At 37.1% G+C, this 70,778-nt stretch overlaps 5 protein-coding genes and 3 non-coding genes across 10 annotated transcripts in view; 7 read left to right on the forward strand and 1 right to left on the reverse strand.

Moving 5' to 3' along the window:
- The first annotated feature begins 7,033 nt into the window (after positions 1-7,033).
- alpi.1 (alkaline phosphatase, intestinal, tandem duplicate 1) lies at positions 7,034-20,088 on the forward strand. Its single transcript, XM_058400431.1, has 11 exons — positions 7,034-7,775; positions 10,153-10,272; positions 11,260-11,375; positions 12,208-12,382; positions 14,142-14,314; positions 15,092-15,226; positions 15,771-15,846; positions 16,115-16,253; positions 16,564-16,754; positions 16,839-16,955; positions 19,188-20,088. The coding sequence occupies exons 1-11, from the start codon at positions 7,691-7,693 to the stop codon at positions 19,451-19,453; spliced, it is 1,593 nt and encodes a 530-aa protein (XP_058256414.1). The 5' UTR covers positions 7,034-7,690; the 3' UTR covers positions 19,454-20,088.
- Positions 20,089-23,636: 3,548 nt separating this feature from the next.
- Positions 23,637-30,800, forward strand: alpi.2 (alkaline phosphatase, intestinal, tandem duplicate 2). Its single transcript, XM_058401313.1, has 12 exons — positions 23,637-23,704; positions 24,025-24,182; positions 24,575-24,691; positions 25,464-25,579; positions 26,124-26,298; positions 27,015-27,187; positions 27,381-27,506; positions 28,310-28,379; positions 28,672-28,806; positions 29,126-29,317; positions 29,741-29,854; positions 30,113-30,800. The coding sequence occupies exons 1-12, from the start codon at positions 23,637-23,639 to the stop codon at positions 30,397-30,399; spliced, it is 1,731 nt and encodes a 576-aa protein (XP_058257296.1). The 3' UTR covers positions 30,400-30,800.
- A 675-nt stretch (positions 30,801-31,475) lies between these two features.
- ppp1r2 (protein phosphatase 1, regulatory (inhibitor) subunit 2) lies at positions 31,476-42,217 on the forward strand. Of its 2 annotated transcripts, none has more exons than XM_058401087.1 (6): positions 31,476-31,861; positions 34,712-34,819; positions 35,483-35,566; positions 36,870-36,964; positions 37,599-37,778; positions 38,060-42,217. In XM_058401087.1, exons 1-6 carry the CDS (start codon positions 31,740-31,742, stop codon positions 38,074-38,076), a joined length of 606 nt encoding a protein of 201 aa, XP_058257070.1. In that variant the 5' UTR covers positions 31,476-31,739; the 3' UTR covers positions 38,077-42,217. The 2 variants fall into 2 exon arrangements, with proteins under 2 accessions (XP_058257070.1, XP_058257069.1); XM_058401086.1 differs by having other exon boundaries at positions 31,478-31,861; positions 38,057-42,217.
- A 3,311-nt stretch (positions 42,218-45,528) lies between these two features.
- ncl (nucleolin) lies at positions 45,529-54,492 on the forward strand. Of its 2 annotated transcripts, none has more exons than XM_058401179.1 (17): positions 45,529-45,712; positions 47,264-47,365; positions 47,465-47,576; positions 47,834-47,965; positions 48,092-48,205; positions 48,292-48,420; positions 48,627-48,773; positions 49,094-49,183; positions 49,708-49,831; positions 50,364-50,500; positions 50,806-50,932; positions 51,086-51,222; positions 51,865-51,994; positions 52,280-52,419; positions 52,821-52,947; positions 53,562-53,845; positions 54,012-54,492. In XM_058401179.1, the coding sequence occupies exons 1-17, from the start codon at positions 45,695-45,697 to the stop codon at positions 54,071-54,073; spliced, it is 2,112 nt and encodes a 703-aa protein (XP_058257162.1). In that variant the 5' UTR covers positions 45,529-45,694; the 3' UTR covers positions 54,074-54,492. The 2 variants fall into 2 exon arrangements, with proteins under 2 accessions (XP_058257162.1, XP_058257163.1); XM_058401180.1 differs by having other exon boundaries at positions 48,092-48,201; positions 48,291-48,420.
- On the forward strand, positions 48,484-48,551 carry LOC131360996 (small nucleolar RNA SNORD82). Its single transcript, XR_009205946.1, has one exon. It is a non-coding gene; the product is annotated as a small nucleolar RNA SNORD82 (small nucleolar RNA).
- On the forward strand, positions 48,896-48,959 carry LOC131360995 (small nucleolar RNA SNORD82). Its single transcript, XR_009205945.1, has one exon. It is a non-coding gene; the product is annotated as a small nucleolar RNA SNORD82 (small nucleolar RNA).
- LOC131360993 (small nucleolar RNA SNORA75) lies at positions 53,216-53,346 on the forward strand. The gene has a single exon (XR_009205944.1). It is a non-coding gene; the product is annotated as a small nucleolar RNA SNORA75 (small nucleolar RNA).
- An 11,399-nt stretch (positions 54,493-65,891) lies between the features above and the next one.
- psmd1 (proteasome 26S subunit, non-ATPase 1) overlaps positions 65,892-70,778 on the reverse strand; it is a 39,810-nt gene continuing 34,923 nt past the window's right edge. Inside the window, exons 21-25 of the mRNA XM_058400999.1 lie at positions 68,438-68,530; positions 68,153-68,245; positions 67,680-67,853; positions 66,173-66,334; positions 65,892-66,053 (exon numbers count right to left, since the gene is read on the reverse strand). Coding sequence (XP_058256982.1) covers positions 66,188-66,334; positions 67,680-67,853; positions 68,153-68,245; positions 68,438-68,530 — 507 coding nt within the window. The 3' untranslated portion in view covers positions 65,892-66,053; positions 66,173-66,187. The remainder of the gene's footprint in view (positions 66,054-66,172; positions 66,335-67,679; positions 67,854-68,152; positions 68,246-68,437; positions 68,531-70,778) is intronic.

Below are 70,778 nucleotides of genomic sequence, written 5' to 3' on the forward strand. Positions count from 1 at the left end.
CCAACTGAAATGGATGCTCTACTGTATCTCACTAGCTGTGTATTTCACCATAATCATATGCTCTTTAAATTCTTTCTTTCTTTCTTTCTTTCTTTCTTTCTTCCTTTCTTTCATAATGTATTTGTTTATTTATTTTCTTTTATATATCTATTTTTCTATATATAAAAAAAAATATATCTATTTTTTTTATATATCTATTTATTTTCAAAATCTTTTATTATTTGTTTTTAATTAACATAATTTTGTTCTTTAGTTCTCTTTTTTTCTTCTGTATATTTTTTGTCAGCACTTGTTTCAGAAGACAGCAAGAGCTGTGTAAAATGTCATTGATATAGTTTAATGTAACTGCACAGTGGAAATAGAAATTCGATCATCAACATCTTTTCACCTATAAACTTTTACAAAGTAGGAAATTGGAAGGACAGAGGATAAATGTCAAAATTTGTTTTATCCTTCCTTCCTTCCTTCCTTCCTTCCTTCCTTCCTTCCTTCCTTCCTTCCTTCCTTCCTCTTCCAATAGGTAGATAGATAGATAGATACATACATACACAACCAAACCCAGTCACAGCATCACCTCTGGAGTTCAGAGTTTCACCAATTTCAAGAATGTAAAAAACTCCAGTCTGTCTCAACATGTTGAATCCTGCCTGCGCTGCAGAGACAGAGTCTGGATTTGGGGAAAAGAACAACACTGAACCAGGATTAGTCTAATTGTGTGTTCAGTGGGATACACTGTGTACAGTTATTAACTGAGCTGTTTGTATAACGACTGCTATTAACTGATTAAGTAGCAGGAGAATAAAATCCCAGACATGACGCTTATTTCACTGTTTTGATTGGCTTATTTCATCAGATTTTTTAAACATGATACATATTTGCATATAGTCTGTCTTTCTGAGTGTTATGAGACTCGCTGTTTATGTGTCCCAGTGTAATATTTCCAGTTATTGAACTAATCTACTGCTAAACTAAGAAAAAATCAGAACCCCAGGAAGCTGTCTAATAACGTTATGAGCATAGTTTTAGCATTTAATATTGAGAGGTAAAGCTGTAACTTCAGCACATAAGAGCTTACCCTTTGCGATTTCTCAGTAAGACAAATTACAAGTTTTATTTTTAAAATATGACTCTCTTATTGGTTGTTAACTGTATAATGATGTCTTATTAACTTAAAGGGTTAGGGTTAAATTAATGTGTACAGCTGCTATAACATAAGTACGAACCTCTTTCACTGTGTTCCTCTACATTTAATTTAACTATAAACAGATTAAAATAAAAAGTGGCATATCTTTCTTTATATAGAAATGTAGTCTTTTGAATAAAACACTGAGGAAGAACTATTACAGTAATGTACTTACCAGCTGGGTGATAAAACTGACTCCCTTGTGGTTTTTTACTATTTATTTATCATTCTGTGTTGTAACCAGAAGGAGGATATCTGGAGCGCCAACAGGGGCTAAAGTCCTGATGAGGATCTCTGAACATGTATCCTTAAGATTAACAAACATTCATAGGATCTGTACTTCTGTAAAATCTGAGGTGACATCTGGACACAGCTCAGGTTAGCGAGTCGATGTGTGAGGGCTCGGGTCTCATCAGGGTCCGTTGACAGTTTATCCACCGTACCGATGAACACACACAAACACATCAGTTCTCTCCATGTCGTGGTTTTCCTTCCTGCACCTCTGTGATTCATGGTTCTGTGATTTGTGGCTGAAAGAAAACTGCAAACTGCTGGAATTTTTATTTTGTTTAGACTCTTGTAAAAACCATGTCTCCTCTGCGTTTGCTTGGTTATGTCTGTGGACCAAAGAACTCGGATTTATTCTCTTCTGGTTCTTCCCAGAATTTTTTTGTTTATATAACAAAGGATTTTGTAATATATTTTTGTCAACCCAGTTTCACAGGAAAAAAAATGTCATCTACTGTACACTGTCATATAATCATGAAGTATCAGACTTTTTAACATTCTGCGGCAGTGTAATTTAACCACACCCACCTCTACCGCTGCTCTGTTTAAAAAGATTGATATATAAGAAAGCATTTTATTTCTTTGTTAAAATATTCAGTATAGCAAACTACACACGTGCAAAATTCTGCAGTTCACTCACACAGAAGTTACTGAAGTAACGCCTCATTTTTATGGCTTTTACTTGCTTTATTTTTTGACTTGTTTTTAGCTGTTCTTATTCCAACATGACTTTAATTTTGCCTTATTTCTATTTTATTGATTTTGCTTTGGCTTTCCTGTTTATTTTCTTGCTTTCCTATCTATCTATCTATCTATCTATCTATCTATCTATCTATCTATCTATCTATCTATCTATCTATCTATTTTTTGCTTATCTTTTTGTTTTCCTTTGTTCTTTGTTTGATTTCTCTTTCTTTTTTGTCATTTATTTTTGCATTTTCTTTTGTCTTATTTCTTTTAGCTTGTTCGTTTGACTATCAGACTTATCAAAGCTAGCTAGCTAGCTAGCTAGCTAGATAGATAGATAGATAGATAGATAGATAGATAGATAGATAGATAGATAGATACTTTGTTCATCCCAAAGGGAAATTTACACCAAAAGGAAATTTACAATAATAAGTTCCTCTTCTCTGCAAATACACATACATATTCGCGCAGTTTGAGAATACCTGCTCCATGAATCTAATCATATATTGATAACGCTCAAAAGTTGCACATGAGGTGTGCTATGCTCGATATGTTTAAAAACAAAAGATGAAAATGGTTCAATAATTAATTGATATGGTTCAATACTCAGTATTTATTGGAACTTAATTAAACAACGCAGTGGTAGAGGCAAGCATAGAGTAAAGTATCAGAGGGAAAATCTGGTACACTGATATGTGGTGCATTACTTGTGACACAACATTGCTATTAGTTGAAGCGGTCAGTTTTTTAGCTTAATTCACTTTTTGTAGTGCTGCAAAAAGTGTGATTTCCACTGACAAAAGAAAGCAAAATAGAAAATAAATGTTGAAAGTGAGTGATTAAAATATGTTAAACTAGCTTTTTAATTCATCGTTGAATCGTGTATTTCTTGGCAGCATTGTGTTCTATATGCTTTGGGCTTTCTGCTATTTGTGTGTTTTCTGTTTGCTCTTGGTGAGGGTTTGTTTAATTGCCAATGCTGTATTTCTGATCAACAAATGAAAAAGCTACACAAGCTGTTACATAACAATCAGACCTCTTAAGTTATTTGTTTGGTATTTTCGCTTTTTGGTTTGATTGATTATATGAAGTATGAAACCTAATTGAGAGTCAAAAATATGTGTGAAATTCTCTTTATGTCTCTTTATATATGATTTCAGTTGCATTCATATAAATTAGCTGACCTTGACCTTTGCCACAGATGTTTTTCCAAAGACACGCCACATTGTTTTGGCGGATGTTGGATTTTTTTCAACCAAAAATCCTCCTGTTCAGCGTAATTAAAATTGCCCTGAGAAAGCCGATTCCCTCTCACTCCAGCTGAGTTTATGGGGTTTATTACAATGTGAGGAAAGGTCAGATCCTGCTTTGCTTCTTTTAAGTTCACCTTGACATTAAAATGTTCCTTACCTCTGACCTTCAGGGTCTTTGTGTGTGTTTCATGTGGATCATGTTGCAGAAGCATTTTGCCTGGATTTTCTGTGAAAGAATTTTTTGGAGAATCTAAGAAAAGAATAATAATAAAATATCCATAAAGACTTGTTTTCTGTTTTTCATTCCTCCAAAATTCTGCCACATATTCGATCATCCAAGTGTCCTGAATCTAATCTAGTGTGTGTGTGTGTGTGTGTATGTGTGTGTTTGGGACATCATGGTTTGGTACTAAGTAACTCAAACCACATGGTGGATAAACTTCATACGCACAAAACATCATGACTAAACATAACGTAAAGTTCAAACTAATAAATGTGCAAAAAAAAAAAACAACTTTCCACTAACTGTCCCCAGCATCGCTTTCACTGCAAAGGCAGGTGTGACTTGTTAACGTCCAGCAAGGTTTTCTAATGTTTTGTTGGTCAGCTATTCCACTTTAGCTTTTGTTTTGAATTGTTTGGGAGTTTTTTTGTGCTTTTTACTCATTTCTTTTTAGTTGTGATTTATCTCTATAATTCTCTCTTTCTTTCATTTGTACTTTCAGAAAAAAAAATACAGTTTTTCTTTCTGTCTTTCTTTTTTCTTACCTTCTGTCTCTATCTATCTACTCTCACTGTTTGTCTACCGTTTTTCATATATTTCTTTATTTTATTTGTTCTTTTACCTGCTGTTTTATGTTCTCTGTCATTCACAGTGTACAGTTCAGATCAGTGTGTTAATGCTGATTCAGCATTTGTGAAGGTTATGAAGGTTACGTGTCTTCATTCTCCTCTTTACACCAGCGTGATTTAATGCCCTTCGTGAAGGAATTTTAATTAGGGTACTAAATTAGTGCCCTCCTGCACTTTAGGCAGCAGTTTGGGGAACAAACAGAGATGCTGAAACTTTGTCGTGATTTCAGAGGGACCGAGAATGTGGACACCCCCTGAGCTGCAATGTTTATGCACTTCTGTCTATCTGTATCATCTTCTGTCTCCTTGTTTTTCTGTCTGTCTATCTATCTGTTCTTCTGTCTGTCTGCCTCATTGTCTCACTGTCTGTCTCACCCTGTCTCTGTCTGTTTGTCTCTTGTCTCTCTTTCTGTCTGTCTGTTCTTCTGTTTGTCTCTCTATATATCAGTTTCTGTCTATCTCTCTCTCTGTCTTTCCACCAATTCAATTCACATTCCTCCATTTTCCCCAATCTCTCTCTCTCTCTCTCCTTCTCTCTCTGAACTGTAAATCTGTTTTTCTGAAAGTTTTCTACATTTTTCATCATATGATGTGGTTTTCAGTGCTCTTCCAGTTCTTTTTTATTTTGTCTGAATTGTTTTTGTGTTTTATATTTCATTATTATTGCTGGCCAGACCATTATTATTTCTTGGCTCATGTGTTCATGAGCATTACAGAGAAAAAAGCTCCAGGGTTCAGATCCCAAGAGTTTCAGAGTCACTGTTATTATTAGTATTAGTATTAGTATTATTATTGTTGTTGTTGTTGTTGTTGGTTTGATTTAATTCATCAGTAAGTGACTTCTAAGTGAGGAATCTTTCCCACAGTCCCAACTCAGTCATTACAGCAGGGAAATGTAACATCTCTTTTCCATTACAAAAACATCCCCAAATGACAAACCTAGCTTGGATTGTTTACATGTGCTGATGATCTCTCATGGAAAAAAATCCCTTCTCAATTCTTTTTATTACAATCTGCCTTTCCACTGCATTACGCTCCTGTAAAAAGACAAAAATTAATATTTTATATGACCACACTGTCCCTCATTTTATTCATCTCACAATTATCTGATAACGTTTACTTTTGTAGTTTTTTTAAGTAAAGGAAGTAATGGAAGACTATGGCCTCCAGTTTAGTATGAAATGACTAACTCATCATTTTATGTTACGTGTAGAATATATTTCCCATGTAGACTTTTAAAGCATAATATGATTCTTTTTTCTGTTTGTCTTTCTGTATGTTTGTTTTCTTCTCCTTCTTGCTAGTAGGAAAGAAATGGTTTAATTATTCTGCTATTAACATGATGCCATGTGTTCAGTTAAATTCATATAAATTCAGGACATCTTTTGTTTTTCTTTCTTTCTTTCTTTCTTTCTTTCTTTCTTTCTTTCTTTCTTTCTTTCTTTCTTTCTTTCTTTCTTTCTTTTCTTCTCTCCTTCTTTCTTTTCATCCTTCCTTCTCCTTCATTCATAAAGGACAATCCTGATTATGATATCACATGCTTAAAAATATTTGTGTGCAATTCCAGAGCATAGTGAGAAGAAATGCTTCTTTCTTTCTTTCTTTCTTTCTTTCTTTCTTTCTTTCTTTCTTTCTTTCTTTCTTTCTTTCTTTCTTTCTTTCTTTCTTTCCTTCCTTCTTTCTTTCTTTCTTTCTTTCTTTCATTCTTGCATGACAAATGGTTATATTTATCTTACGTTGATCACATGATGTCATATGTTAGGTGAATGTATGAGACTCTTTTATAAAGGGAAGCCTGTATTTTAAATGTTTTTCTTGCTTTCTACCTGACTGTCACTTTGAGCTCCAGACACTGCAGTATTTCATTTATGTACACGTTTATTTTTTCCTTTTCTTTCTATTTTTACATCCTGAATAAAATGGATTTTTTTTTTTTTGCAAAATTCTCAAAACTCAGAAATGTAAACATGTGGTTTTCCTGCAGGATCATGCAAATGGAGATGACTGATATAATATGTGCTAGAAACCCCTCCTTATTCCTGAATTATCCAACCACCACCCACCCCTACCCGAGACACACACACACAAAATGAAATCTGTGCGTCGCTATGGCCTGACACCATACCCTGCAGGAAAATACTCTCTCCAAAGCAAACACATAGTCACCATACACACACACACACACACACACACACACACACACACTCTCACTCTGTTCATACTAAAACATAAAATAAAGTCTTAAAGCACACATTTACGATCTTCAGTTGTCCCTTTGAAGAAACCCTTACAAAGAATCTTACAAAGAGAAATCCAAAACATTTAGTAGAAAAATAGTAGATAGTATATGAACCTAGGAAGGTAAAATGTAGTATTGTAGTGTATTTTTGTAAAGCCGCTTTGTGAACGTCAATTGTTAAATGTGTTACGGAAATAAAATTTAATTGAACTGAATGTAATTGAATAGAAGTTCTCTTCCTGGATGAAAGAAGCTTTGAAGGAACTTTTTTTCTAGACCTTTATACATTACCTGTCGACACTCATTTAAAAGTGTACACTTAAATCCTGAAGTCTATTCATTGCTGCTTATAAATGAGTAATGAATAGAATACTCTGTGTGTGTGTCTGTGTGTGTGTGTGTCTGTGTGTGTGTGTGTCTCTGTGTGTGTGTGTGTGTGTGTGTGTCTGTGTGTGTGTGTGTCTCTGTGTGTGTGTGTGTGTGTGTGTGTGGGTGGGTGCTCGCACGTGCTCACACACACACAGAGAAAGAAACCCACACACTAGCGTCACTCATTTAGCACCTCACTGATTGCCATGGGATGGGGGGATTACTTCACCTAACCATTGTTCTTGGATTTTAGAGTAAGAGGACAAATGGAAGATAGGTGCCAGGAGAAGGACCGGAGAAGACTAAAGAAGATAGAAAAAGAGACAAGAGAGACAGGCGAGGACGACAGAAGATGGGGAAGTGAGACTGGGGAAACTGGGTTTGTTTTGGACAAGAGGAGACAGAAGAATACAGCTGGGTTTTTTTGGACAGGAGAAGAGAGTATGAGACGGGATTTGGTTTAGACATGAGGAGGCAGGAGAAAAAGACAGAAAATAGGAGACAAAAGTCAGGGGGAGACACGGGAAGACAGAAAACAGGAGGAGACAGGGGTTTGGTTTGGACAGGAGGAGCTAGAGTTTTGGTTTGCACAGGAGGGGACAGAAGTTTAGTCTGGACAGGAGGAGATAGAGGTTTAGTCTGGACAGGAGAAGACAGGGGGAGACAGGGGATAGGTTTGGACAGAAGGAGACAGGGGTTTGTTTTGGACAGAAGGAGACAAGGGGAGACAGAAGTTTAGTCTGAACAGGAGGAGGCAGCAGGAGGCCAGGGTTTGGTTTGGACAGACTGTGTGGACTTCTGAGTGTAGATCAGGCCGTGATGAAGCTGCGACTCAACCTCCTGCTCCTGCTGTGCAGCTCCATCTGTCTAGAAATTCTTCATCACACTCATGCTCACACTGCAGGTAAGAACATCTTCTGAACAATTCTCATGTGTGTTTGTGTGTGTCTGTGTGTGTCTGTGTGTGTGTGTTATCTGTCTACCTTTCTGTCTGTCTTTCTGTCTTTATCCATCAGTTTGTTTAGATTTTCAAATATTTTGCAGTTTATCTTTCTATCTGTTTATGTGTATATTTATCTATCTCAGATAGTCTGTCTTTGTAAGAGTATGTCTTTTTATCCATTTATTAATCTCTCCATCTGTGTATCCATCTATTACACTATTTAGTATGTTGTCTGTGATATCTAAGAACGTTACCTTGTATTTTCAGTATTCAATTACAAAGCAAAGAGATTATTTCACAGACATGCCCACACAGACCCAAAAAGAGAGAGTGTGTGTGTGTGTGTGTGTGTGAGAGAGAGAGAGAGAGAGAGAGAGAGAGAAAGAGTAACGTGGAATTAAAAGTTTTGTTAGAGAAGTGCAGTAAGCAGGAGTGTCTTGCAGGAGTTTGGGTTTAGTACTTCATGTGGGGCCTCCATGAAGGAGCAGTTCATATTTCACTTTTATTAGCTGCTGGATTACCCATGTGTGTGTGTGTGTGTGTGTGTGTGTGTGTGTGTTGTCACAGAGTTTCATAGGATCAAGTGTAGCCAATCTCTTAAAGCTAATGAAGACACTTAATGATGCGTTTATCTGCTGACTGAAGTTTCCTCATCCATTTTTTCCCACTATTGTGTTTGTTAAACTTTTTTCATTCTCTTCACTCCTTCTCTCTCTCTCTCTCTCTCTCTCTCTCTTTTACGATGTGTTCAACCTCCACTAGCTCATGCAGGAAAAATGCAATTCACTTTTATTTCCCACTTAAATGCATCCTGGTTAGAGGAGTTAGTCAGAGCAGAGATGCTCAACAGAGAGACAGACAGTGAGAGAGACAGAAACTGGCACATGGTAAGAAAGAGAAAGAGAGTGAGAGACAGACAGAAACACAGAAAGAAAGAGATCAGACAGAGAGACAAAAAGAGAGTCAGTCTGAGAAACAGAGAGAAACACAGTTACAGAGAGAGAGAGAGAGAGAGAGAGAGATGTAATAAATTTTGACTAGATGTCCTTTAAATATTATATAACTGGGTAATACTAGAGAATTTTAAGAAGCAGTATAAATATGACTCTGTCAAAAGTCATTTCGTGTTAGCTTGTGTTTATTACAGTTTTAGTCAGTTGCTTTGGCACGATCATCAAATGACACTCGTTATTCTCAAATCACTGTGTGAAGTTCTGCTAACCATTTAGACATTTTGCTGAGAGCATTTCTCATTGCTTTCACACAGAATTCTGATTTACTCATGGAGTCGTCTTTCACTTATCCTATGACGCATTGAGTAGGTCTTCAAAACTAATAAAAACTGATGACCTTCTGTTTCTAATGAGCTGTCTTACTCTCACATGCATTTATCAATATGCTGATGGTGTGCATTCGTAGAAAAGAATCTACCCGCCAGTCATACCAAATATGCTCACAGTATAATTGGGAAATGTGACAAAAGCAAGTGAGAAGGAGTGCAATTTTGTCAGCTTAACTTGTGTCAAAGAACCTCCTGAAGACCCCTTTCCCTAATAGAATATGCTACTGATTATAACTGAGCAGATTTTGTCACTGTCATTTTCCAAAGAATTCAGTGGTGTGCAAAAATATGCGCCACATGAAAGGGGTCCAATAACCCAGTGTTTTGTGGGTAAGAGGGGAAAAGCAGAGGGGGATGAGAGTGGGGAAGGGGGTAGTAAAGAGAGGGCGAGGGAACTGCTAAAACACAAAGTCAGACATAAAGTGAGGGTCTAAACACTGCTGGAAGATCATCCTCATGGTAAAAAGGAGGATGTGTTTGTCTCTCACATGCCTCCCCATGCTCCTCCTTCTTAATCCCAGCATATATACACATGATTATGACTAGTCAGAAGGTCCATCCTACACAGGGCACATTCACACATACACTTACACACTGCCGACTATTTAGAGATGCCAATACTGCCTAGAACGCATGTCTTTGGACTGAGGGAAGCAACTGAAAAAAAGCACAGAAAATCTGTCTATTAATTAGCCGTTTCTGTAATAAAGGCAGCTATTTTTCTCACTTGGGTCATGTGATCCTCAGTGCCATTAGTAGGTGTGTGTTACATATTACAGGTTTGTGTGAAGAAAAGTCAATGGAAAGCTGTGTACAAAACTCAATTATAAGGCAAACAGATTTAGATTCATTGTGTGTGTGTGTGTGTGTGATGTCTTAGCAGTTGTTCAGTGTTCACGTCCCCCTGTTCTACTGCATAACTGAAGAATCTGTTAGATGACGTCTTGCTTTTGCTTCTAATGAGATTTTTTTTTTTTTTTGCTTTTTTGTGAACAGCTCTTTGGGAAGCAGATCCTTCATACTGGAATGAACAAGCAAAGAATGTCCTGGATGATGCACTTAAACTCCAGCCACGGAATCACAGGGCCAAAAACATTATCCTCTTCCTCGGTGATGGTGAGTTACAGTGTTTGAAGTTAGGTTAAGGGGCAGAGTTAGAACAAAGAGAGGGGTTAGGTTGAGAGTAGAAGCCAGGGTCTGTCAATTATTTCATATCAAATATAGCATAATAGATTAATGACCTGGCTGTTGCTGTTTGACTAACAAATATCTACATAAATTAGGAGGGGGCTTTGTCTGTAACTTTTGCCCCATGAAGCCTCTGCCTATAATGCTTTGCCCGACCAGAAGATTCTGCCCATCATGGAGCTTCTCTCAATAGAAAGCTTTTTCCCAAGTTGGGCATTGCACAGTATGATGCTTTGTCTAAGCAGGGAATCCTGTCCATCATGGTGCTTTTCACAACATAAAGCTTCAGCTTAAAAGGGGGCATCTGTCCACCATGGGGTTTATGCCCAACACAAGTCTTTCCTAGCCATGGGATTCTATTCATCCAAATGTTTTTGTCCAGCAAGAGGCTTCTGCCCAGTTTACAGTTTTCCAACCAGAGGCTTTCGGCAACATTGGGGGCTTGACCATTATGGAGCTTTGACCATTCAAAGGTTTCTGCCCAACAACGGTCATCTACCATTATGCAGGGCTTTGTCTAGCCACGGTTTCTGCCCTGCCAGAGGTTTCTGGACAGAGAAGAGATTTGTGCCCAGCCAAGGGCTTTGGTCCAACATGGGGCTTCATGCTAATCCAGGCTTCTACCACTGTGCATTGCCTAGTTACAGACTTCAACCCAACATGGGTGCTTCTGTCAAAGCAGGGGCTTCTGCCCAACACAGTGGACTTCTTTATTCATTGTGAGGGTATTTAATCAATATAAATACTAATTATTATTATTATTATTATTATAATTAGTAGTAGTAGTAGTAGTAATAGTAGCAGTAGTAGTATTGTATATGTATACATCAGAAAGTGTCCCTGTTTCTGTTTCTGTATTTATATGCAAGAAGAAGCATATAAGTACTTATTATACATCATTGATTTGTCACACAGGAATGGGTGTGTCCACCGTCTCAGCTGCCCGAATCCTGAGAGGACAGATGGATGGAGGATCAGGGGAGGAGACTGTCCTCACCCTGGATACATTTCCTTACCTTGCTCTGTCAAAGGTTAAAAAGTCTATCATCACGCCATCATCATCACTCTATTATCAGCACTTCAGTATCATTAGTCTATCACCACTCCATCATCATCATCATCATAATCATCATCCTCGTTCTATCAATATCATCTTCATTCCATCATCACTCTATCATCACCTCGTTGTTATCACCATTATTGATATCATCATCATCATCATCATCATCATCACTACCACTCCATCACTGTAATCATCAGCAGCAGCTGAAGCAGCAGGATGACAATATAATAATGATAATGATAATAAAAAGATGATTACCATGCTGGATCATCTCCCTATCCTCCATCACTCTCTAGAACCCAGTGAGTGAGAGTGTTGAGGAAGACAGGTAGAAATTTTAGCTGAGTTCTCTGCCATTACCTGCCTGTTTAACCTATCTCCTCTCAATCCACAGGCATTTGACCAGACCCCCATTGCCACACACTCCATCTGCATCATTATCACTACTAAACTACTATCTTATGTGCACTATTTCATCACTATTTTCACACACACACACACACACAACCACAGTGTATCTTATCTACCAGTTACTGGAAATCTCTCTCTCTCTCTCTCTCTCTCTCTTTCTGTGTGTGTGTTTTTAAGTCAGTTCATTATTTCAGATATTTGTGTTGTCTATTTTTACTGAAAACAGGAAGCTCTACTTTTAGCCTGCAGACATGTGACAAGGAAAAACTTCAGCATAAATTCACTTTTACACAAGAGTTTACCTGTTCCACCTTCCTACATTGTTTCTAGAAACATTTCACTGAGCTCTTTTTTACATTAGCATGTTTGTGTTTGTGATGTGTGTGTAGACTTACAGCGTGGATAAACAGGTAGCAGACAGTGCGAGCACGGCTACAGCATACCACTGTGGTGTTAAAGCAAACTCTAAAACAGTGGGTTTAAGTGCGAGTGCCATCCCCTACGAGTGTAACACAACCTTTGGAAATGAAGTCTTCTCCGTCCTGCACCGCGCTAAATTACAAGGTATGTTAACATAAGCTAACATGACGTGGAAGTTGAAAAGTATGGGGTGCAGAGAAGAATGGATTCTCCTAAAGATCTTAATGTTTCGTGCTGTTTTAGTTCACATAACCTTTGTGTTTACAATATCTGCCTACTGTTATTGATTGATTGATGCTGTTGGTTGTCATGGTAATTCAGTGATTATAGTATATGAAAAGTTGAATACATCTGCTAGAAAATAAGGATTTAAATCATGTCTCCCCTACTAAATTTTGGGTTTAGTGAGGCCAAGTGTTAACAGTTGAGTTAGAATGAGGATTAGGTTTAGCATGAGAGGAGGATTTTGAGTGATTGGTGGCTAGAGTGAGGAGTTTGTTAGACTGATGATGGAGTCTGAGGAGCAGGATTAAAGTGATTGATGGTGTTATTTGAGGGGCAGGGTTAGAGTGAGAGGCAGGGTTTTGGCAAGGTGACTTACAGCAATGGATGGGGTTAGAGTGAGGGATGGGTTTATTGAGAGGTGAGGTTAGATTGAGGGAAGGGCTTTATAGCAATGGGTGGGGTTAAATTAAGGGGTATGCAAATTAGAAGTGGGGTCACACTCATAGGCAGGGTTAGAGTGAAGGGTGGGGTTAAAGGGATGGGGTTAATTACATATCAGTATGTCTCAAATGTAACAGAATAAAACTGAAGTTCTCATAAGAGGCTGTTGTAATAACAGTAATAGAGTAGAAGTTGCAAAGGTCACATACTGATGTGTGTTTACGATTAATCTTTATGGCTTCTTGGCTACAGGACAAGTGATTATGTAGATAAGTACGGATGTGATGATACCATAGTTATAATACATTTTTAATGGGAAATAAAGTTGAGACTTTGAGACTAATCACACACACACACACACACACACAAACATTAAGTCTTTAATCCTGCCAACTAGCAGCACCACACTGTTATTTCATAATTCCTTCCATTCCGCACAGCGAGTGTAGCCAAAAAAACAGTGTGTGTGTATGTATGTGCGTGTGTGTGTGTCTGTGTGTGTGTGTGTGAGGTCTATGAGTATGTGCACAGTCCCTCAGGGTGGCCTGTGTGTGTATTTAAACAAGTGTGAAACATGTCCAAATATGCCAATTCAGCACTGTGTTGAGAATAACTTCACTGTGCCTGGGGTATTTTCCGGAAAACAGGAAAATGTTCTTTTATATCATGTGTTTGTTAAATAGTGTGTGCCATTTACAGGAGCTATTTATACAGTTTACAAGGAACCCTTGCATATGGGGTTCCTGAAAAATGTTGTAAGCACCACAGCTTGCTGATCATCTCCGCTGTCTACCTAAAATCCCTTAAAACAGAATACACTCCTAAAATTCTTTGACCCCTTAAGAATTTGTCAGTTGTCTTTCTGGGATTTATGTAGAATCCTACAATAATGCATCTTCCTATCAGACAGGGAAAACAACATATTTGGGTATAAAGAAGCAATAATTATCCAATAAACTCCTTTACCCTAAGAAGCCTTCCAGTCCACCAAGTACCCTGAGCCTCTTCCTGACAGTTGGTTCATATTTTTCAAAAAAGAGATGCTTCTGAAACTCTTAATTGATTAATTCTAACCTTTAAGACTTCTCTATGAGAGACAGATCTGTATTTTAATTGTAAAGGTTCCCCCTTTAAGTTTGTTCTGGATATTCAGTTCTAGCTTCTTGCAGTACCATTTGAGTTTTTGTATATTTTGCCTGACATTCATTGTTCAGTGTGTGTGTGTGTGTGTGTGTAGGTAAATCAGTAGGCATTGTGACCACCACTCGAGTCCAGCATGCATCTCCGGCAGCAGCGTATGCCCATTCAGTGAGCCGCAGCTGGTACAGTGATTCTGATTTACCACCTGAAGCCCAGCAAGATGGCTGTGTGGACATTTCCACTCAACTCATCACCAACACCGACATTGATGTAAGACTAACACCTCACTGACACCATCATTACACACCATTTTCACCACCATTACGCATCACCATCATGACATGTCCTCCATACTATATGTTTAAGTAATGTAAAACACCTGTGGTGCTTATAAATAATAAAATAATCAATAATGGGAAGGTGTGATGAAGCAGAGTTACTGCTAACACCCAGAATTTTACTTTACACCAGCTGATTGCTCAAATCTGGTTGGTCAGAAGGTGTGCATTATTTTTCATATAACAGCACAGCTATTTCCTGTAGTAATATGAAATATATGTTAATGTTAACATGCTCTGTGTGTGTGTGTGTGTGTGTGAGAGAGAGAGAGAGAGCGAGAGAGGGAGGTTTGTGAGGGAATGACTGTTTATTACAGCTATAAGAGTTTTTAGCTATTTACAAACACTTAATGGATTTTAAATGTTGTATTAACATTTATAGCACATTTATAGCATGTATAAGGTATTTTAGATTAAGGCAATAAGAATGCTTTCTAAATAGCTAGTACACCGCTAATAAGGATCCAAATTAACTTAATAATATGTAGCAAAGGTGTTATAAATTATCATTGCAATGGAATTAAATAAATAATATCTGTGCATTTAGAAAATAAAGATTATAGTTATAAACATATTTTCAGCTTGCTAATTATATGCATGTTTTAAATATGATTAAATGATAAACACATCATCTGCTAGTAGATAATGAATTGATTTTAAGCATTGATATAATATTGGAATTTTTTTCTGTTCTCTTTGTGTGCATCAGGTTATTCTTGGAGGTGGACGGATGTACATGACACCCAAAGGCACTCCGGATCCAGAATATCCATCTTCATCATCACGGAAAGGTGACCGTGAGGACATGAGGAACCTGATCGAGGCATGGCTGGATCAGCGGAAGGTAAATAACACAGCATGAAAGTGTAAAGTTTTTTTAGATTATAATCAGCAGCGTTAAGCATAGGTAAAGGGTTCATTTGGAATAATTGAAATAAAATATACAGCCAGTATCACATTTCCGGCATTTGGCCTTATCCAGAGCGACATTTATCTAATTTTATACAACTAAGCAATTGAGGCCTTACTCAGGGGCAGCTTGGTGGACCTGGGATTTGAACTCACAACCTTCTGCTAATAGACTAACACCTTAAACACTAACCACATTTTCTTCTCATGCATTGATTCGCAACACGAATTACTACTGCAATAAAAATGTATGTCTTCATCAATTTGATGTTGTCTCGCTTAAAAGAAAGTGGCGGAGCGGACAAACTACAAAGACAATGACAATATTGTAGATTCCAACTTTTATAAGTATATTTAAAATTCTATTATTATTTATTATTATTTCAGATGTTGAAAATAAACAAAAACATACAAAATCATAAATTCTGCAAATACTAAACATATTGTTTCCTCTGCTATGTTTCTTTCTTTTTCCTTAGGACAGGAGTGCTCAGTATGTTTGGAATAAAGAGCAGTTTAATGCAGTGAATGTGAACACTACAGACTCTCTGATGGGTAAAATGATTGTATTTTAACAACACCATCATGTACTGGCTTAAAAATTTAAATAGCTGTTTGTGCTGGACAAAAAAAAGCAATGTACTGAGCTTGCAAAAAAGCATAGATTGCTAAGGATTCATTGCATCATTAACACTATGACACATCTTTTACGTTTTTCCAGTTTTATGGTGAAATATCCTATATTTTTGTAAAGATGAGGTCCGATAGTCTACTTTGTTGCCCAGCTAATCACAAAATTCTCTGAAATGGTTGTCTCTCACAGGGCTGTTTGAACCTAAGGACATGAGGTTTGAGGTGTTCAGGAACCGAACACGGGATCCCTCCATTGTGGACATGACTGAAAAAGCCATTCAGATACTCAAGAAAAACCCAAATGGATTTTTCCTTTTTGTGGAAGATGAGTAGTTTTATATAAACTTATTCAAAATTATTACTGTGTCCAAAATATTTTGTGTGCAATTGTACTGTGTATTCAACATACACTTTCTATGTTGTGACACTTCACAGCATAGAATCGATGCATTATTTTTTTAAAAGAGGAAAATATTACATATTACAAGCTTATTACTTAAGTGTGTATGACTTTTTTAGTAAACATTTTGTTGATGCCAAAATTGTAAAATCAGATTAAATGTATAAGTTTTTTATGTAAGTTTAATTACATTTTTAAATATTTGTTCCTGATTATGACGTGTTTATTTTATCTGAAAGGGGCAGGATCGATCATGGCCACCATGCTGGTATCGCTAAACTGGCGCTAACCGAGACAGTGATGTTCGACAAAGCAGTTCGCCGAGCATCTCAGCTCACCAAAGAGTCAGAAACACTCACCATCGTCACTGCAGATCACTCACACGTCTTCACGTTTGGCGGGAGCACACCCCGGGGGAACCCTATTTTTGGTGCGTTGTTCAGATTAGTGCTCAGATTATGTAGGGTAAAGAATGTTGTTGTGATCATGTGGGTTTTTGTGATTTTTTTATAAGGTCTGGCACCGAAGAAGGCAGATGACAGACTTCCATTTACTAGTATCCTGTATGCTAATGGGCCCGGATATGTGCATGTAAACGGGACAAGAGCGAACGTGTCGGCAGTGGATTACTGTAAGTTTCTGTGTGAGATGTTAACATTAACACTGGTAGAATAAAAATAAAAAATAAATAATAGCAATACTGGACTTCCTACAGAGCCAGATTGGAATAATAATCCCGCTAAATTAGCTACACAGCATCCTCTGGAAAAAGAAAGTCCTATGCAATGTGTATGAAAATCTTTAAAAAAAATTAGCTTAAGAAGCCAAAACCCTATATGGATGGGATTCATTTCACAGGGATATAAATGAATTATTATTTATTACTTCCATTTCTTTTTAATTTTTTCCAGTCCAGATTTGCCATGATGGTGATCTTTTATGGAACAAGTTTAAATTTCAAGAGTATGTACATTAAAGCAATATTGCACAAGTATATTGAATATGATCCAAGTATGCTCTAGCTGTAGGCACAAGGTAATCACAGGTGTGATCTGATACACAGTACAACAGCAAAGCTGCAATTGTGATGTTGCTTTTATACATGGCTGTCAACAAGAAATTAATATTGAGTAACAGATTTTTGCTCCATCAGTCAAAATAGAAGCCACAACTGGACAGAACGCTTCATAAAAGTTTTATACAGTTATATTGGAATGTTGTTGTTTAACAGTAATGCACATGTATGACCAGCACTTCAGTTAAAGAGGATTTAACCCGCTCATTTAGTTAGATTGTATTGTGGATGGGAAATCCAGTTTTTTTTCACTGGGTCAGGACAATCAGCTCAGCTCACTAATAAGAGTTGATGCTTGGGCTCTGAAAAAGCCTGTTTTTTCTTGTTTTTTGTTGCTGTTTTTTTTTTTTTTGTTTGCTTCTTTGTTTTTTGCCTATGGATCTATCAGTTAAATTGTTCACATATATCTTTGCATTAACTTGGCATTGTGTATGTATAAATAAATTTAAAAACACATGCTACAGGTTAGCTACAGATTAACTTTCTCCAATACACTAAAAGCCACTTTACATAAAGTGATAGCAGGTTTATAAGTTTATTGCAAGTGACAAGGTACAATATGTTGCCGATAAAATGTCAGTTAATCTCTGTTGGAGACTATGTGATATCAGTTATCATAGGATCGGCCTTGAATGCACTGAAGTGACGACATTCTGCTTTTGGTGAGTTGTTAGATGATCACATTGATGTGACATAGATGACGCACAATATTTTGGTCCAAAATTTCTGACAACTACAAAAGCTGCTAAAATGGGACATAGGTCAAATAAAGCAATCTGAGGCCAGTGATTTTATTTCATCCTCTCAGCTCTTATTACAAAAAAACAATCATACAATGTAATGTTTAAGTAAGTTCATGCAGTAACATTATTGTCCTGCTGTATTATTTGCACTTAACTTTCCTCAAAGGTAAAATCTGAAGATTTCCCTTTAATCCTGATAATTTATCACTTTACGTTAGTGTTTGTGCGTTATTGTAATGCACAGCAGAGAACCTGGCTGTCACTGACGCTTACGTATCGATATGCTCTGCCAAACACCTCAGCGGTTGATAAGGTTCACTGGTTGCCCTTTGTCACATCATTCCATTGCGTGAAACAGCATTAAAAATAGTGAGTATACTGATAAATTTCAGTATAAGTCCACACCCAAAAGTCAGCACTGAATAAAAGATCCAGCAATAAAATGTCCAGCATTGCTTTATTTAAGAAAATGAAATGAAAAGTGGGGAAGGTTGGCTTATTTGTCAGCATGTTTGCCTAGCAACTCTGGGGTTGGGGTCTGATTCTTGACTCCACTAAGTGTGCATACAGTTTTCATGTTCTCCCTGTGCTTCAGGGGTTTCCTCTGGGTACTCTGGTTTCCTCCCCCACTCCAGCTGATCTCTAAGTTTTTCATAGTGTGTGAATGGGTGTGCGATTCCCAGCCTCAGGTTCCCAACAAACCTTAAAAGGCACAGAATATGGATGGAAGGAAGGAAATGAAAGGAATGTGTTAGAAACACCCAGTGAAGGTTCCCCCTTTAAATAAAGTGTTAACAGCTGTGTAACTGGGCAGAAGTTACACTATTGCAGTCTAGGAAATGAATCCCATCTATACAGTACCGAAATTAGTTTGAATGAAGTAATGCTACAGAGGAAGGTTTCGTGTCGCGGTTTAGGACAATTTGAAATAAATTATCACAACAAAATTATTATTTTATTATCAGCATGTTCTGATTGTTGAGCATAGGTGTGAGAATTATGTTTTAAGTGTGTGTAATAACAATTGTGTATTTGTTATCTGCAGTTGATGAGGAATACATGCAGCAGGCTGCTGTGCCATTAGATGCTGAGACTCATGGAGGCGAAGATGTGGCAATTTACGCTAAAGGCCCGATGGCTCATCTTCTCCATGGCGTCAAAGAGCAACATTACATCGCTCATGTGATGGCATATGCCACTTGCCTCCATCCCTACACCGACTGTCCCCCTGAACTTAACTCAACCCCCCGTCTCTCTCTCTCTCTTTCACTCAGTTTTTCATGTGCAGTGATATGGTTCGGCTTCAGATGACGATGTTAATCTATGCCTGTGCTCCCACACAGGCTATAATGCACCCACTTCCCTTTCCCTTTTAGAGGTTTTACCTGTAAAAAGAAGATAAAGGTGAAACTTGAATATGTGATACTCATTCAGATCAACATGAATTAGGCCCTAAAATGCTGGTTTCAATTACACGATATGCTATCTTAACAATATGAACTGACTAAATACAACACTGAACAAATGTTAGCCAGCTAACTAGATAGCTTAGCTAATATTGCTTGCTATCTACGTCTAGCTGATAAATAAACTATCAAAATGTTTAATTAAATCTAGAGGCTAGCATGGATTTGCAAGCATGTTAGCTAAACATAACCAGATGTGAATTTGTGAGGGGAAAGATTATGGGCATTTGCTGAGGGCTTTATTTGAAACTCAGGGATGGATTGTAACAGATTCCCTTTTTTAAATAAATATTGTTTTTGCACTTTTACAGTCATTTCAACCATCCATAAAAACATACATAAAGATAAAGGTCTTTACATAAATGTTAATGTGTCATTTTTATTATTTGTTAGTTGTTTTGTTGTTTATGTAAACAAGCAAATTTTCTATGCAGAAATTTTATAGGCATTTTCTAAAGTAGGAGTTTTCTGTAGAATTTATATTTACAGTACTGTATAATGCACACTGAACCAAAATTTAAAAATTAAATTCTTTTCTATTTTCAATATTACATGAATTTCTACTTCTTTAAGTCTGGTAAGTTGTGCCTCCATTGACTGGACTTGTTTGTCCAGCATATCCCACAGTGCCTTTACTCCCACTAGCCTTCAGTTCCCATACAGATCAATGAGTCATCCATGACACTGTTTACAGTTCACTGGCTGTCCTTCCTTGGACCACTTTTAGTATTAACATATTGGGAACGCCACACAAGACGTGCTGTTTTGGAGATGCCTCAGTTGTCTAGCCATCATGATCTAGCCCTTGTAAAAGTCGCTCAGATCTTTACACATACCCATTTTCCAGCACATCAACTTCAATAACTGACTATTCACATGCTGCCTAATATATCCCACCCCTTGAGAGGTGCCACTGTAAAAAGATAATCAACGTTATTCACTTTACCTCTCAGTGGTTTTAAAGTTAAAGCTGATTGGTGTATATAAGTAATAACATGCTAGTGCACAAAAAAGCCACACACCAAAGGTTAATAATCTAGGGCCCATGAGCTCCTATGTGTAGTAGGGGCATCTTAGCTGTCTATCTAACAATAGGGTGGGGCAATGAAATAAATCAAAAGCACATGTTTTATTGTTGCTTGAAGTGTTTCTGTTTTTACTATGACCTTATATAAGAACGAACATTTTAATTTAATTCTTATATGATTCACAATTGACATGTCATTAGTACTGAAATGTGATGATAAAAATGAAAGTAACAAAAAAAGGTCATATAAATCCAGTAAGAATATAAATCCAGGTGAACTTCATGGAAACATACAAAGAGATTGTGACTCTGGAGTAAGCACTTTATTCCACTGGATCCAGTCTATCTTGGCGACATTTGTTGCAAAGGCGGAAGAATTCACTTATGGGATGCATCCATTGTGGTTCACCAGACACCTACACAGTTACACTCTCATTCACACTTACCAGCATGTTTTCATAGAGTGGGAGGTTTTTAAATGCATATGAATACAGAATAAACATGCAGAGCTCTACACAAACAGTGACACACAAAACACAATCTTGGAGTTATGAGGCAGCAATGCCCTCATGTACCACTGCAACCCTTTGAAAAAAGTTGCTATTTTGTTAAACATACTCAAGTTTTTAAAAATATGTAAGTAGATTTTCTTCTATAATTTATGGAAACTGAATTGATTTAATTGATAAATGATTCCTGCGATGGACTGGTGACCTGTCCAGGGTGTACCCCTGCCTTTCGCCCTATGTGCTCTGGGATAGGCTCCAGCAGACCCCCCTGTCACCTAATTAGGAATAAAGAAGGTATAGAAAATGGATGGATGGATGGATAAATGATTCATCAATGAATCTGAATGGAGGCAGAGATATACATAATATATGCACTTATATGTACATATTATATACACACACAGACAAGAAAAAGTTAGTTTTATTCAATCCTATAGTTGTAAATGACTTAAAAACACAAAAAATGGGTAAAATTTATTTTTATATTTGCACACAGAATAATTTTCATGTTCATCAAAAAGACAGTCCTTTGCAGCAATAACTGCCTGACAAATCTGTGGCATTCTACTGATCCAATTTTGTAGACATTCAGTTGTGATTTCCTCCAAGGCCTTTTGCAGCACTTCCCAAAGGTCTGCTGTGCTGGTTGTTTGTGCATCTTGTCCCACTGCAAACTTTTCTTTCAACTTGCAAACCATATTAAGTTTTTTCTTGGCAACTCTGCCCACAAGGCCAGCTATTCTGAGTCTCCAAGCATACTGTGCACACTGGATTCTCTTATGTTTTATTCAATGATGCAGCCAATTCAGAAGCAGTGAGGCATCAGTTTCTCAAGGAAGACACTTGATTTATATTTGTATTTATCTTCTTAGGCAGGTGTGCACTTGGGCCTTCTACTGCTTCTTCTGTTCTGTTCTGACTGGCATGTCTCTGGACTATACTGTACACCTTTTTAAAGAAATCATAAATTTTTTGGCTAAACCTTGTAAAGAAAAACATTACTGACAGGTCGATGATTTGTGATTATTATTTACACTGAAATAACAAGTCACTTTCCAAATCAGATAGTTGCAAAGCCTTCAGGTTTAACACTGATTAAGTGGCAAGTGGTAGTTTTTTTGTAAAAGATAATATTTAAAGTACAATTACACGTGTACTTTAATACTCCTGAGTAAAGTGCAGTGATGATATTGAATTGTAATGGCCAGTGCCACTACACTATCAGTATCACACATTATCAGTGGCTTTCATGTTCAATATTTTGAACTCGTTGTAATAAATCATAAACCACTGACAGGCATAGGGACAGATTGTGTGTGTGAATAATGTGTGCCAAGTCTACTTCAGATTTATTTAGTTACGTCAGAGTCCATGTAAATGTTTCCATCACACTTGGTGTAAACTTGATGCCCATGCATTGCACACACTGTAACCATAACAATAATCTTGCCAGTTCTATCTATCTGACAGTTCAGCTTCAATTCAGTTTAATTTCATGTTTTATAGGGCTTTTAACAATAGACGTTATCACAAAGCATCTTAACTGAAATATGTCAATTCTATATATAAGCTTATAAATGTGTCCCTAATAAACAAGTCAGAGGCAACAATGATAAGGGAAAAACTCCCAGAGATGATTATGAGGATTAAACCTTGAGAGGAAGCAGACTCAAACAGGACCCCATCCACATCTGGGTGACACTGGATAGTGTGATTGTAAATCATTTCCCTTCTGTACTGTATAGACAAACGTGCAACCTGCTGTGACCAGAAGTGACTTAATTCAACATAACAAACATGAACTGATCATTTATCTGCATCTCTGTATTTGTATTGTTTGTATGGTTGCCTTGCTGAAAGCCATCAGTAACTAAATTCAGTGTGATTTGAGTCAGATGTCTTTTTAATTTTGTGAAGCATTCTTGTACTTTTAATTTCACATTTTAAGTCATCTTTGAGTTGTTACTTTTCTACAGTGATTTAAAAATACTTTGCTCACCTCTAGCAAGTTAATGTTTCATTTATTTTTATTCTTATAAATAGTAGGAGTGGTAATGTAATGTTCTGTTTATGAATGTAATCATTTTCCTTCCTCTCTGATGGGTTAACTTTGTAAAAGTTTACAAATGAGAAGGATCTGAGGCCTCCAACCTCTACACAGTGGATTTTTTTTTTAAGTTAGAAAAATTAAACATTTTCTAAGATGCTCTTCCAATCAGTTCTATAAAGCTTGGGATTCTTACACAATATGTTAGGGAGGATGTGTTGTTGTCCGACCTAGACCGATTCTCATCTCCAACATTCATGTGGAAATAAACTGTTTTGTCAGGCAGACTGTGCACTTATTTATATTTTTAGACCCCTCTTTTTTCATCCTGCTTTGGTTGTTGCTTTTTCCCTTTAATGTTCTGATATATATTCATTCTAAACATGAATGAAGTTATTTAAAATAAGAATGTGAATATATCACTGAAAATGAGAGAAAGTTCTTCATGACTATCAAGAGGAAAACTAAAAGTCCTTTTAATCCTCTTAAGACTTTTAAGGAGGAAGTGGGCGTGTACATGATAGAACTTGATCTAAAAATCATTTCTATAAATAAAAAAGAAAAACATTGCTTTATGAAAACATATTGCTATATTATGTATATATATATATATATATATATATATATATATATATATATATATATACATACATACATATTGCTAAGTTCATATGGCAAACTGAGACAACTACCAAGTTACATCTCTGGAAATATGTCTTTCTTATTATTACAACTTTGTTTTTTCTGTTTTTTTGTTGTTTTTTTACATTAAAGTTAATGATAAATTCAGTGTCTTTTCACATTGGGTATCATGGATGACCTTTGGTCTTCAGTGAGACTATAAACAGAAAGACCTGTGTGTGTGTGTGTGTGTGTATGTGGGTCTATGTGTTCCTTCATCCTCTAATTCACACCATGGCTCTACAACACACCCTAACATCTGGAATATTCATTTTATTTTTGATTAATGCCTGTTTTTCTGTTGCCCCAGGTACGTTTTCTTTTTCACTATTTTATTATATTTTATTTCTACATATGAGCATCTGTGTAAATTTAATCACAGGAAGTGACACGTCACATAAATTAATGCATAATGCATGTTAAATGGTCCCCTATTTTATGGCTTAAATATAATTATTTGTGTTTTAATGCATTGGCTAAAAGTAAAACATATAATATATAATGTATATATATAATAATAAATATAATAAATATAAAAAATATATATATTCAATAATATATATATTATATTATTGAATATATATAATATAACATAATATATATATTCAATTTTGATTCATTTAAATAAGTTCTCACTCAGAAGAGTTGCTCGGTCCATCATAAAATGTGTGTGTTTGTGTGTGTGTATGATTTGGTATGTAGTGGAAGAAGAGGATCCAAGGTTTTGGAACATTAAGGGGAAGGAAGCTCTCATCTCGGCTTTGTCTCTGAAACCAAATGTTTTTCGAGCCAAAAACCTCATCCTTTTTCTCGGAGATGGTGAGACACATGATACTGATTTCTTTTTTAAATGCAAGAAAGAAAGAAAGAAAGAAAGAAAGAAAGAAAGAAAGAAAGAAAGAAAGAAAGAAAGAAAGAAAGAAAGAAAGAAAGAAAGAAAGAAAGAAAGAAAGAAAGAAAGAAAGAAAGAAAGAGAAAAAGACAGACAAATAGGAAGATGGACAGACTGACAGACAACAGTGCCAAAAACAAAGAAACAAAGAAACAAATAAGTAAATAAATGTGCATTTAACACATTTAACATGAACATTATGCTGTGCTGAACACATCAGAATAAGTATTTCTCTAAGACTTCGATGATCCTGTCAAATCACACACACTCTCTTTATCACTTTTACAGACACACACACTCTCTGTTCTGGTTTTAGTGCTACACTAGATAAGATACGAGAGTATCCTCAGTTATTCGTAGAAGAATCTGTGTGTGTGTGTGTGTGTGCTATACAGCCTCTCTAATCTTTAATTTGTTTTAGTGTTATCTCTGTAAGAGTTCTCGGATCTGTTCAGGGCAGCAGTGATGTGTAAATGTGATTTATAATACACTGCTTTAACCCTCCTTATAAAGTAATTCTACCTCTTTAAGTATATAGATAGTAGTAGAACAGATTATATTTTAAATAAGCTTCATTTTAATTTCATTTCAATACTGCAATATAAATTCTTAAATGTGTAACAGTTTAAAGGTGTTTCAGAACTTAGGTTTGTGTGTGTGTGTGTGTGTGTGTGTGTGTGTGTGTGTGTGTGTGTGTAGGTATGGGGGTTCCAACAGTGACAGCTGCTCGGATTCTAAAAGGGCAGCTTGCTGGTAAAAATGGAGAGGAGACCATGTTAACCATGGACATGTTCCCTCACCTGGCTTTATCCAAGGTTTGCACCTCACACCCATTTAATTCACTTCAGTTCAGTTCAATAAATCACTTTAGTTCATTTCAGTAATTCAGTTCAGGTCAGTAAATCATTTTATTTCAGTAATTCAGTTCAGTTCACTAAATCATTTCATTTCAGTAATTCAGTTCGGTTTAGTGAATCAGTTACATTCAGTAAATCAGTTTATTTTAGTTCTGCTAGTTATTTTAGTTAAGCTCAGTTCAGTAGGTTCAGTAGATTTAATAATTCAATCCTCAGTTACCTTCAGTTTCAGGGTTTTTTTTTATTAATTTTAATGCAATTAATGTTCAGTTTCTGTGTAACATTTTGTCTATACACTAACCCACTGTTCATCAAATTAAGTGCATTGATTTTAATTATTGCTTTTATTTCATTTCAAATTAATTCAGTTTATATTCAAAATTTAGTTTATTTCAGTTCACATGCTCAACACTGTGGTTAGCTTAACTTAATTTATTTAATTATCTTCTTATGTAAACCCACATACTGCCAGGTATTTGATTTTGCATAATGGTGTCTGCAGACGTATAATGTGGATCAGCAGATGCCAGACAGTGCTGGAACGGCCACAGCATATCTGTGTGGTGTGAAAGCGAATTACGGAACACTGGGTCTGAGTGCTGCGGCTCGGAGGGGTCAGTGTAGCACCACCTTGGGCAACGAGGTCAAATCAGTCCTCCACCGTGCCAGAGCAGCAGGTATTGTGCATAGGCTTAGACACTGATAATAATCTGCTACACACCTACAGTTTTATAACAACCCTGTGGTAGCTTTGTTCACAGCAGAACTTAAGCTCTAAAATTTTTTACATTTTTGAAAAGTTTTTGCTGCCATCTTGTGGTCATGTTAAATCCATGTTCCTATTTTATAGAAATCTTTTTGGGCTAAAATCCTTTTGACTGCAGTTAAGGACAATTAAACATCTACAACATAGATTTATCTTTTTTTATAGAACTGATTATGAATTGATTATAAAATCTAAAACTATTGGAACTATTCAATTTTTTTTCTTTATTTGGTGCAGCACCTTTATACCTTTTTTTGAATGATTAATAAAATTTCAGAATGCACTGCACATTTAAGGCTATAAAAACTGATGAAGTGTGTTTTGAAGAAGAAGAAGAAGAAGAAGAAGAAGAAGTGTGTTTATACACCAAAAATCTTTGCTATGAAATATTCACCAGGCTTGTTTAATTATTCAAATTTAAAAACAAAGTGTATTATTTTATTATTATAGTATTTTAGCAAAATTTTAGTTCATTTTTATTTATTTATTTATTTGTTTGTTTGTTTGTTTGTTTTTTCAAAATAATAGTTCTCACTCTGGCTTATTTTTCAGTATTTATACTTATATATATATATCATTTGTTTTTACTGGGTTTTTTTTTTAATAAATATATATATTTTTCTCCAGGGAAGTCTGTGGGTGTTGTGACCACCACACGAGTTCAGCACGCATCCCCAGGAGCTAATTATGCCCATGTTGCTGATAGAGACTGGTACGGTGATGCTGAGCTGCCTGCTAACGCAGCAAGTGCAGGCTGCAAAGACATCTCCTACCAGCTCGTCCACAACACTGACATTAACGTAAGATTTGTTATACTTGTACATTACTAACTTAATATTCTTAATAAATATGTAAATCTATAAATTCTGTAACATGTGTGAGTCAGTCTGTTTTAAAAATCTGAATATTTGTGAGGAAGCCAAACATAATGGTTATGATTAAAACGTGTTTAATTGTGCAGCCACGACAGAAATATTTGTATTTGTTTTTTAGGTGATTTTAGGTGGAGGGAGACAGTACATGCTCCCTGTAGAGACTCCTGATCCTGAATATCCTACAACAACCGGTAGCAGAAAGGACAAAACCAATCTGATCAATGAGTGGCTTAAAAACAAACAGGTAACTTCTTCTGTCCTTGCTCAAATTATGCATTTTACATTTTTTATGAATCTCGACAATGTTCCTCGTATTCATCAACAGTTTTTACTAAATTTCATGAATCAGACACAGGTGAATCAGACAGTTTGGTAGGTCAGATTCAGATCAGACATGTCCATAGATTATATTCAGATGACTGGGACAGTTTCGTGAACTAGTGAGTTCGAGTTTTATGAACCAGTGTCAGAAAAATCATATAGTTTCAGTAACATTTAACCTTTTCATTAATCATCTTGAATTGAATCGTAGGCAGATGAATCAGAAACAGATCATAACTTTCATTAAATATATGCAGATGAATAGGACACTTATGTGTATCAGATGCAGAAGAATCAGACAGTTAAGTAAAACAGACAGTTTAATGAATCACATACAAATGAATTAGACAGTTGTGTATCACCTGCAGACAAATTTGATATTTTTACGAATCAGTTTTAATGAATATGAGCAAATGTGTGAAAAATATGAGTTTATCTAATAAACTTATAATTTGTAATAACTTCTAATAAACCTGTGCAAAATATTAGTGAGAAATTCTTTGTCTGAGTAACACTGAAATATTATTATTATTATTAAGAAGAAGAAGAAGGAGAATGGAGATGAAGCAAACAATAAAATAAATATACCAGTCGTTATAAAAAAAAATCTTAATATACAGAATGCTGTGGGGAATTCTAATCTGTGCTGTCTGTGTGTTTATACATTTACATGTACAAGATTCTGCACATTCTGTATCCTTTAACTGTTTTACTTCTTTCCTGCAGAATGCCCATTATGTGTGGAATAAAACTCAGCTCAATGATGTGGATGAGAGAAACACAGATTATTTGATGGGTAATATTAATATTAATATAATATTATTTTTCTATAATATTTTTTAGCACAAGAAAGTTTCCACAACTCATGTTCTTACCTTAAACCCTGCTTTACCACCAAAACACATTTTGAATCAGTGAATCATTTCCATCATGTCCAAGATTTGCTCCTCTCTCTTTCAGTGGGTCAGTGTTTGAATCGGTGAATCTTTTGCTCTTAATTGAGATTCGGGCCTCTCTTGTTCAGCAGGTTAGTGTTTAAATCAGTGAATGTTTTGTTCATGACCGAGATTCTCTCTGTTTATGTTCAGGTCTTTTTGAGCCAAAGGACACCAGATATGAGCTGGAAAGGAATCCAGAAACAGATCCATCACTCACAGAGATGATGGAAAAAGCTATCAAGATCCTCAGCAAGAACCCCAATGGATTTTACCTCTTTGTGGAAGATAAGTGTCCATGCTGTGTTTCATGATGTTTACATGAGCAACTCATGATTATCATGATCTGACTGGGACAGATGGGTGTATCTTTGAGTGAAACAGATTGGGTGTGTCTTTGAGTGGGAAAAATTGGGCTTGTCTTTAATGGGACAAATGGGGCGTGTGATTTTGTGGGACAAATGGACATGTCTGAGTGAAACAGATTTAGGGTGTCTTTGAGTGGCACAGACTGGGTGACTTAAGGTGAGACAACTGCATGTGTCTTTGCATCGAATAAGCGGTCAAGGGTTTAAGTAATTATTGTGTGTGTGTTTCTGTTTTGTAAGTGGTAGAATAGATCATGGCCACCATGCAAGTAAAGCTAAACATGCACTGTATGAAGCGGTGGAGTTTGACAATGCCATCGCCCGAGCAGCTGAGCTGACCAGTGAACTGGACACTATGACTGTGGTCACCGCTGATCATTCACATGTGTTCTCTTTTGGTGGAAACTCTGCCAGGGGCAGTCCAGTAATGGGTACAGTATCAAATTACTTCACATCATAAACACATCACTCATCACTGGGCATGTTTGTGATCAGAAGTCAATGTATTTCCCCTTCACATGACCAGAACCATGTGACCATCTCCTCCATGGATAATCTCAAAACAGACGTAATATTAGTGTCCGTTTATTAACCCATCATCGAAGCTCACAAAAGAAAAACTGAGAAAAATGTGATTAAATTGTAAAAAAAAATATGATTATATTATTTTTTATTATTATTTTACAAAATTTAACCTTAAACTGTATTTATTCTCAAACACAAGTCTATAAAACTCTATTAAAGTCTTGTGAATTTCCCTTTGGGATGAATAAAGTATCTATCTATCTAAAGTATGTAGATGTGTCTGCTAAATCAACATATTACTATGTATAATGTATTTATGTGTCTTTCAGGACTTTCTACGAAAACTGGGCAAGATAAAAAACCCTTTACCACCACTCTGTATGGGAATGGACCTGGATACCTCACTGGAGGAACACGACCAGATCTTAACTACACTATTACAAGTAAGATTATTAAACTTGAGTGACTTTTGCAACTGGCAGGTCTAACTTTTGCTCTCTATTTTCTTTCTTTCTTTCTTTCTTTCTTTCTTTCTTTCTTTCTTTCTTTCTTTCTTTCTTTCTATCTATCTATCTATCCATCCATCCATCCATCCATCCATCCATCCATCCATCCATCCATACATACATGTATACATAACTGTATATTTACGCAGTCTCTCCACCTCCACCCCCACTCCCCTCCCTTTCTCTTTCTTTTAGACAGTAATGATTATGTGCAGCAGTCTGCTGTTCCTCTCTCATCTGAAACTCATGGTTCTGAGGATGTGGCTATTTTTGCGAAAGGCCCGATGTCTCATCTTTTCCACGGTGTTCAGGAACAGAGCTACATCGCCCATGCTATGGCTTATGCTGCCTGCATTGAGCCCTACGCTGATTGTTACTTACAGTTTGCTCCCGAACCAGAGCCTAATCATGCTGTATCCACCCGGCTCAGCGTCTGCATCATGCTGCTTGGCCTCTTCACTTCTCTCATCCATTTCCTCTGAAGGAGCTGAACTTTAACACTGAACACTTACTCCCCCTACAGATTGTGTAACATAGTAATATTTTGGACTTTGTGTTAAACCAGTGTCCTGTGCATAAGATATAAATATAATAATGAAATGTAATAAATGTACATGTAATTAGAGCAATCTTATTAATGTATCAATAGCAGACCCTTTATAAAGTCTTCCAGAAATAATAGCTGTATCTTTATTGTTAACACGTTGTATTGCATTTTAAAGAAACTCTATTAAAGTCTTTATAGAAAGGTTTTCTGAAGTGAAGGCTGAAGTGTAAACGGTTCCCAGGCCATGTACCACATCCATAAATAAATCTACAGTTATAAATTATTTCATTTTCAGATGTCAGAATGCTGTATAGTAATTAACAATTTCCTGCATAAATTATTTAAAAACATATCCAAATTCTTTTGATTTTTTATTACTTATTCATTATTTTCTAAACATCACTATTACTGTTATTAATATTAATATTGAATTGTCTATGATATATGCAGCATTATGGACTGTCACACGATAAAGATGTTTTCAGAGGATATCTTCAATAAGAAATATATATGGTTATAATATATATATATATATTATAACAATGGTTATAGAGCCATAGAAAAGTAAAATAATAATTATGTTAATTACAGTAATGGTTTAAAAACTGCATTAAATGTAATAAGTTATTACATGCCAACACTAAACTAATAGACTATTAAAAATCCAACAAAATGTGAGTTCTAGTCCATACTAATGTCCTTACTAGAACTTTAGCTATTGTATGAAACACTAAACAGTAGAACCTTTATATGTTCTACAGTGATGTGGTTGTGTGTGTGTGTGTGTGTGTGTGTGTGTACTAGTTAATCATTTCTGAGCCTCAACTTTTTTGTTCACTTTTCTGAATTGTTTCTGTACACAGTAAACAATCTTAAATGATTTATTACTTTAATGACAGTTGATGCTGAATCGAAAATCACATAAGTGAATGGTTTCTACAAATTAGCAGCAAGCTAACATGAGCAACAAAATTTTTAAAAAATGTGGGCCAAGAAACTACTTCCGGCAGCATACTTCCGGTTCCAAACTTCCGGCCGCCGTAACTCTGCACTTGAAAAACGAGCGAAAGGAGCGTGTGACGGAGAAGTCCAGTACCTGCGTCCAGTGTGACGGTCCAGTTTAAGATTTAATCAAAGCGGGACTCTTTGGATTTTCGGACGCTATTTTTTTTGTTTGTTTCCAGGTTTCTCAAGCAAAGCTAACTGACAGCCAGACTACATCTGGCAGGGCGTTTTAAGGAGTTTTTGAGCGGCATTACAGGGGTGTGAGAGGGAATGGCAGCTCCGCGGCCCATTAAAGGCATTTTAAAAAATAAAGCCATCACCAAACCGTGTCCTGAAGTTCCACTTGAGAGCACTGAGCCGACAGGGTCCGGCTTCACCGACGATGATCAACAGTGAGTAATCGTAACCTGTCAAAAACAAAGGCCACGTCACAAATCTACTGCATTTTAATATAGATCACTATTTTGCTGTCATACCTCGCGTTTTGTATAGTGCGCCTATGTAGGGAGTAAACAGTAATTTGGGATTGAACCATCGTAAAGTGCCGCCTAGCCCTGGCTAACCGAGGTGGTTGTGCCTTAGCTGACTCATGTTAGGTGTTGATTTATGTTGTTTTTAGATGATTTTGTACAGAGTCGTGTTTTCTGAGCTTTTCGGGTAATGTAAGGAAACAAGATTGTTAATTTGTGAGTGTTTGGAAGCAGCTCGGCTACCCTGTCACGATACATTAGCAAAGCAAGCCCGTGTGTGTGGCTAGTTAACTAGCCTAGCTCGAGTGGATTGAATTGGATCGAATTACTTTTATTGACTGAATGAACTTTAAACGTAGGGGTTGTAATGGCAATAGTCACTGACAAAATAAAGCAAATAAAACCGTTTAAATATCCAACTCTTTGCAAATCTCTATGCAATTTTCAGCTGTATTGAGCAAATTTAATAAGGAGATGAGGAGAAGAAGAAATCAGGACTGGGCGATATGATCAAACGATACTTATATCGCGATACATGAACATCACGTGGCTAGCGCTTTTGGGTTGTAAATTGAGCTGGGTGGATTTATGTTGTTGTCTACTATAAGTTGTGAGTTGTCTTACATGAACCTGTTCTTCAAAGAAAACAACCATGGATCGAAGCTGGATTGTGATCAGAGTTCACTCCGAGTTCATCCTTTGAATGGCAAAGCTAGTCTCTGCTGTGATTCACAGAATTAAAACAATGTGAATGGCGGATGAGGAAAATCTTGGTTGTGATCCAAAGATTCACAGATTCCTCGAATGACAGGAGAAAATTTCATTTGTGACCGAAAGAGTCACAGATTCAGACAGAGATTCTTGGCTGTGAACAAAATGTTAACTGATGTACATGGATTTGCTGAATGACAAAGGAGCAGATCTGTCATAACCAGAAGATTCACTGATTCAAATACTAATTGTATGAACAACAAAGAAGTTTTGGTTGTTGCTGAATGATGCACAGAATAAGAGAAGAGTCATTACAAATGATTCGCTGATTCAAATGGTGATTGCGATCAAAAGATTCACTTTTTCATATATTAGTGATTTGCATATGTTTTTCTTATTTTATTTACGGCAGGTTCATATAAAATGATATTTTATTTTTCATATGATATTTTTTAAGTTTCGGTTATTGTTTTATTTCAGATTTACTTTCAGTACTGTATGCAAGATTATAAATGAACAGACTTGCCATTACATAAAAAAAAAAAAACATTAACAAGACTTAAATATTTGTGTTCAATGCTGCATTAATAAATACAGATGAACCTCTGATGTGTTTATTGTCCAGGATTATTTTCCTGTACTTCCTCCTCTTTCATGTTTCTCTCCCTGATGTGACATTGTTCTTACATCAGTCTCTTCTATACGAAGAAAACTAGGGCACTCTGCCTGTCAGTGTGTTTCAATCTCAAGAGATGGAGCAGACTTCTGTATCCATACCAGAATAGTTTGAACATAAAAGGAGAGAAAAAAAAATCCTAAGGGCCTCTTTGCACAGCCGAGTAGCAGATCTTCTAAGGACAAGGATGTGGTTGATTATGTTGGTTATTTTTAATCCTTCAAAGAAAACCTGTTATGAACCTTCCTACTCACTGCATCTCATCCTAACAACCGCTGCTGTATTTGATTCTCTATCATGAGCCATGTCCCCAAACCACCCACTGCTGTGTATTTTAATAGTACACCAGCGTATTTTACCCCTCACTACACCATTTATTCAGTTTGTAACACAGACATATGGAGAGACTGGAACATATCTCTTTTATTCCTTTGTCATTTCTGTGCTCTTTTTAAGTAACTTGAGTCATGTCAGTCTGTTTATTTAAACAATTTGCTCACTGATTTGTGCAGCCTGATTATGAACACATGTGAGATATGTAACATAGCTAATAATATCGAAGTTTATAACGTGCCTGTATATGTCAATAAACAATTTAAAGATGGAAAACCTAAGCTCAGACCAAATCGACTCAAAACAGGACTCATTAAAATTGCTTACTCAGCTGATTTGCTGAACAAGACAGGAGTGAATCATCTTTGTGACTGACACTCATTTGCTCAAAGAAAAAAAAAAATTGATTTCATGTCATGACTGAAAGATTCACTAGTTCAGTAGTCACAGATTCACTGAATGACAAAGGAGCAGATGCTGGGTGTGTCCGAAATATTTACTGATTCCAGAGATGAATCAGTGCAAGACAGAGGAGGGAATCTGTTTTTTATCGCTGATTCAAAAGTTGAATCAGACGAGTCGCTGAACAAAAAAGAAATTTCAGATTTCAGTCATGACTGAAGGATTCACTGATTCAAGAGGTACAGAACAGGTTTGATGTACTCGCTAATGCAAAAATCTAATGTAAACCTGCATAACATCTGTTTTTAGTAATCATATTTACTGATGCTGTACCATGACTCATCGCATGGCAATGACCGATTCTTTCACCCTAATGACTTCAAAATGACCCTGAATCATTTGGGAACAAATCTTATCAACTGTGCTCGAAATGTCCCTAATTTATTGTGACTGGTGTTTCGAGCTAAAATAAGCATCTTGATATAAATAACACGTAATGGGTTATTGTCTTGCACAGTTCATTGTGACTTGAACAATGTTTCAAGTCACAGTGAGTTTTTAAAGTGGGACACAGTGCTCATCTCTCGGGGGGAATGTTCTGTTTGCATCAGTGTTAATGATTTTTACCTTATTTGGACACATCGTTTCAGGAAGAAGTCACAGAAATGGGACGAGATGAACATCCTGGCCACGTATCACCCAGCTGATAAAGATTACGGTCTAATGAAAATCGATGAACCAAGTACACCATATAACCGGTGAGCATAAAGCAGCTGATGTACACTGTCTGTATGCCAACACACACACAGTGAAACTTGACTGACCAAAAATGGGGAATATGGGTTCTTGTGACTCTCAGTCATGACAGATTCACTGACTCATATGCTGATTTTCTCACGGACAGGGAAGCTGGTACATGATTTGTAAACAAATGTAAACGGGACACTGACAACAGCTAACAGGAAGTAACCTGGGAAAGTGACCTTACCTTGTCTAAGCAGTCCATAATAGTGTTCTACATGTGTTTTTCTAAGCTATTAGAAGTTATTGTAAACATATCTACATGATTATGTATAAAAATGCAATTAACACCACCATGCTTCCATAATATTGCTAACTGCAAATGAGTTCACATTAGCCAACATGGGTCTCTAGGTGGATTAAAATACAGATTCAATGGCTACAAGTTTTCATGTTACATATCAACTTTTTCTGCTAATTTGCATATGTGGATTTTCCAAAGCTGTGGGGCTTGTTTAGTGACGTTACAGCGAGAAAGTCTTTGTAGTAGCACATTGAAGTTGAGCCTGGTGATATTCATTCCTCCCTAATATGTACATTCAATAAAATGGGTTCCTGTGGGCTGAGAATGTTAGGGATGATGATGATGATGATGATATTGGCTGTACTCTTTCATTCAGGATGGTAGGTGAAGATGATGATGATGAAGTGCACAGCGATTCAGAAGGTAACGCTGCCCTCACTGTGGACGACCTTGCCAAGAAGTGAGTGTGTACAGTTTAAACTCACGTCCTCTACATCACATCTTGTCTCTTACAAAACGCCCCTCCCAATCAGACTGTTCAATCAATACTCAACCACTCAATGCTCAAGCAAGGTGACATTAGGTGTTTGTGCTATCTGTTCTCCCTAATCTTCAAAATTAAAGCTGATGAATGTAAGATTTGGATATTTTGCCTGGTGGAAAATGGTATTGCAAGCTACTTGCAGAGGAACATTTGGGCATGTGGGTTGTGCTCTTTACTTCTCAGTCAGATAGTGGTGTTTTATTCGTGACCGATTCTGTGTATTTAAATGAATCTTTTAGGTAACCGAATCATTCTCTTTCACTGACATGTTCTGACGAATATTTTTTGTTCATTTACGTCTGACGTGTGTAAAACACAGGCAGCTTTTTTCTTGCTTTTTAAACACTGCAGGCTGTGAAGTAGAAGGTCATTTTTTTGGAGGTGTTGAACAAATGGGTCCCTTACTTTGAATCTGAACAAGAGTGATAAACCTACAGATTAATAGCGTAGTACTTATTCGTGAACGAAATGAACAATGTTAATAAATTATAATAATAGAACTTGTGTCTTGAATGCCATTTTTAAATAAATGTATTGAGTGAGTGAAACAACTGCTTACTCATACTGATGCTCACTGGCGCCACCTACTGACAGAATGATGTAACTTTCAGAAAGGCTCACAGAACAAATCTGAACTCTGATCTTTTTTGGAGAATGGAATCAAAAGATCCGAGTCATTTGTATGTATCAAACTGACCACCACTAGTCAAATAATACTCATTTAATAAGAGGTCAGGGCTGTTTCCCAGACCGCATACTACATTTTAAATAGGATGTCTAATTAATATAAACACCATAGGTGTGCTGGTACAGTATACTATTTGGTTTGCAGTTACAGCCTTAAATGATGCTTGCAGCTCTGTGTTGAGCTCAATCTGGAATCTTTGGCTGTGCTTCTTTTGGGTATGATGTAAGAGCTATCTAAGATGGTGGGTGGGTGTGTTTATTTGCCAATTTGAGCCTCATATTGTTTGAGTGGTATTGCAAATTGTGCATGCAAATACAGTTTGTGTTTGGCTGTGTGGTGTATGATAGTCCTCAGAAATGTTTGAGTAGATTTATAAATATACAACTGCAGAGGGGTTTAGGGCTGGAGTTCTGTGTGCAACAAGATGGAGATATTCAGTGATGTGTATTCAGTTGTTTGTTTATGTATGGGTGTGTGTCTTCCCTTTCTGTGTATATTCTTTAATGAGTAATCCATTGTTCCTGTGTGCAGACTGGCAGCAGCTGAAGGTTCAGGCCCTCGTTGTATGAAGGAGGAAGAGGAGGAGAGCAGTGAGGAGGAAGAGCAGCTCAGTCCGGAGGAACTAGGTGGGTTATCAATACTACTGTCTTCATAAACCTAAAGACCTAAAGTTTTATACTGGTACATGAGGCTTTTTCTGAGGTTCAGAGGGCTTCAGAACTGATGCAGAACAGGCAGAGAAAGAAAGAGACAGACAAGCAGAGCATAGTCAGAGAAGTGTTGAAACCGACAGTCAGAGACGGAGAGATAAATGGATAGACAGAGAGGTGGAGAGAATTTGTGCGAATTTGTGTTTTTTATTGTACTTTTGTTTTTATTTTATTTATTTTTTCACATTTTTCTGATTATTTTTTTGTTTAAATAAATCTGCTTACAGAAAAATCATATTCAGATTATTTGTTTAACAGGCCATTTCACATTCCTCTACTAAAATTTCATTTCGTGGCCAGACCTACATGGACTGTAGACCTGTGATCCGGTCAATCCTGAAAGTCTGAGCCCTGCTGTATTTAATAAGGATGTCAGTAATTCTGAGGTTATTTGTGTGTGTGCACACACACATGCAGGGAGGAGTGTGAAATGAGGCTCCTGTGATTGATCTGCTGCAGTCAATAAGGTAAATGTAGAACAACCACAGGTCACCTTAGAGCTGAACTGACTCTGATTTTTTTTTTTTTTTTTCTGTCCTCTTTTCTGCAGCCAAAAAGAAGCAGTTTGAGCGGATGAGGAAGATGCACTATAATGAAGGACTTAACATTAAACTGGCCAGACAGCTGATCGCCAGAGAGCTTGAGGAGGAGGAGGAGGATGAAGAGGAGGATGAGGAGATGAAGGATGACACGGAGACAGAAGACATTAATGTAGATCCTCCTCAAGATGGTAAAAAGTTTTTAATTATTAATGATTTATGGTGAGTTATTTGTAATTAACTATAGTAACAATATGAAAATATGTAATCCACATCCATTAATTCTCATTAAGGCGGAGTAATTAATGATTTTAACTCATTTGAAGATGCCGTCTGTCAGCAATAACAATATTGACAATATCCACACACACATTAGGGTTGCCACATTTACAATTCAGCATCACAAATGTTTCCCTTAAACACTGTGTGCCATTGAAACTCATCATGTGGCCTCACTTATTTATTTTAGCAGATTCACTGGAGTCATAGGCAAGGACATAGTGCTTTGGGAAGAGTCTCAGAGGCTGTGATTGAGGACACGCTGCTCCCTGATGTTCCTTTTGTATTCAACACGCAATGCAATGCAAAACCACACCGACCCGCCGGCTGCTCCGTCTGTTGCCAAGAGTGTGTCGTGTTACTTTTGTCTTGCAAGAAACAAAGGCCTAAAGACTGTTATCAGAGAGGCAAAGTCATCAGCGATAACCAAGCCACTGCTTTCACTTTTTTTTCCGTTGTTTTAAAATTTAACCTGCAGCTACAATACTGCAGTGTTAGGACAAACTAATAAAGCCCCACATATACCTGCTAATGTTTTCGCCTAAAAATGGCATAATCGGTATTTTTCCATGTTTAGTTGGCATTTGTCCACATCGCTTAGCCAATCATTAATAATTCGTTTTGAATTTGGATTGCCATGGACAGTCCACTGAAGTGAATTTGTCTCTCCAATCAGATCAGTCACCACAAACAGACTCTTTGCTCTTCATGTAAAAAAAAAAAATAGCTTTAAATATTCAGCAGTTAGACACCTTTAATAAGATGTTTAAAAAAAAGCAGCACCTAAATGTATTAAAAGTACATTTACATTAGCTAGCCTGCTAACAACCGAAACCTACAGCATGCTACATAGACGTGTTTGAGCCAACCTTGGTGTTTAGTTGGCGTTTATACACTAGTTGTAATCCTATGTGGCATCGCTGTTCTCACTAATATTTAATCACTTTTAAAACAGCGTCCAATATGGAGTCATTTTTGTGCTAAATGTATTAAAGCAACAATCAAAAAAAGTCCTTTTGTTTACCTCAGATGTTTAGCATATAATTTTTTTTCTCTAATGATAACGATTTCTGCAAGCTCTGACAAAGATTGAGAAGTTTAACATTTCTTTTTATTCCCACTTAACCCTTAAACCTTAAACCCACTTAACCAGTCTTTAGTTTAATTATTTATTATTTTTATATTATTATTATTGCTCATTTTTCCTGATGGTTTTTGATTTGCATAAATCTGCTTACGTAAATATCTGCTCAGATGATCTGCTTCTAGGAGCAAGTATTTTCACTTCCCTCTTCCGAGTCTAGATTGACTGTAACCCTGTAAATCTACCAATCCTGGAAGTGTAAAACATTAGCTAACAAGAGCTCTGGCAAATTCTTTTCCTACTTTTTACTGCATTATTGTTTCTGTGGCAAAATCTCATCCGCCGAGACGTGTATAACAGATTCTCCACATAAACAGATTTTAGACAGTAATCACTTATAAGTTCTGTATGAGGTGATGTTTATTTAACATTTCTGGAAGGAGTGTCCAGTGTCAGCCTTTGTGCAACAGTCAGAGGTAGAGCAATAACTATAATCCTTTTTCTTTTTTTGTCTTAACGGCACAATGAAATAGATGAGGAACATTTGTAACTATGAACTTATGAAAGAAACTATCCTTATAAAATTAATTTGCTGTTATGCAAAAAGAATGAAATGCTTGCAGATGATGTTTTTTGGATGTTGATGGGGTGTTTATAGGTTTCAGTACTAAATACATTTGCCACTAAAATGACTCCATAATGGACCTTCTTCTTTTCATCTAAAAAGGTTAAATAATTTGGGAGAGGTTAATGCAGGTTACTAATGAGGAAATGAAATGAACCGACAAAAATGACATGTACATGAAATCTGTTTTTTTTGTTGTTTTGTTGTTGTTTTTTTCTTTCCCTCTTCCCCCACGTTTGGTGTGTGAAGTGTAAAACTTTTAGCCAGTGCTTTAAGTGGTGCACTGGAGCTTGCATTACTGACACGTAATATAAACTTCTAGTCAGCGCTTTGGCGTGGTGCAACATGCACAGGGGATTTATGATTTATAGTTCAGTTTTGACTACATCATGGCTCTAACCATTATAATGTATTTCATGTCTACTGTACACACAGCTAATGAATTTCGCTCTCTATTACATGAGAGCTGGTTACATACAGCTGTGCCTGATGTTATGAATGAAACATTTCATAACATGATCAAGTAAAACTGCATAAACTACTGAAGATGAAAGGGGAGTTAAGGAATTGAAATTCCAGAGAGATTTGGTTGTGTCCCAAATGCTAGGGAAATTGAAATGAATGTGTGATTTTGGGATGCTGTATAAAGATCTAACCTGCCTGATAATTACCATGAATGCTCATACACACCAGGAAGTCCTGTGATTGATATTGACTAATTGATATAATCAGCATTTGGGACAAAGTTGTTTTATCTTTCATGTTTTGCCAATTCTGTTTTTTTTTCCTTCATATTTCACACATGGACTGTTTTTCTTTCTTTACAATAACAATGTTTCTTCTTTGCAACACCACTACAGCAGGTTTTTGCGCTTTAGTCTTAAGTTTGTGTGTACTGAAATTAATTTATTATCATTATCATCTATTCTCTCCCTGTTTCTCATATTATATTGAAACAACAAAGTGCCACAGCCTGCTTGTTACACTACCATTCACAGCTAACTAAAATATGGTGGAATAAAACACATCCACTAGTTACTCTGTGCTGCTACTCCCATGCCCCCTGGTGGAGTAGTGATGGAGTGAATGATCTAGTGATGGTGGGATAGAGGGAGGCATTGAGGAAATGAGTAAGTCAGTGAGGGAGCGAATAAGTGAATGATGGAGAGGAAACCGGGAGAATGAGGAAGTTGATGAAGGAGTTAATTGTTCAAGGAGCAAGTGCATAAAGCAGGGGATGCATGAGAGAGAGAGTGGCAAATGAAGCAAGTGAATAAGTGGTGGAGGAAGTTTAGATTGAGGTGGTGAATGATAGAGGAAGATGAATAAATAAATCTCTGCATATTCCTTCAAAAGAAGGGCCTGTAGGAGAACGTGTTCCTCACACCGACTACTGAATGAGACACACTTTCTATAAAGAGCACACAAAATGCTGCTTTCCTTCACTTTTTATCCTGCCTCCTCCTTCCCTTCCTCTCAAAGATCACTTTTCTTAAACCTACCCCCATATCATCTCACCCTCTACCTTTAATCCAGATGTAAAATCATCTTTAATATCTGAAGTTTATGGCTCCATTTCTGGTGCTATGAGACTAATGTTAACACGTAATGGAAGTCAGTCTCAATCATAATCTTTATAGTGGAACCTCCTGATATATGCACAATACTTCAACCTGTAACTGTATTCTGGAATGTTTATTTACAGTGGCCGCCATATTGGGCAATTGAAGTTTACTATCGCTCTGCCCACTTAGATCCCACCTTCAAAGCAGTAAAAGTGAAGTGTTCCACTGTGAACTTAAATGTGTAAATACTCTACTATATACTCTCAATGCTTTTACACTTTTGGTTTACTTTTAGATAATTTTGTGGAGGTTAAATATGTCAGTTTGGGTGTTTCTATGCTGAAGACTGACTTCCATTACTTGTTAGCTTCATAAGCCTCGGCACTATTGCAGGAATCAAACACGTCTAGTAGGATTGTCTGAACTGCTCCTCAAGTATTGGCTCCTAGTTTTTTAAATTCAGCAAGTAATTTTCTGCCTCTCAGTAGCTAACTTAACGCTGTAAACACTGATTGCTGCAGTGTGTGTGTGAGTGAGAGAGAGAGAGAGAGAGAGAGAGAGACAGCAAGAAAGAGCCAGAACAATCTTTAGTGTTGACAGTATTGTTGTGAGACATATGACAGACATTAGACGCTAAAAAAAAGCACATTTCTAAACTGAAGATCACTTAAAAGTGCTGGACGCTTGAACAGATTCAGTCCAATCTGAATCGGATCCTTATGAAGTGTTCAGTTTATCTTTTACTCTTTTTTTCTGTCCTCAATCTCTCTGTGGGAAGAAAAAAAAATCTGAACATGATTTTTGCATTTCACCTGATTTCTAAGAGTGTGAGAGAAATAAAATTGGATGTAAACCCCTGTGTAAATCTGTAAATGCTCATATTCATGCACTATATTTTTAAGCTCTGTCCATCGGTTGCCTTTTATCTTTTTCTTTCTTTTTTTTTTCTGCCATTTAATAGTGTTTCCTCCTGAAAACGAAAAGCAGATTTGCATCATTTTTTATGAAGTGTGACTGCATGTCCCTCACCATGACAAGGTGTAGATTATTTGTCATTAATAAAATATGTTGATATGATGTTTTGATGTTGCAGTGCTTAATGTACAGGACTGAATATTTACTGAAAAATTAACTGTTTTTGACAGTGCATTAATATATTTTAATTACTTACATATTTATACCAAAATAAAAAATTAAAAGAAGGAAAAAGAGAACAGATGATTAAAAATATTTGTAAAATAATAATATCCTTATAATTACACCATTAAATAACTAATAACAAAATACTAATTGATAAATGATACATAACATCATCAGTACTATTTCAAAGACTCCATAATCTTGTCTAATTCAGTTGACTTCAGTTTTATTTGTATAGCGCTTTTAACAATGGAAAATGTAACAAAGCAATTTTACATAAATATAAAAAAAGATGATCAGAATTACTCTGATAAATCCATCTGATCTGGCAGATTTACATTCTTCTCAGTTTTTCACTGAGAAGAATGAATGTATTTGATCTAAAGCAGGGGTCTCCAGCACGTTGCTTGCGAGCTACAGGTAGCGTTATACAAACTTAAAGCTATAAACACACAATGAAGTAGTTTGGATTAGGGCTGCACAATTAATCGATTTTCTAATCGCGATTACAGATGCCACGATTACGTAATCGTTCAAAACTGCGATTACAAAAAAATCTACTTACATTATTCTGCGTGCTTAAGGGGTGTTCGTTGCATGTTACGTTGTGAGGGGCGAATAAAGACTTTTTATTGGCCTAATAGTCTGTAGGCGTGTCCTTATCAACGCCCCGATATCCACTTGCGCATGTCTATCTCGTCATGTTCATCTCGCGCACATGTGCGCTGATAACTAGTTTGCAAAGTGTTGCTGAGAAGAATCAAGAATTAGAACCGAAAAGACATGACTTTTGACTGACATCTCTCTGTGCACACACATACGCGCGCGCGCGCGCGCGCCAAAATACCGCGAGAGTTTGCACTCGAATACGCTCTAGAACCGCTCTCGCGATACTTTAATGTTCTACATCTATCGGTCTGCACAGCGCCGCTTTCACACCACATGACAAATACCTTACAGCCCTTGAGCGTGACAGCAATAAAAAAAATGGTCAGAAAACACAACAGTGTTATTATTGAGATAATATCCTAACTTTTCATTTTTAACGTTAACACAGTTGTTAAAAGTCGGCTAACAAATGTATGTTGTGTCAAAAAGGAGGCCCACTGTCTATGGTTCTGAAAACCCCTGACATATAGGACCCTTTTGAATATTATTCCATACCCAAGACGTACAAAAGCCTTAAATTAAATAAGCCTAAAGATAGATCTAAATAAAATATAAACTGTTAAAGCACTAAGACATTACAGTCTGAACATCATGACTTTCTATTATACAACTAATGCAGTATTTAAGTTAAAATACAGACATGACTTAGGTGAATAATGGACCAGAACAGACTCAGAACAGATTTGGCTGTTCTGTCTATTGGAAAAGGAATTCTCAGCACTATAAATACTAGTATGGTAATTGACCGTCAAGTCTCTGAGATACTCTCTGTTGATTCCACCCTCAAAGAAGTAGGATAGAAAAGTCACCAAGATAAAAAATATTTATATTATAAAATGTCATGCAGTTGCTTCAAACAATGGTATAAAGCTGTTCAAAACACCATTTAATGTAAATTGTGATAATCGTAATTAATAATCACAATTACAATTTCAAGGGAATCATCGGCAATTATGATTTTTGTCATAATCGTGCAGCCCTAGTTTGGATAAAGGATAATGAAAACCCATGGCAGATCCAGCATTAGGAATAAAGCTACAACGCTGCCAGAGTAAAAGTGCTGAATGAATCGATCCTGCTGCACAAGGATGCAGGACGAGTGAGCTGTAGAAATTTCTTTAGTAGTGCAGCTGGAGTTTCAGAATAACGTTTAATATTCTCATTGCACTTGGGTATGAATGCCATAAAAATACTATTTAATCACATAAAGTCCAACACAATTTCAGGTGTCTGCTTTTAAAATTAATATTAATGTCTATATAAAAGATGTTCCTTTTTTTTTTTTTTTTTCACAAAAAGTCTTATTCAGTCTTGCTGAGGATTTCAGGGTTTGTGCCAGGAGACTTGTAAGTAACACTTTGCTGATAAATAACAAAATTAATGTGAATAAAGGAAATCTGACAATAATAAGTGATAAGTCTAATCAGCAAAAAAGTTCACACAATAGCTTATTCAGCTAGTTTGGTTTATGACAATAAGCTGTGTAATTAAATGTCACTAATAATATAACAGGAATAGCTCTTGGCCACTTTTATTTGGTCAAAGTAGCTCTCAGAGGGAAAAACGATGGAGACCCCTGATCTAAAGAAAGAGCAGAATCACATAAAGTCCAGCAGACGTCTGTGAATTCTGGTCATTATGAATAACTGGCAAAAATGAATCACAATTACTCTCTTTCAAGTTTGAGCTTTACAATGAGCAATAAAATGAGTTTACAAATACAACAATTTTGATAGGGTCCGTGCAGATGTTATCATTATTATATAGATATGGTTGTCCTTTTGAAATTACATTTTTGAAGGAAAAACTTGTTTGTTTGTTTGTTTGTTTGTACCTTCTACGAGCCAATTCGCATGAGATCTTATAAAAAGCTCCTTTTGTGGAATGTTAGAAATGTGATTTTCTTCAGTAATGGAAATACGGAATGTTTAGTTACTTCAGTTCATCATTTCGGGTCTTTAATTTCATTTAACTTCCTTTCAATACAAAACGTACTCCAAAGTACTCCAAAATTCCACAATGACTATCAATACGAGTAATACTATACGTAAATACTTCCGATGGTAGCTTTAAAGTCTCATTTCTGAAGCATTAATCTTTTTTCGAAAACTGTTATTAAATAGTTATTAAATATCCAGTATCCTCCCACACCACTACAGTAAACTGAGGTCTGAATGACGAACGCGCAGAGATGTATGTCGAATGTGCAGTGATACAAAATTACGACGTTCCGATTTGGAGAATTCCCATTTACGAGATAAGTTGAACGCGGCGCTCAAAACAGCTGGATACCCGGATGAGAAAACGTTATCTGATTGGTCTAGACAAGGCCGGGCGTTGTTTAAAGGGATATATAGTTGAACTGGAATTTAATTTTAAACTTCTGAACAAGTAATGTACTTTGTAGCAAAAATATCGTAATACATCATGTATGTAAATAAATCCTCGCGTTTTTTCCGTTTAGCATTTTACATCATTGTTATTTCACGCGCTGATTGGTAAATATCTGTTTAGAAAAACTACATTCCCCACAATGCACCTCTGTCACCCCTCGCTAGTTTGTCAAGCAGTTAAGCGTGAATGGGAGGAGACGTGTTCAGACGCTTCACTGTGCTGCAGCGTCTCTTTTGCCATCGAACCGAGTGCACACCAGGCTGCTGAAGTAAACCACGTGTGAGTGACCTGCGAAAAAAAAGATCAATTTTAACTAAGTATTATCGTGTTTCAACGAAACACCTACCAGCCATGGTGAAACTCGCGAAGGTAAGCTCTTTTCTTTTGATTTGATGTCTTTTGACGAAAATTCAAAATGAAGTCTTCGCATTTACGATTTTAATCTCACCTCCATATACTGTTAGGCTAGAACAATCTCACACACGTATGTGTTTTAAGACAACACCGTTTTTACTATTTGAATTTCACTTCCAGTCACTATATTTTGATATAACTGTGTGCAAATCTTAATACGCCACCATATTGCACTGAAAAATGGTGGATTCAGATTTGAGCGGCCTTAGCCGTGTAGGAAATCAGCTAGGGTTGAGTATTAAATGGCTGCCTTACGGAGAAGTAGTGCTCCTACATAGTGTATGTAGGTCGCTAATTCTTACACGATGTAGGGTATATGAGTAGGGAGTGAGCCGCCATTTGTGATTCTGCCCAAATCTGATTCTAAACTTAAAATGGCCGATACTGGGCCTCGATGCTTTTTGTGCAGGTTACATTCGAACTTTTTTCCCCCAAATTCAAAAGAAAGCAATTGAAGTTAATGTTTTTTCTTGTTTTTAATTAAAAGGTCGGTAATTGACCCTGATACGACAGGTTAGTTTTAAAATGTCACGTACCGGCAACACGCCGCATAAATGTTTCTCTGCTTCACAGCTAATGCTGGTTAGCTAGCCACCTCGGCATTATTTGGTCTGTCATTAAATTAAAAATGCTTGATGATCTAATGCCCATATGTCGTGTGTTTAATATGCTTGTTTTTATAAAAAAAATTTTACTGACGTTTAACTTTGTTAACTAATCTCTTCACGACTCGCTCGGTCGCTGTTTAAATTCGCGGAAAGCCGCGATGACGTAAAAAAATAAACCTCGTGCTGTATCTTCAGTGCACGTGTGTTAACATGGCGCTCCGTTAGAGGTTGTAATAGGAAATAAGCACTTTACCTCTGTGTAGTGTATTAAATATTAACGACGGACTTATTTGGGCTTCTGATCTGTTGCAGAGGTATGCTCTTCGATTAGCATGCTAGGCTATGCCATGCGTGCTGTGAGCCCACGTGGGTTTGTCCCTCATCACACGTGGCCTTTTGTGCCCGTTTATTTGACCGAGTTTTAGAGATCATAACGTCAAGCTTCTTTTTGTAAATATAATGAGTCTTTTGACAATGTTCATATGAAGCTTAAAAGGAAAAGTGCACGTGCTTTTACATGCATTAGTTAATTTAAGTTCGTGACTGCTAATTTAAATTATTTTTTATTAATGTGCCATATACATGTGCCATACGCGGTGGTGGTGTTTGCTCTGCTTTTTCGTTTTTGTTAGTTTTTTTTAAATAAAGTTAATAATAATAAAGATCTTTTTCCCCTAAATGCGTCTAATTCTATTCAGTAACGTAAACTGACTCTCGAGATGAATATAGCCATATAAGCTGGCCTGGCGTAAAGAAAGTGTTCAGTAACGTGGAGCTTCTGACAAGTGACACAATTTGAGTGGTATAAAACTAGTAAAGAAATGCAATAACTGCCAGAGCTTCATGAACACGTGGGTAAAGCACCATAAAACGTTTTATTTGTGCTTGATACTTGCAGGGGGCGAAAAAACAAGTGAAGGAAGCACCACCAAAGAAAAAGGCTCCTCCACCTCCAAAGGAGGTTGAAGAGTCCAGTGAGGAGGACAGTGATGAAGATGAGGTGAGAGTGGCAGCATTTTTTATCAGCACATTGTCTGTGTTATGATCAGAGTCGTTTAATTGTCTGTTGTTTTTTTTCCCCAAATGTATATAAATTAAGGCTCCACCACCCAAAGCTGCAGTCAAGAAGAACACAGCTCCAGCAAAGGCAGTCAAAAATGGAAAAGCCCCTGCCAAGCAAGAAAGTGAAGACGACGATGATGATGAATCTGGTGGGTTCTTCATAAGTTTTTATTTTATTATATTAAATGTAGAGTTCAGGTTTGCTTAGTTTCTGGAAAGATTATATATTGTACAAATGGAAGTGTTGGTAAATATTGTTGCATGCTGCCAGGTGAGGTTTTGTGCCTTTTTTTTTTTTTTTTAACTGTATTATAATAAAAGGATGGAGTGTGTGTTGCATCCAAGCTTGAAACTGGCCATTGAGAATTTTTTTTTTAAATGTTCCTTTCTTTTTCTTTGCTAACAGAAGAAGAGGCTCCACCAGCTAAAGTAGCTAAAGCTCCAGTCACTAAAGCAGCTCCTGCAAAGAAAGCAGCAGCTGCTGCAGAATCAGATGATGAGGACGACGATGATGATGATGAAGAAGAAGAAGAATCTGGTACATGTCCTAACTTAGTGTAGAGCTTAGTTTGACCTGCTTGGTCTTGGCCTGACAATGTGCATGCCGTCATTTTAAATCCTTTTTAAGCATGTTTACAATACATGTTTTTTTCCCCCTCTACAGAGGAGGAGCCACCCAAAAAGGCTACCCCTGCTAAATCAGCTAAGGCCACCCCCGTGAAGTCTAAAGCAACTCCTGCAAAGAAGGAGGAGTCTGATGATGACGACGACGAGGATGGTAATGTATACAACAATAAATTATAAATAGTTTTATTTTGACACAGGTATCAATTATAGTTTCTGAATATTTAACTTATGTGACAGATGATGAATCAGAAGAGGAGGAAGCTCCACCTCCTAAAAAAGCAACCCCAGCTAAAGCAGCCCCTGCTAAACCCGCTGCTAAAGCAGCTCCAGCTAAAGAGGAGTCTGAGGATGATGATGATGATGATGGTATGTATTTGTGGTATAATACCCAAAGTCATAATTCTTTTAGATTAATTTGTTTCTATACAGTGCACAGATGATGAGTATTTAGGGACTTAATACTGACTGTAAGTGATGTGGTGTTTGTTCTGATGTGCTCTGTTTCTCCTATTTCAGCTTTGCTTTAGTGTTGGTTCTCTGCAGTACTTAACATTTTGTTGTTTCTAATACAGATTCAGAAGAGGAAATGGACACGACACCGGCACCAGCTAAAAAAGCAGCAGTAAAGAAGGCCAAGGAGGAATCTGAAGAGGAGGAGGATGATGATGAAGAAGAGGATGATGATGACGACGAGGAGGACGATGAAGAGGAGGAAGAAGGTAGAAAATTTCTTTAGTTCATATGTACTTTTTTTTTTTAAAATATTGTCTCTAATTTTTTTCCATAGATATTTTAGATATTTTTTTGTACTTCATTCCCCACCCCACCCCCTCAATACCAGTGCACAGATGATGACGCTCAAGGGACTTAATACTGACACTTGATGATTTTTTGTTCTGATGTGCTCTGGTTCTTCTGTTATGTTAGTTTGTTGTTTTAACCCCCCCCCCCTTTTAAATACTTCATTTGTGATCATTCCCCCCCCCCCATGTTATTTCCAGAAGTTAATGGTTTTTTGTAACCTATTTTTTAACTCCAGCCACTCCAGTAACACCGGGAAAGAGGAAGGCTGATGTAAAGAAGGATAAAGAAACACCACCAGCCAAAAAAGCCAAAGCTGATGGTGAAAGTAAGATTCATTTGGAGTTTTAAATGTCTGTCTGTTAGCTGTTTGCTAGAGAATATGAAAGGAATAAACTGAGTGATGGTGTTACTTTCAAAAGCACAGTACATAAACTCTTGTCCTAAAAGCTTTAAATCTGAATTTTGTTTCATATAGACTGCAGATTCTTCCATCAGTGTTAAATAAATGTCTGCTTACATTTATATTGTACATGTGGAGTGTCTGCTGTACAAGTCCCTGTGAAGGAGCTGTAACTAAGGAAATAGTACCATTTAATATAAATCTTTATATACCGGTACATTTTATTTTCAGCTGTCCAACCATTAAAGCCGCTGCTATAGAAAATTAATCAACATCCTCTGACCAATCACAATCCAGTATTCAAAAATGATATAAGAAAATACAATATTCTTCTAGTTAATTGACCTCTTTATTTGTATACTTGAATTAATTATTCACACCATTACTAACCCATGTTAATGAACAGTTTTCGTTGTCGGTGATGTTGATCTATTTTCTTTATTTTTCAGCTTTCAGTTTGTTTATTGGTAACCTGAACTCAGATAAGAGCTTTGAAGAAATTAAAGAAGGCATCAGCAAATTCTTCAAGAAAGAGGGCCTTGTAATTCAGGATGTCCGTCTTGGAGGGTCAAAGTGAGTATATTTTTAATTCATGGCCATAAGACAACATTTCAGAGTTATTTACAGTGCAAATTGGTAATTTACAGAAACAGTAACATACGAATAAAGAGCAACTAAGCCTTTGAAAAAGAGATGCAAAATTATAGGGTTGGGTTGATTTGACTAATATTGAGATCCATTTGTTTAGGGGTTGTGGGTTTTCTTTTTGTTTTGTTTTTTAATTCTTTTAAAATTAATAGAAGCAGGTAATTTGCATTGACTCTTTAATTCTGAAAATGTATTTAAAAATTTTCAAGATTTAAACGATTTTCTGTTTTTCTATATCGTGCAAATATAAAGTTGGGCTTTTTACTAATGTATATCAAGATACATGTTACATATTGTAGAAAGGTAGCACACGATATGTTTTCAAGTGTTATGTGGCATTGATGTGGTTTAATCGATTTTTCGTAATTATGCCCATTAAGCATCAAGTAATTTCTTTTGGCCTTTATCTTTTGTGGGTTTTATTTTCTGTTGCTAATCATTTAGCTTGCTGTTGCAGGAAGTTTGGTTATGTTGACTTTGGCACAGAAGAGGAGCTTCAGCAAGCCCTTGGTCTCAACGGGAAGAAGTTTATGGGTCAGCCAATCAAACTGGACCGTGCAAGAAGTAAAGAGGACTCTCAGGAAAGCAAAAAGGGTAATGTGTGTTTACTTATTAATAGTAATATTAGACATGTGCTGATTTTTTTTACAATATTAAGACAATCTTGACATTCATTGCAATACAACAGTCAGCATGTGCCTATTTAGCACTCTAAGGAAACCTCTAAGGATATGATGAAGCTTGTTTGTTTCCTGAATGCACTTGTGTGTGTGTGTGTGTGTGTGTGTGTGTGTGTGGGGTTTAAAGATAGTCAAGTACTGATCTGGTGGCACGTTTCATTAAATCTGCTTTATTGTATGCAGCACTTGGCTAATTTTATTTGATTCATTTGTGTGCAGAGAGAGATGCTCGGACGCTGTTTGTGAAAAATCTGCCATACTCAATAACCTCAGATGAGCTGAAGGAGATTTTCGATCAAGCACTGGATATCAGAATACCTGTTGGCCACAACGGCACCAGCAGAGGGTAAAACACACTAAATCCAGAAAGCTGTTAGCTAACTAGAATAAACCAGTGGTAAACTCTCATATCAGAAAAAGGAAAATGCTGGACTGTAATTAAAGAATTTGGTTTAATTAGCATGCAAAGATATTTGACACAATTTCTTATCCTTGACAGAATTGCATATATTGAGTTCAAGACAGAAGCAATCGCTGAGAAAATGTTGGAGGAGACACAGGGCTCAGATGTTCAGGGCCGATCCATCATGGTGGACTTCACAGGCGCCAAAAGCCGACAGGGTGGCAAAGGACCAGGTGAGTTTTTAACCTTATACAGACAAGAGTCCCATAAGTAGTCACTTGTATGAGAGTTGTAAAATGGTATGATGGAAAGATCAGGTCTGAGCAGCTTTGTTTACATGCTAACCTTGTGTACTTAAATGGATGCGATTGCACCTTGCATACATTCATACAGCTTTCCTGCTCTCTAGTGGATGTATGTATTTTAATATGACAATCTTAGTACGTTTAATTTGTTGCTGCTGTCACTTTAACATAGTGCAGGTCTTTCCACGTGCAGTATCAAGTGATAAACCTGGGATAAATGGGCTTCATAAAAATACATAAATATAAAGTTGGCAGGAATAAACACAGCCTTAATGAACCTTCATGCTGATGCGTTGATGTTAAAATATAGTCTTTAAAAATGTGAGGCTGTAGGTTGTGTGGTTTGTTCTCTGGCTAAACAGTCCACAGTGAGGGAGTAACCAAACTGCAAATGTCACATATGATGAACACTTTGTCTGTCTGAATCCCCATGTGGCTCTTAAAGATAGTCAAGTCCTGATGTGGCTTTATACAGTCAGCTTCATAAACCAAGTGTGCTTTCAGTTGATAAAGAACACACTGATTTTGGAATGTGTCCATAACTAATTATACATTTTTCTCCCTCTTTAGTTTCTGCACCTGCAAACAAAGTCCTGGTTGTAAATAATCTAGCGTTCAGTGCCACAGAGGAGTCTCTTCAGAGCGTGTTTGAGAAAGCTGTCGCTATCAGAATACCACAGAATAACGGCAGGCCGAAAGGGTAAGTGCTCTCACATTGAGCTTTTTAATTAGATTTTTAATCTTAAAGAAATAAAGAATCTTGGGAATTTGCTAGACAGTGTTTTACTTGCATAGTGAGTAACTGACTTGTTTAATGCCACATATGATGAACATTTTGTCTATCTGAATCCCTATGTTGTTCTTTAAGATAGTCAAGTCCTGATGTGGCTTAATTCAATAAACTACTGTCAATAATGTCACTTTGCTATTAGTAAATTAAGCATATTTCCTTCAAAAGAACTAAACGTATGTGCATTGTTTTCAGGTATGCTTTTGTTGAGTTTGAAAGCACAGATGATGCCAAGGAGGCCATGGATTCATGCAATAACACAGATATTGAAGGCAGGACCATCAGACTGGAGTTCAGCCAGAGCAGAGGAGAGAGTGGAGGAAGAGGAGGATCAGGTTAGTGTGACTAACAACCTGGTCTGTTCAGGATAAAGCCACTCATTTTAAGTGCTTGGCAGTGTAGTCACATGATTTGGCTGCACAGATTCATAAATGGAACATAAAAATTGGAACCTAACATAATGTAACCTTCCTGTGTTTAGAGTAGTATAATACCACAATCCTCTTATTAAAAAAAATCCCATTTTATTTCCACTCTATAAAATGAACTAGCAACTCCTTGGTGAATGTTTTTAGCCGTGATCAGTTGTCTCCTTGTGACACTTTTTCAGTCTCTAATATCATTACAGTAATGTAAAAATTGGCACTATATTAAATGTTTTTTGTTATCCAAGGAGGTATTTGAAACATGGCTAAGATGAGACCTTTAACTTTGTATTGTCTTTTCTTTTCTTTAGGACCCACAAAAACGCTGTTTGTTAAAGGCTTATCAGATGAAACAACAGAACAAACTCTGAGGGATGCTTTTGATGGTGCTGTTGCTGCCAGAATTGCTACAGATAAAGATACAGGATCATGCAAAGGGTAAAAAGGAAATTATTATTGCTACTGCTAAATAGTAAAGGTGGACATTATAACCCCAGATCATATAACTGACACTGATGTTTTTTAGCAGCACTGTCATACATCATAAATATCTTCTGTCTCAAAAAAGGTTTACTGGTGGAAGTGTTTTTTGTTTTTGTTTGTTTTTCCACAGTGTTTGAGGTTTTTTTTTCTCAGATTCAGATCAAAATTAACATTGCCTTGTAATTATTAAGAAAAGGAAAACCTTAATATATGTAGTTCTGTTATCTTCTCATGAGCTCCTCTCTGTCTGATGGTGACGGAGCATGGATTCGCACGAGAAGTAGATTCACATTCACATTAATACGAGTCTCTCCTCTAATGATGGGAGTTGCTTATGTCTGATGTGAGACACTTGACTATCACACCTTTACTGTTTATCCTTGATAAACAGTAAACTTTTGTGGTTCAAGTAAAAGTAGAACCTTTTGTGTTTCAACATAATTGAACCTCAGGCATCATAAACTGCACTTCATTTATGCTAATGAATTTTTGATCAGTCTTGTGATATAATCTGCCCTTGTTCTGTCTGTTTTTTCCATGTCAGCTAATAGAGGTTGTGTGTTTTGCAGGTATGGATTTGTTGACTTCGACAGTGAGGAAGACTGTAAAGCAGCAAAGGAAGCAATGGACGATGCAGAGATAGACGGAAACAAAGTGACTCTGGACTACGCCAAGCCTAAAGGAGAAGGAGGAAGAGGTGGAGGACGAGGAGGGTTTGGAGGCGGATTTGGAGGAGGATTTGGAGGCGGCAGAGGACGAGGAGGATTTGGAGGGAGAGGAGGTGGAAGGGGTGGATTCAGAGGAGGAAGAGGAGGTGGTGGACACCGTGGAGGCGGAAGAGGAGGATTCAGAGGTAGCTGAGGCACCCGTTTACATAGTCTCAAAAATCCATAATGCATTTTATCATGGTTCGAGTCTGTTATGCTCATGTAGTTACAATATCTAAGCTTAAGAAGCTAGCACTATTGTTGCAGCAGACTTAGGATCTTAAGACTGATTATCCCCCCTTTTCCCCCCAGGTGGCCGCGGTGGTGGAGGTGGAGCAAAACCTCAAGGAAAGAAGATCAAATTTGACGATTAAAAACTACCTTCTTTCTTCTTCTTTTTTTTCTTTTTTAATATTTCCAAATACACGGACTGTATTTCTGCTTGAATGGTCTTTTGGGCATTCCAGCATCCATATTTTTCTGTCTGAAAGCTTCTTGCATCCTCATATGTTTCTCTTCATCTCTGTGCATCTTCATGTTTTCCCCAGTTTTGTGGGAGAAAAGTTGAAATGTGAATGAATGTTCTTTACCCCGCCCCCCCTTCATTTTTACTGTTTTTGTTAAAATATCCTTAAAAGATTTATTGTTTTTGTTTTTGTTTCTTTTTAGTTTTTTTTTTTGTTTAAGTTTGCTTTAGGTGCGTGTTTTACCGTAAACTGTACAAAGCATATTATGGAAGATGAATGATTAAACATGCCCAAAAACGTGTTTGGGCTTTTTGAAATCTGGTTAATTTGTGTACTGTCATAAATCTGTGTGTTTGTGTGCGAGAGAGATGTTGCTTTGATCAGAAATGCCTTGATGGTTTGTAGAGATCAGTCAGTCTCTGGACTATATCTAACTACATAAACTTTTTACTTGTGTGTTGGAAGTGATGAATTTTAAATAAACTAAATGATTTGTAAAAGTTGTGCATCTTGTTATTTTTAAAATTAATGAATAATTGAGTGTCCTGAATCCCTATTGGAAACTGCCTGTGTGAGCAGAAAATAAAGGCACAATTTATTTAGGTACTTATTTAGATCAGCTAAATTCAGAAATGATATATTATGTAATTGTTCTCAATTCCTTGGGTGACACATTGCGTTGTGTTTCCAACTTTGCTTCCAACAGTTTGGGGAAGGCTCACGTTGTTAGTCAAGCGTCTACAAACCTTTGCCTATATACACTTATCAGCCATAACATTATGAGCACTGAGAGGTGAAGTGAATAAGACTGATGATCTCATCATAGCACCTGTTAGTGGGTGGGATATATTAGACAGTAAGTGAACATTTTGTCCTCAAAGTTGATGTGTTAGAAGCAGGAAATATGGACAAGTGTGAGGATTTGAGCGGGTTTGACAAGGGCCAAATTGTGATGGATAGATGGTATCTATAAAAAGTGGTCCAAGGAAGGAACAGTAGTGAACCAATGACAGGGTCATGGGCAGCCAAGGTTCATTGATGCACATGGGGAGTGAAGGCTGGCCCATGTGGTCTGATCGAACAGACGAGCTACTGTTGTTCAAATTGCTGAAGTTACTGCTGGTTCTGATAGAAAGATATACAGAATACACAGTGCATCACAGTTTGTTGCATATGGGGCTGCAGACCAGTCAGGGTGCCCATGTTGACCCCTGTGCACCGCCGAAAACACCAAACATGAGCATCAGAACGGGTACCACGGGGCAAAGGAAGAAGGTTGTCTGGTCTGATGAATCATGTTTTCTTTTCAATCATGTAGATGGTGGGGTGAGTGTGAGCCAGCGGAGGCAGTGTCATGCTTTGGGCAATGTTTTGTTAGGAATCCTTGGGTCCTGCCATCCATGTGGATGTTACTTTGACACGTACCACCTACCTGTTGCAGGCCATGTACACCCTTTCATGGAAACGGTGTTCCCTGATGGCTGTGGCTTCTTTCAGCAGGATAATGCATTGTGCCACAAAGCAAAAATGGTTCAGGAATGGTTTGAGGTGTTACCACATATACATAGATACCAGAGCACATCTTCAGGGATCTAGTGGAGTCCAGGTCAGGGCTGTATTGGCAGCAATAGGGGGACCAACACAATATTAGGCAGGTGGTCATAATGTTATAGCTGAACGGTGTAGTACAAAGCCAAAGTCAGACTGCAGAAGAAAACACATTGGCAATGCACAAAAGTGGATACTAGATATACCTACTCAGTGCACAATTAACACATAGGAATCTTGCCCAGAAATGTTACTTCATTTTTTACATAAAAAATGCTGTCAGTACCAACACAAATTAGATACATTTTTCCTAGTAATACACTATATTGCCAAAAGTATTCGCTCACCCATCCAAATAATCAGAATCAGGTGTTCCAATCACTTCCATGGCCACAGGTGTATAAAATCAAGCACCTAGGCATGCAGACTGTTTTTACAAACATTTGTGAAAGAATGGGTCGCTCTCAGGAGCTCAGTGAATTCCAGCGTGGAACTGTGATAGGATGCCACCTGTGCAACAAATCCAGTCGTGAAATTTCCTCGCTCCTAAATATTCCACAGTCAACTGTCAGCTGTATTATAAGAACGTGGAAGTGTTTGGGAACGACAGCAACTCAGCCACGAAGTGGTAGGCCACGTAAACTGACGGAGCGGGGTCAGCGGATGCTGAGGCGCATAGTGCGAAGAGGTCGCCAACTTTCTGCAGAGTCAATCGCTACAGACCTCCAAACTTCATGTGGCCTTCAGATTAGCTCAAGAACAGTGTGCAGAGAGCTTCATGGAATGGGTTTCCATGGCCGAGCAGCTGCATCCAAGCCATACATCACCAAGTGCAATGCAAAGCGTCGGATGCAGTGGTGTAAAGCACGCCGCCACTGGACTCTAGAGCAGTGGAGACGCGTTCTCTGGAGTGACGACTCGCGCTTCTCCATCTGGCAATCTGATGGACGAGTCTGGGTTTGGCGGTTGCCAGGAGAACGGTACTTGTCTGACTGCATTGTGCCAAGTGTAAAGTTTGGTGGAGGGGGGATTATGGTGTGGGGTTGTTTTTCAGGAGCTGGGCTTGGCCCCTTAGTTCCAGTGAAAGGAACTCTGAATGCTTCAGCATACCAAGACATTTTGGACAATTCCATGCTCCCAACTGTGTGGGAACAGTTTGGAGCTGGCCCCTTCCTCTTCCAACATGACTGTGCACCAGTGCACAAAGCAAGGTCCATAAAGACATGGATGACAGAGTCTGGTGTGGATGAACTTGACTGGCCTGCACAGAGTCCTGACCTCAACCCAATAGAACACCTTTGGGATGAATTAGAGCGGAGACTGAGAGCCAGGCCTTCTTGTCCAACATCAGTGTGTGACCTCACAAATGCGCTTCTGGAAGAACGGTCAAAAATTCCCATAAACACACTCCTAAACCTTGTGGACAGCCTTCCCAGAAGAGTTGAAGCTGTTATAGCTGCAAAGGGTGGACTGACGTCATATTGAACCCTATGGATTAGGAATGGGATGTCACTTAAGTTCATATGCAAGTCAAGGCAGGTGAGCGAATACTTTTGGCAATATAGTGTATCATTATTCTCGCTCGTCTAATAATAAATGTGGTATAAATGCAATTCCAATTTAATTCCAATTATATTCCACCATTAATTCCAAAATTATTTCCTTGTGGTCAGCATAAGCCTCACAAATTAATACTTTATATAGTCTTGTAGTAGCTTTATTGTAGCTAATTCATGAACATGACTTTTCTCTTAAAGCTAAATCAATCAGACTTTTCTTTCAACTGATAAATTTAATCCGTAAAGATCTGTAGAGCCAGTAACGTGTGTCCATTGATCACGTGGTTCAGAATTACGTTCCAATCACAGAACCAGAGCAGCCGAGTGTTTATTTTCAAAACAACACTAATTAACGTTCATAACGTAATTAACTATCTGAGGATCAGTAAGTCTCAGGAAACAGTAAACAGATTGTCCACAGAGTGCGTCAGAGTTTGATTTAGGTATTAAACACCATTATGGATGAGTTTGCTGACAGAAAAGGCAGTAAATGAATGTCACGAGACTGGCGTTGTGGTTATTAGCTAATGGCCACCGTCCTGCTGTTTCATGTAGGAATCCAAATAATACAGTGTGTGTGTGTGTGTGTGTGTGTGGCATTGACCACAGGGCTATTATAACAGTGTTACACTGAGTGTTAATGAAATATTGCAGTGTGAGTGTACATGTTGCATGTGCAAATATTGGACAGTAACATGGGCTGACCCCAAATCCTGGAAACGTGATATTCGGACAAAGTTCTGCCACTGTAAGTAAAGTGATTAGGGATTGAAAAATACTTCAGTAGCTGAAACTACATTCTGTTTTGGAAGACTTTTACTCAAGTACATTTTCAAGAGAAAAGTTTCATTAGCCTCTTACTTAAAAATAACTTTTAGGTTTCATACTTTTTTTTTCTTTCCATTTTTTATTTTTTACAGCGCTATGTGTCCTGTACTGTCTTGTGCTGGTTTTTTTTTTTTTTTTTGTATTTTCTGTTTCTGCATGTCTTCTGTCACTTTGCACTTTATGTAGCTAGGACAAACTTTCTGTCCCTAGCTCTGTGTTGTTGTTTTGTTTTGTAGATCTATGTTATATGTTGTTTATGTAGCACAGGGTCGTGGAGAAATGTTGTTTCATTGCACTATGTACTGCGTCAGCTATATGTGGTTGAAATGACAGTAAAGCTTCTTGACTTGACGACTTGACTTGATTAGCTTAAAGCACTTGAGTCAATTCAGCTAGTAAAGTTTTGCATACAACATAGTACAGAAATAACATTCGGATGAGTTTTAAAACAGTGTAGATCACAGACAAGCAGATAATTAGTAATTAAAAGTCTAAAAAATGTTATCATATTCTCCCATTGAAACAGTCCTATTTTTTGTAATGTAAGAGTGTTTTAGGTTTATGGATTTACATTATATGCATATATATTCACCATCCACTTTAATAACACACCAGTCATGTGGTAAAAGCACGATGCATAAGATCATGCAGGCACAGGTCGAGAGCCTCAGTTAAAGTTCACATCAAACATCAGACTGAGGAAAAAGTCTGATCTCTGTGACTTTAACTGTGGCATGGTTGTTGGTGCCAGGTCGGCTGGTTTGAGTATTTCAGAAACTGGGATTTACACACCAAACAGTCTCCAGAGTTTGTGTAAATGTTCAGGAGTGCAAGTATTCCTAATAAAGTGTACGGTGAGTGAAACTGTACATCTTCCGCTTAGCCACTAGAGGGCGACATGGAAAGAGTGAAAGGAAATAAAAACACATTTAACCCCTGTAAACACCTCAATCCACTTATCACGCTCATCAAACACCATGTACGGTTAAAGGGCAGAGGAAAGCAGAATGATCGAACAAACAAACAAAAGACCTATTTGTTCTGGTCAATAACTCAGAGATGTAACTGCTGGGCCAGCACTCAGGTTTTTGCATCTGAAGATGCAATAGCATGTGGATGAATTCATTCGACAGGATTTAAATCATAAAACACATTTTGTAAACCTTTGAAGGAAACACAGAAAATAAAATAAACTAAACTGACAGTAAAATGCTGTTGGTCTACTCAAGACTGGGCTAAGGAAGGAGATTGAGATTTTATTTGTGGTCACATGACCACATGTATGAATAAAATCTTTCTGCTCCATTGCTGCTCCTTTCTCTCATCGCTGCAGTCATAGTTTCCTCAGTTCCTCAGTGTGTGTGTGTGGTCAGATTCCCACTGTGAGGCCGAGAGTCACTGCTGGAGTCTTTTCCCCACCATAAAAGAGAAATGTGCATGAGAGCAAAGAGGCTGTTAAGCTCCATTAAACTCTTTCACTGACAAAACATCATCTACCAAGAGCTCCAGGGTTCCTCCATCATCTTAGCCTCCTTATCAGCTGGCTTCTAAATCCCACTAGCTGATTACTTTGCTAGATCAGTGTTTTATTCCTCTTACACCACAGCAAACTGACATATACTACTTATCCATTTATAATTACATTTAATGTTGTGGAGTATCCACTAAACATGTTCTCACTTACATTACACCAGCAATAAACAGTCATTCCTTCACCAAGCATGATTTGTTCCCTTCCATACATGTTAATAAAAAAAATGACAAGATAAATTATTAGAATAAGCACATTCATATAAATATTATAATAGAATATTAATCACCACCTACTGACCAATAATTATCTAGAATTCTGAGGTTATAACAGATAATGAGGTTAAAGCATATTGCACCTTCATGAAATGATCTATAAGCAGTATTAATCATTAATCATTATTAAAAATGGTCACTAAGCCCCTCTCTGTTGGCCACCCGCTCACCATTCATCTTTTCCTTTTCGTTGTTCTGTGTCCTTAACCATGGTGATTGTTTATTTCTCTAGCCATTTCCCAGAATGCCTTGGCCTCCATGTCGTGTGTCTCCAGACACTTTTAACTCACCCTTGGAACCTCGGAAACCCGAAAATCTGCGGCTGGAAAATGTAAAATGTACCGTATTCAAGATGATGAGTCTGGAGTCCAGCTGTGAGTAGAAATGTAAAGCCAAGGCCAAGTGTGTTAAACCCCCTACCCCATCTAACACGCACACACACACACATTAAAAAAAATGAGATTGTATATCTCTAATATTTTGTCTTTAATACTATTATTTAAATATCATTACTTGGTGTAGTGACTTTATCACACCATCATTATCTCATTAGCTCACCTAATGTTTGCATATTTTTCACTTACATAGTGCCACTGCATGGCAATGGTATGCTTTCTACCTGGAAGGTCAGTTATATGAAGTGATGTGGAGGGAATCCATATCAACTTCACGCAGACTCTCCACTGGGGTCTCACAAGGCTCAATACTTGGTCCTCTGCTGTTCTCCCTTAATACTCAAACAGCTGGTGAGATCATATCTTTGCAATGCAGATGACATTCAACTCATCCTCTCCTTTCCTCCCTCAGAAACTCAGGACTTAGGTCTGGCAGACATCTCATCATAGATAGCAGCTCGTCAGATGAAATTTTAATCCCAACAAAACTGAACTGCTATTCATCTCAGGTGATTCATCCACACAAAAGTGTCCTGTAATCTCCCTGAACAACTCTCTTATCTCACCTTCGGTCACCTTGCGTGGGTTACAATGGACAATCAACTGTCCTTCTCCTCTCACCTTGCTAATCTCACATGTCATTTTCTATGTAACATTAGATGGATTTATCTGTTGTCCACACAGGCCACTCAGGTGTTTGTCTGAACGCTGAATGCAGCTGAATAATTTGTTGTTGTTTTTTAAAACCTTCATAAGTTCTCACACACCACCCCATTCTTACACTCCCTCCATTAACTTCCTGTATCTGTCTGCATCAGATCCTTACCTACAAAGCTAAACATGGACCAGCACACTTATATCCTTAAAGCACAGAATGGAATAAACTTTCCCTCATCATTTGCTGTCTTCAAATGTTTAAAGACTCTTCCTGAATTATTTTCATTGGTATTATAATTTATCAAAAATAAATTAATAAATAAATGTGTGATTTTCTTACTATATAATAAACAAATCAAGCAAATAAGCAGGAAATAAAAAAAACATAAATACATCAATAAAAAATAAAAAGAAGATTAGATTGGAAAGTAAATGTATAGGAATTATACTAAATAAGCACATATGTAAATTAGTAAGCAGAAAAATAAATATGAAATGAACAAATTAAACTACAAAAACAGCTGGTAAACTACTGGAGAAGTTTGCGCTTTATAAATAAATAAATAAATAAATAAATAAATAAATAAATACAGCCTCCCCTTGTGGACAAAGCTGGTATAACAGTTATATTCAGTAATTAAGTCCTAATTTTTTGTTTGTTTTTATTATTACCTGTCCTGTGTGAAAAAAGAAATTGAGTGATTGAATTTGAGTGAAGAAATCGAAAAAAAAAAAATTTAGGTATTGACTTTACAATTTATCCATAGGCTTTGTTTTGTCAATGGAGTATTTGATTATTGATGAATATTTGTCATATATTTTTGTTTTCATTTTTTATTGTTTTTGCACATATTATTATTATTATTATTATTATTATTATTATTATTATTATTATTCATTTCAACACCCACAGTTCACTTTTGCAAGCTTTTAGGCATTCAACTGTGCCTCAGTCTCCCTCAAAGTCCAGTTTTCCACCAAAGAGAAATTAGTAGTCACTAATCCAGCTGCTCCTAATGACCTGGAAAAGCTACTATGAGACATTAAAGTAAAAAAATTTCCTGTCAAATCGTGTGCCAGTCATTTTTAATCCACATCTCTGTTGAAACAAATCTCACACACCTGCAAAAACACAGAGTCGACACCAAGCAATGCCTTTCAACACGCCTGCCTGAGACTTTGCATAAACTCTTACACAACTCACACTCAGGCCTTTGGACTCAAGTGTTTAATACAGTGATACCATCAAGAGCCACGTGGTTATCAAAATAATCAACTAAAACACAACTCGGGTTCAAGAAGTGTGTTCACCAGGGTGGTCTTAAAAAAATTAATGAACAAAAATGTGAACACTGGGGCAATAGAAATGAACCCTGAAGAAGGGGATAGAGAAAGAGAAGAGCAAAGGGAAGATCCAAGCCTTTAGTGACGAATCGTTCATGAAAGAGTCAACAGGTTCATGACTGAGAATGGTTCAAGCTGACTCATTCAGGTGATTTTCTTTAGAAGATGTATCTAATTTGGATCTTAATAAAGCAGCACACACACAATACAACTGATCAGCAGAATGATTTATACTAAAATCCAGATTAATTACTAAAAATCCAATTTGCAAAAAAATGTTTGGTTAAATGAGTGTCAGGATTGAGGGTTGATTTTAGCCTAGATTTAACAAATAGGGATGAGCGATGTTACAAAAATATCATATGATTCTCAAGATGTTCTATGATACTCAGTGTATAGTAGTACATGAAAAAAAGAATGATTTCTTGAAATACTTATTTCAAAAATGCGTTATAACATTTAAGGGTGAAGACATTAAGAACATTCTAATGATTTACTGTGTAAATAAATAAATCTGTACTCTGAACCCATATTTTGTGTAACAGGGTTGTTCATTCAAGGAAAACCTGATCACTATATCTAAACTAAAGAAAGAAGAATGAGAGAACTTTTTTTCCTCATGTGATAGCTAGGAAGTTTTCTTATGTGTGATATGATACAACTTCCTGTCGAATATGTGACTTGGAATAACATGGAATATTCCAAATATTTCAAAGGGGTTAAGGTGTTCAGGGAAGCATAAAATGTTAAATGGATTTACACATGCAAACACATCAACACAATTTACGATGTTACGAAGTGATTGATTAATGTGGAGTTGGAATGAGTTATAATGGGTTGTTGACCGGAAGATCGAGGGTTCAAGCCCCAGCACTGCCAAGTTGCCACTGTTGGACCCTTGAGGAAGGCCCTTAACCCTCTCTGCTCCAGGGGTGCTGTATCATGGCTGACCCTGCGCTCTTACCCAAACCATCCAAGGATGGGATATGTGAAGAAAGAATTTCAATGTGCAGTAATGTATATGTGACAAATGAAGGCTATTTCTTCTAAGTGCTGTAGATTTTCATTGAATGCTTTATTAACTTATGTAACTGAACAGTTGTTGTGATGAAGACTTTCCCTGTCCTTAAAGTGCCTATTATGTGCTATACTTCATGGACAGATCTGTAAACAGATTATCAGACAGAAGCCTGATCGTAGAATTGCCCAATCATCAGACACCAAACATGTCATTTTTCTCTTTATTTTGAGTCTTCCAGCATCCCAGCTCATGAAATCATCTGGAAGATGTTCAGTCACTTTGTCATCAGTTCTGAGCTCAGAAACAATAACACACTTTCAATGATGTAATAAAACTCAATAAGACCAAAGATGGCAATGAGCCTTTTGTCCATTTGGACCCCTAGCGAGTGTTCTACTACACAAACACACCCACACACAAATACCTGTGTGTCTTTCTCCCGTGGCGTTCCAGTCTGCTGCAGCTCTACTGACAAACCTGCGATGACAGAAGCCGAAGAAGGAAAATCTCAACGTTAGAACTGGACCAACCGTGTTGGTCATAAAGCTGAGCAGGACGTCACCACAGTGTCTTTACATTTACAACGTGGTGACCAAATCGTTTCACTCTAAATAGATTGTGGATTAGTAGTAATTATTATATTAATACTAACTTATTGCTGCTGAATTCTGGATTGTGATTGGTCAGAAGGTGCTTATTATTATTAATTTCTAGAACAGCGGCTCTGGCAGTAGCGCAGCTGTAAATCACAGGCTTATATTAACTAAATTAACTATATTAACTGTAAAACGTCTCCAGTGTCAAACTGTGTTTTAGCTTACTGACTTTAGAGAAAAAGAGGCTGGTGAGGGTACAACTGTTTACAGCTGCTATAACACGAGAGAACAGAAACGTGTTTCACTGATGTTCTATAACATTACGTATAACTATAAACTGATTATTATTGTGTTATAAGAGGCATAGAGCATTTAGAAACATCCATTCATTTTCTATACCCGCTTTATTCCTAATCAGGATCTGCTGGAGCCTATCCCACCACACCCTGGACAGGTCACCAGTCCATCGCAGGGCCACACATATAGAGTAAATCCACGCAGGCATGGGGAGAACATGCAAAAAAGCCCCTGCCTGTTCAAACCCGGGATTCAAACCCAGGACCATGCTGCCCCATTTAGTTATAGTATGTTCTAGTAAATTGGAAAAAATCTAGGAAATTCTAGCCAGTGTTCAGGTACTCACAGTAACGTCACACCTCAGTTACCAGCATTAGGTTTCCAGTGTTTATTACTGGTCATATAAATGTATTACACGTATTTATTTGCTCAACAAAAGGAGGTGACGTAATGAATTAAAGAAAAGAGTTGCTGATTAAAAACATTTGACGTTTTAATAAAAACAACATTTATGTGTCGGGTCTCTCCGAGCACTGGCGCTTTTGCAAGAATTTGGAAAGAATAAGAAGTTTTATGATGTTACGCTTTAATGGCGAGAAATGCTTTAAATGTCAGAATTGTTGATCACAGTTCCAACACAAGGAAGTCGTAAAGATTCAAACAGGAAGCAAGTTTTTTTCCCGTTCTTTTTCCGCAGTGGACGTGTCGATACATCCCACCCTGACTGTAAAGACAGCCGGGAAATCACTGCTCCACTCAAAAATCTTCCATTTATGGGAAACAGTCAGGAGGGTTGAAGTGAGTGTGCAGTGTCTTACAGGAAAACGACATCAATTTAACCTCAATCTTTAAATACAATCTGGATCATATAAAAACTATTTTAACTTTTTCTTTTTTCCGCCACCACCCCATATCTGATGTGAAGCACACTCCACATGTGGTTTGGTTTAGGTTCTTAGTGTTTAACAGTTTTGAATGGATCAGAAGGGAAGATAAGAGAAATTCCTGCGATGGTAAATACCTGAGCTAATGTCAGGTTTTTTAAATTGCGCAACAGCAGCTTCTTATTTTCAAAGAGGATGATTTTAGCATTAAAAAAAATCAGGTAACACTGCAGTGGCACAGAGAGAGGGAGTCGGTCAAGGAAACGGCTAGAATAGGACACTGTTTTGCTTTAAAAAAAATAAATCATGTAGCTACTGTTAAGAATAACTTTTATTGAGGCTACTGAAAACAAAAACATCTGAACAATTTTTTGTTTTGGGTATGAAGCATTTATTCAGATGCTTCTTTTTCTTGTTTCTATCTTTCCACTTGCTTTGTCTTATTTTATCTTTTGCATTTATACTTCCAGGTTGTATACACTTCTGTACACAATATTTCTTTCATTCTAGATTGTGTACATCTCTGTATATGTTTGGACAATCACTTTATACAGTATTTATTTAACTTATTCTAGCTTTTTTTCTAAAATTGTGTGCACATTTCATCTCTGTGTATATGTTTGCACTTGACACCAAGACAAATTCCTAGTACTGTAAAGTGCTCTTTGCTGACCCTTTGCTGTACCTGGCAATAAAACCTTTCTGATTCTGATTGTAAAATGCATCCACTGAGAAAAGACACGGTGCAGCATGGTGCCGTTTCTGGAGAAATAAAAACACGAGAGAGATCCATATCTGAGTTCTTTTTATTGTAATGAATGAAAATAACAGAAAAGACACTCTTGCCGTGTGACAGTGAGCCCATGAGGAGTCAGGAACATATAAAATAACGGGATCAAGTGGAGGAAAGTACATGAAGAGGTGCATCCTGGGATATGAACAGCCTGTGCACCTGTGAAAGAAGGGGGGAAAAAAAAAAAAGAAAAGTTAAAGCTCCTTTATAGGCACTTTAAAGGAACTGTTTAAAGTGGATTTTAAATGGTTTCTAGTGTAAACTCAGGGACTGCGTACCGACATAGAGAACATTCACTCGTCTATGTACTCGAATGGCTCTGGGGGCTCAGGCTCCTGCTCCTCCTCTTCTATTTTAGGCCCGTGGGCAGAGACTGGCTCCACAAGCTCCTCCTCCTCCTCACTGGTATCCTTCAGGATGATAATACCACCTGTGTGGAGCTGGAGAGGACAGAATATAATCAGACTGACTGATCTCAGAGAGAGAGAGAGAGAGAGAGAGAGAGAGAGAGAGAGCGAGAGAGAGAGAGAGAGAGCGAGAGAGAGAGAGAGAGAGAGACAAAAAGAAAGACAGACGTGTATCCTGCCTGATGTTATGAAGAAATACTCAGGTTCAAATCATGCCTCAGTTCCACTAAACAGTTCAACCTTAAACCTGAACAGTCCTCAACAAGACACAGCATGAACTTGAAAATTGTTTAAAAGTAGAGCAATGATAAAAGTGTCTAAAATTACGCTCGACTCAGAACTGTTTAAACATTCCAGGCTCACTTCAGATTTTTTTTAGTATTTCAAAGCATATTAAAATGGCAGACCTTTATTAAACTGCAATCTTTAGTTAATTTATCACCACATTACAGAAATCTAGAACAAAATTATGACAGAAATTATGATCAAGTCCAGGAGGCAGCTGTCCGGTCAGAAAAGTTCTGCCACATCCTTTAGCATTCAGATGTTTTAATGTAGCTAGCGTTTGTATGCGTTTTCCGGTTTCTAATTGTGTGTACCTTCAACTGTTCTAATAAAAAGGAACACAGGGAAGTGGTGTGCATTTGGAAAGCTACATTAATGCAGGAAAAAAGTCTTTAACATGATGGATTTACAGCATTATTGTCAGGCTCATCATCATTTTTAGGAAATCACTCAGTGACACGAAGCACTGCTGACCAATCAGCTTGCAGCTCAGGGAACAAGTGAGGAAAAAACAAAACAAACATGGCGTAGTGCTGCCAAAAATCTTGTTAGTGAGTGAACATGAAGACATTTACAACAAACTGAAAACACTTCATTGCTTATATAACAGCTAAAAATAACAGAGTGCCTCTGTTTTAACCCGATACTTGATAAAAAAAAAAAAAAAAAAAAGGGAGAGAAAAAGCCTGTTCTGTTCGACATTTTCAATCCCACCTGCCATCAGGAGGAGCTCTCAGCACTGCTGCTGAGTTACGGGACACTACAGGAAGGTAAAGTGCTGAAAGTTTTTGTTCATCTAAACATTATTCACAAAAAAAAGAAAAGAAAAAAAAAACATTGCAATACAAAAATGGAGTCAGTCCAAGAGGCTAAATCTCTGCTGTGTTTATTTGGAGACATTAGTGCGGTGTCGTTGTACTCTTCTGAAATTCTGGGTTGCGTCGATCTCAATATTTACGGCGGAAAACGATCAAATATTTACAGCAGGCTCAAGGCCAAGGCTTTATGGGCCGGTTGGACAGTTATGTTAAGGGTCGGTTATGTTTTGGTGAAAATGGCAGTGTGTATGTGTGGGTGTGTGTGTGTGTCTCACTGGTTTAAACGGCTGATAGCGACAGTTCTCAGGCATGGTTAGCACTCGGAGCTGCGCTGGCATCACTCTCGCTGGATTCTCCAACATCTGGAAATTGGGCTCCTGCTCCTTCTTCTTCTCCTTCTCTTTCTCCTTCTCCTCATCTTTCTTGTCTTTTTCAGCCTCTGGTGTCTCCTACAGTGAGCAAACCAAACACTTGTACATCACAGTAGAATTAGGTTATCTTCCTGCTGAAGGTAATTAATTATTTTTAAGACCCTCAAAATAAAACAGCATAATTTTACATGCATATAAGGGCACAAATATTCTAAATAAATTGTTTTCAGTACATTTTGGGGGGAAAAAATTGTTTTAAAGCAAAATACAGTGTTTTTTGATTTCTGGATATAGTGTAATGTTTTTCTCAACATGCTTTCTTAGATAAGCAAATGATGAACATTACAGAAACTAAACACGCTGAATAAACCTCTCACCACTTCCATCTTCTCCTCCTCCTTTTCCTTCTTTTCCTTTTCTTTCTCCTTCTTCTTGGCTTTAGCAGTGATGGACAGAACAGCAGTGGAAACCTGGAGAAAATACATTTAAGACTCAATCAAGATTTAACTTAAAAAAAAATAATGCAGATGTCTTCACATGAAAATAATAAAGTGGAGTTACTGTTATTCAATTTATTGTTCTATAACAGCATAAGCCCAAGGGCTTGATTCCACTTATACCACAACAACACTTTTCTGTTTATAGTTACATTTCTCTCTTACCTTTTCCTTTTCTTTCTCCTTGGGAACTTCCAGAGCTGGAGGATAAGCGAAGGTTGATGGTTTACAGTTAGACCGATACTGTACTTTTGGCATCTGAGGGGAGAAAATAAAACAAGCATGCTGAGAAGAAATAATTTAAAAAAACATACTATAACACCACACTGTTTGAAGAGTTCTTGACTGATTTAGACAAAAACAACAAACTCTGTGAAAGAAAGATGGGAACAATTGCATGAATCTGTATTTTTCAGATATTCATCATAGTAAGGAACACTCGAAAACATTTCTACAGTGTATTTATGAAAACTCTCTATACTAACTGCGATATAAACTTAATAATAATAATAATAAAAACAGAAATGTATAATTCTCTCAATGCAGTGGATATAAAAACATCTACACCCCCTGACATGATTTATTATATTTAATTGTTCACATCACAATTAACAGGGTTTATAAAGTATATTTACTTGATTAAAATTTTTAGTTAAGACACTTGTTTTACAAAAAATAAAATTCTGTCTTTAAAAGATTGGAGCTGAATTTCTCAGTCAGCTGCACTTCCTTACATATAACAGTAACATGATGAGCACAGAGACGTTTTAACAGGCTCAAGTGGTTAAGGCTCTGGGTCGTTGACCGGAAGATCAGGGGTTCAAGCCCCAGCACCGCCAAGTTGCCACTGTTGGGCCCTTGAGCAAGGCCCTTAACCCTCTCTGCTCCAGGGGCGCCGTATCATGGCTGACCCTGCGTTCTGACCCCAACCTCCAAGGATGGGATATGCGAAGAAAGAATTTCACTGTGCTGTAATGTATATGTGACAAATAAAGGCCGTTTCGTTCGTTTTCGTTTCGTAATACATTACAGACAATTAAATGGAAATATTTTTGTCTATGCAGTCATGTGTAATGGCATTGCTATCCGTGTTTGGCTTCATGGTGTGAAAAAGTCAGAGCCAGATGGATATGTGGATTTCATTATTATTTACAATAGGAGGACTGGAGGAGCTCAAAGGAAATTAGCTGAGGTAGAGGTGGGGTTTGATCTAAAAATGGCTTTGCAGCTCATCATAGATAGATAGAAACAAGAGAAGAAATGTGACAAAAGATAACAGTCATATAAGAACATTAATTCATTTGAAATCAAGGTAGACAAGACAATAGTGTGTGTGCTGCAACATTTTAAAATCATTCAGATGCTTCCTGTTCGGAAGCTTTCAGGATCTTACAAACTAGGTGTGTGCTGAAACTGATAACTGCCTGACCCACTTCTTACAGTACAGTCAATCTGGATGTTTTTGGTATTTTGACAGCTTGAGGATTCCCAGGAAAGACAATATAACCCGTATTGTGTTTTCCACCAAGACAAACTTGTCATAATTTCATGAGAAGTTCTTGGCTAACATGAAATTCACAGAAAGTGAAAAAATGACTAATCAAGAAAGGAATCTTTAATTTGAATATTTAAAGACCTAAGAACTTTATGCTTTTTTGGATCATTTTTAGATACTTTCAATAGTCCTTTCACAATCCACTTGCCTGAGGTAGAAACTGTGCGTAAACCACCAGGAACCACAGCTTCTACTCAGCTTTAGTTATGTTAAGATATAGACACGAGATAATGTTTACATGTGAACAAGCAGCAGCAAAAAAAAAAGAAAAAAAAAAAAAAAGAGTGCATTTTGTTTGCCATTTTCAGCTAAAATTTTTAGCGGCCGGCATAATAAATACATGAAATTGTACCTAGTGGTATCTAAGTGGAACTAGGCCTGACGGATTTTATTTCACTTTAACAAGCTCAAAACATCCCCCTATTAATTGTGCTTGCTTGTTTTGCACACTTTTAAAGATGCGCTAAGATGAAATATTTGAGATATCGAGAGGACAACAGTTAATAGTTAACACTTTAAGCAACTGGAAGTTATGCAATTAAAGCTTCATTTTTTCAGCAATTCCAAATACTCCATAATTACTTTACATAAATCCTCCATTTAAGACACTTTTAGTCAATTTATCACATCCAAGTCGACGGAAATGATTCATTTTGGTTCATTTAGTGTTCAAACCTACATTGCCTGTAATGAAAATAAAAAACATTGACCAGCTGACATGTGGGATGGGTCAGGGCTGAAAACATCTTAAAACATCTGTAAAATTCTGCTATTAACTGGTCAAAAACTTTGAGGACAGAAAAGAAAGAAATCCTTTGGAAAGTGCGTCTAGAAATCACATAAATCACCTGAGCAGAGAAAATAGAAGACAAAGCTTTTGAATAAAAACTCCTGATTTTTTACATAAACACTGAAACATGGGGATTTAGCGGGGAGATAGGACTCAACGTT

This window comes from Hemibagrus wyckioides, linkage group LG10 (assembly GCF_019097595.1).
Source record: "Hemibagrus wyckioides isolate EC202008001 linkage group LG10, SWU_Hwy_1.0, whole genome shotgun sequence".
Lineage (NCBI taxonomy): Eukaryota > Metazoa > Chordata > Actinopteri > Siluriformes > Bagridae > Hemibagrus > Hemibagrus wyckioides.

Bases quoted from the DNA above. Each gene is read 5' to 3' on its own strand.
- alpi.1 (XM_058400431.1), top strand. From the start codon at position 7,691: ATGAAGCTGCGACTCAACCTCCTGCTCCTGCTGTGCAGCTCCATCTGT. The intron at 10,273-11,259 runs GTGAGTTACAGT...TTTGTCACACAG, and splicing joins TATCCTCTTCCTCGGTGATG to GAATGGGTGTGTCCACCGTC. The intron at 15,847-16,114 runs GTAAAATGATTG...TGTCTCTCACAG, and splicing joins CACTACAGACTCTCTGATGG to GGCTGTTTGAACCTAAGGAC.
- alpi.2 (XM_058401313.1), top strand. From the start codon at position 23,637: ATGACTATCAAGAGGAAAACTAAAAGTCCTTTTAATCCTCTTAAGACT. The intron at 26,299-27,014 runs GTATTGTGCATA...ATTTTTCTCCAG, and splicing joins CCACCGTGCCAGAGCAGCAG to GGAAGTCTGTGGGTGTTGTG. The intron at 29,318-29,740 runs GTACAGTATCAA...TGTGTCTTTCAG, and splicing joins CAGGGGCAGTCCAGTAATGG to GACTTTCTACGAAAACTGGG.
- ppp1r2 (XM_058401086.1), top strand. From the start codon at position 31,740: ATGGCAGCTCCGCGGCCCATTAAAGGCATTTTAAAAAATAAAGCCATC. The intron at 31,862-34,711 runs GTGAGTAATCGT...ACATCGTTTCAG, and splicing joins TTCACCGACGATGATCAACA to GAAGAAGTCACAGAAATGGG. The intron at 34,820-35,482 runs GTGAGCATAAAG...TCTTTCATTCAG, and splicing joins CCAAGTACACCATATAACCG to GATGGTAGGTGAAGATGATG.
- ncl (XM_058401179.1), top strand. The intron at 47,577-47,833 runs GTGGGTTCTTCA...CTTTGCTAACAG, and splicing joins CGACGATGATGATGAATCTG to AAGAAGAGGCTCCACCAGCT. The intron at 51,995-52,279 runs GTAAGTGCTCTC...CATTGTTTTCAG, and splicing joins AATAACGGCAGGCCGAAAGG to GTATGCTTTTGTTGAGTTTG.